Raw genomic sequence first — 70,988 nt, forward strand, 5'->3', positions numbered from 1 at the left:
CCCTTCACCTTAAAGTTGTTTTAGATTCCCTATTCTGGGAAAAAGTCTATGACCATCCATCTAATCTATTCACCTCATTATTTTATAAACCTCTATACCTTCCTTCCTAGTGGGCACGTGGCTAAGTGGTTAAGGTATTGGACTGGCGACCTGAAAGTCGTGAGTTCGAGTCCCAGCCGAGGCAACGTGTTGTGTCCTTGAGCAAGGCACTTAATCACCCATTGCTCTGCAACAACACTGGTGCCAAGCTGTATGGGTCCTAATGCCCTTCCCTTAGACAACACTGGTGTCGTGGAGAGGGGAGACTTGCAGCATGGGCAACTGCTGGTCTTCCATACAACCTTGCCCAGGCCTGCGCCCTGGAGAGTGAAGACTTTCCAGGTGCAAATCCATGGTCTTGCAAGACTAACAGATGCCTTTATTTATACCTTCCTGCTCTCTAGGATTAATAAAGGTGTCCCAGCCTGGCCAAGCTTCTGCTGATAATTCAAACCCTCCAAGCCAATGATATCTCCGTGTATCTTCTCTGCACTCTTTGCAAATTAATGACATTCTTCTTGGAGCTGGGTGACCAGAACTGTGAACAATATATTGCGGTATCACCTCAACTTGTACAGTTGCGACAGGATGTCCCAACTATACTGTAATCAATGTCTTCACCAATGAAGGCAGCAGGTCAAACATCTGCCTTCACCATTCTGATAACCAGTGCCATCACTTTCAGTTAACAATGTACCTTGGTTTTTCTGTTCTGCAACACTCTCCATAGTCCTTCCCTGTCATCACGCAACACCTCATACTTGTCCACGTTAACATCCATCTGCCATTCTTTCGTCTAATCCCCCAATTCAGCTCACTCCCATTGTAAACTTAAACAATATTCACTGACCACTTCACCAATGTTGCTGTCATTGTCAAACTCACTAACAATGATAACAACGTTGTCAGACAAATTGATAATGTAGTTGACAGATGACACCGATCCCTATGACCCACTGGTTAGAGGTCTCCATTCTGAATAATAAGCTTCCACTACCACCCTTTCAGCAAGAATATTTTGTAACACTTTTGTTAGATTCACTGGCCTGTAGTTCCCTGCCTTGCTGATGCAGCTCTTAGATAAGAATACAACATTAGCCACCATCCTGTCTTGCAGTGTCTGCATATTTAATTTTAAATTTTCACCTTTTTGTACAACTGGTTGTATATGTATGTGTCCTTACAGTATGCTGCTGTCGTAGAAATCTGTGTCCTTACAGTACAGTGCCATCTGTGTTTCATTGAAGTATGTTGCTGGCTGTTGTAAAGTACTGTAAGGGCACAGAACAGTGCTGACTGCTGTGAAGATCTGTGTTGTTGAACTATATCTGTAACTCTGACATCTTTATGAAATTATAACTTTCTAATGTGACAAAATGGCACCTGTGTGATCTCAGACTGAAAAACGGAGTTGAGATGGGGCAGGAATGCAAATAAGGGATGGAATGACCTCAAACACATGAAATTGATGAATTACTGGACTCTGTAAATGTATAAAAATCTGTTTTTAGTCGTAAGATTGAAGCTACCTACCTATGACCTAACATATAGAGGCAGACTTCCCTTGCAAGTAATAAACATGCTTATAATTTGATCCACTGAGTTTGTTGCTGTCTGTTATAGTATATTTAGAAGACCTATTTATAAGGATTATGTTGATAACAATTAGCCCCCCTCCCACCCCGGCCTGGTGAAATTCTAGTGTTTCTGCACACCCCTTCCACTTCGCTGTTAGTTTGCCTCCATCTTCAAACAAATCTCCCACTAAACCTTCTATTGACAATGGATGAAGTTGAACAGGGTCTTTGTGAGCTCGTCTGAGTTATGAAGTAATTGCCTCTCAATTACTCCACTATACTGTTTCCTAAGCGCCCTGAATCTGTATAAGAATAAATTAACTCTCATATGGCTGTTTTTGTGCTTCCACCACAGCTTGTGAAGAGACCCTTCAATGATGTGATGTGTTTTCACAAAGAGGGATACATTCCCAGAGACAGTTATGATAGAATTAATTCACATTCCGTGCGGACAGGAAATAACTAGGCATGTGGGCAGTCTATGCTCACACACATATTGCTAATTGATTTTTTTAGGACAATAGTTTAATTTTACTTTTTCCTTGGCGGGTTTTTCAAATGACAGGTACTTTTGGATAGTGACGGTTATTTTGCGCGCTTCTCCCGCTGCCGTCTGATGATTGGAGAATTGGACAGCTCGCTGATTGGGTTTCTCCAAATCACCAATTGGAGAAAGCGCTGCACCACCAATCGTAAATGCCCTTCCCCAATCCTCCCGAAAGTTATAAAAAGGCCGAATGCGGAACAGTTTTTTTCATTCTCTGTTTAGAAGTGTGTGAAAATGAGTGGACGAGGGAAAGGTGGTAAGGCTAAGAGCAAACCCAAGTCTCGCTCGTCCCGGGCCGGACTGCAGTTCCCGGTGGGCCGTGTTCATAGACTCCTGAGGAAGGGTAATTATGCTGAGCGGGTGGGTGCCGGAGCCCCGGTCTATCTGGCTGCTGTGCTCGAGTATCTGACGGCTGAAATTCTCGAGTTGGCCGGCAACGCGGCCCGAGACAACAAGAAGACGCGCATCATCCCCAGACACCTGCAGCTGGCCGTCCGCAACGACGAGGAGCTCAACAAGCTGCTGGGAGGAGTGACCATCGCTCAGGGCGGGGTGCTGCCCAATATCCAGGCCGTGCTGTTGCCCAAAAAAAGCAGTGCAACCACCAACCCCAAGGGCAAATAGGGGTGAAGTGTTAGTTTAAAAAACCCAAAGGCTCTTTTCAGAGCCACCCATATTGTCTACGGAAAGGGCTGATAATGACTGGGGTGACTCGGCTGTTTCCGTATTAAAGTCTCAGGCTAAAGCGCTTTTCCTTCCCCCAAAATAACTACATTTATTTGCGCACAGAGCGCTCTCGCTCTTTCTCTCTACCCCTTCCATCCCAGTACCCAATTTTATCGAAAATTAATAGTTTTTTCCTGCTGTCGCCTCTGCCTTCTGGATGACTGTAGAGCGGTGCTTGATTGGTATTAAATTGCCAAATTTGATTAGGGATTTCCTAATTCTCAGCGGAAATGGCCGGTCAGAGAGCGCCCAATGAACAGGGAGCAAGACAAGCGCCAAAACTAACGGCCAGACCACTAAAATTGTGAAATTTGTAACGTTCGCCAAGAGAAAGCTGATTTTCTAGAACAGTCCGAAAGTGTATTTGTATTATACGATTTGTGAATGTGGCCACATGATCCGATCCATTTATAATAGACTGTGTGAATTAAGTTTAGTGTTCAAAGTAAAATTATCAAACTGTGTAGACAATATACAGCCTTGAAATTCTTCTTGCAGAAACCCACAAAACAAAGACAATTGAATCCACGAAAAAACACACATAACAAAGACCGATGAACAACTAATCCGCAAGAGGAGAAATCGCGCAAATAATTTAAAAAAAACAAATAATTAATAGAACGCGACCCGCAGAGTCGTCTTAAGCTAATTCTCCGATATGAGAGTAACTGTGAATTCAATTTTCCTTTTAATTACCGATCGGCACAAATACTGAATCATAGAACATGACAGGATTTTGTTTTAATTTAAAACGCAGGAGGTTATGGAGGGTTCGCTGTTGAAGTACGATCAGGGCCGGGATTGCGATGTGACTCAGGACAGTCCCAGCACAGCCAACTGTTGCTGATAAACAGCATCAGTAACGGCAAATATCTACCTCACGACGATGCACTTTGTGTAAAGGTTTGTGTGCATATCTGAAGACCGAAACAAGCTGATAACAGAAAGGGAAAATGCTCCGTGACAGTACAATGGGTAGTGGGAGATCCCGGGATTAAAACAGGCAGATGGATTGCAAACCTTGATCGCTATAAATTATAATTACTTCTAAACTGAAAATCTGCAAGGAAAGGTTAGTTATTATTCACTGCTGAAATATTGGAGCAACTCTTTCAGCGATAGAGAGTGGCTCTTAAAAGAGCCGTTGTTTTCGTTTGTTTAGTCACTGGTTTATGGAGCTTCACTTGGAGCTGGTGTACTTGGTGACCGCCTTTGTCCCTTCCGACACGGCGTGCTTGGCCAGCTCCCCGGGCAGCAGCAGGCGCACGGCGGTCTGGATCTCCCGAGAGGTGATGGTCGACCGCTTGTTGTAATGGGCCAGACGGGAAGCCTCGCCCGCGATGCGCTCGAAAATATCGTTCACGAACGAGTTCATGATGGTCATGGCCTTGGAGGAGATGCCGGTGTCGGGGTGAACCTGCTTCATCACCTTGTAGACGTAGATGGAGTAGGTCTCCCTCCTCGACCTCCTGCGCTTCTTGGTGCCCTTGGCTTTGGACACGGCTTTCTTGGCGCCTTTCTTGGGAGCTTTGGGCTGATCAGGCATTTCTTCAGTCAGTAACCGACCCAGAAATAGCGGAACTCACTCGGAGTGCGGATTAAATGGGCAGTGTGGCCCCGCCTTATGCTAATAAGGGATTCATGTAAAACCGTTTCCGATTGGTTAGTTTGGAAGTATGGAATTTATTACGTTCTTCTAACCCTTTGAAAGGAAGTATGAAGTGACCAATCATGGTATCTGGTCATAGTCAATCACAACCCGCCCGGAGACTGCTACGGCTGGTGGAAGCTGAGGCAGGAGAAGCTGCCGCTGAGAATCATTGCTTCTTTTCTAGAAGCAGTGGCGGCTGCAGATGTCAGATCTGACAGAGCTATTTACAACAGCAATGTGAAAATTATTATATTCTGATCCACACCCGGAAGTCTGAACATACTTGGTTGTGAGCCGACCAAGGGGTTGGTCTGAACAACCGGTGTTGTCCCGTGCGGGCTGAATATTCTTGCTCTGTACTAGACATTCCTGGGATTGGTTTTAATCTTTTGCTGGTGTGTGGGTATCACCAGCAGGGATACCAATGTTTCCCAATCTCCAGTCCTTCTGGATTGACTTTCTAGTTTATTTCAGAGCCGAACAGGGTCCGTTACACCACTGTGACCTTGAGTCACAAGTTCTTTGGCACAGCCTCATGCTGCAATCATTTACCATTTAAATAATTGTATATGACAATGGATGAAGTTGAATAGGATTTTGTGTGCTTGCTTTTTGTTCATGTTCGAGTTACGAAGTAATGCCTCTCAAGTGTCCTGAATCAGTATAAGAACAAATAAACTCACGGTTTGTGAAGAGGGACACATTCCCAGAGACAGTTGTAATAGAATTAATTCACATTCCGTGCAGAGAGGCCAAGAGACTGCAGATGCTGGAAATTTGGAGCAACACACAAAAGCGCTAGAGAAACACGCCTGGTCAGGGTACATCCCTCAATCCAAGATATCAACTGTCCATTTTGCTCCGTAGGCTCAGACTCATGGTAACTGTTCCCCCCTGTCCATTTTCCCCCTTTAGCTTCTCCCTCTCCCTTTGTAAAGTGAATATGTTCCTTTAGCTGCCCCTAACTAAATAAAGCCATGTTGTGAAGTATTTTATATAAAGGATGATTATGAATTATTTGGGAACATTTATTTGATGGTAAAAGTTCACCGTGGTAGATGGATGAGGACAGCAAGATCAGGGAACACCCCAGGGCTGAAATGGCTAACACAAGACGGCACGGTTTTAAGGTGCTTGGAAGTAGGTACAGAGGAGATGTCAGGGGTAAGTTTTTTTTTACGCAGAGAGTTCTTACGCATGGAATAGGCTGCCGGCGACGGTGGTGGAGGTGCTAACGATAGGGTCTTTTAAGAGACTCCTGGAGCTTAGGAAAATAGAGGGCTATCTGTAAGCCTAGGTAGTTCTAAGGTAAGGACATGTCCGGCACAGCTTTGTGGGCCAAAGGGTCTGTAAGGTTTTCTATGTTCTACGTACTATATGGGCAGTTTATGCTCAGACAGAAATTGCGCATTGCATTTTTTTTGGACAATAGATTCTATTTTTCCTTGGCGGGCTTTTCAAATTTCAGGTCCTTTTGGATAGTGACAGTTATTTTGCGCGCTTCTCTTGCTGTCGGCTGATGATTGGAGAATTGGACAGCTCGCTGATTGGGTTATTACAAATCACCAATTGGAGAAAGTGCTGCACCACCAATCGTAAGTGCTCTTCCGTAATCCTCTGGAAGCTATAAAAAGGGCGAATGCGGAACAGTTTTCTCATTCTTTGTATAGAAGTGCGTGAAAATGAGTGGACGGGGAAAAGGTGGTAAGGCTAAGAGCAAACCCAAGTCTCGCTCGTCCCGCGCCGGACTGCAGTTCCCGGTGGGCCGAGTTCATAGACTCCTGAGAAAGGGTAATTATGCTGAGCGGGTGGGTGCCGGAGCCCCGGTCTATCTGGCTGCTGTGCTCGAGTATCTGACGGCTGAAATTCTCGAGTTGGCCGGCAACGCGGCCCGAGACAACAAGAAGACGCGCATCATCCCCAGACACCTGCAGCTGGCCGTCCGCAACGACGAGGAGCTCAACAAGCTGCTGGGAGGAGTTACCATCGCTCAGGGCGGGGTGCTGCCCAATATCCAGGCCGTGCTTTTGCCCAAAAAAAGCGGCGGACCCACCAACCCCAAGGGGAAATAAAGTGAAACGTCAGTTAAAAAACCCAAAGGCTCTTTTCAGAGCCACCCATATTGTCTGTGGAAAGGGCTGATAAAGAATGGGGTGACTCCGGCTGTTTTCGATCTGTGCGTCAATCGTAGCGTAATTAACTCAGTCTAAAGTGCTTTTCCTCCCCTGAAAACAATATTAATCTGCAGACAGGGCGCTCTCTCTGAACCTGGCTTCCGTCCTAGTTCCGTATTTATCGGAAATTAATGTTTTTTTCCCTGCCACCTGGATGACTGCAGAGTGGTGCTTGATTGGCGGTAAATTGCCTAATCTCATTAGGGATTTCCCAGTTTTCAGAGGACATCCTTATTCGCCAATGAACAAGCAACAGGAGAAGCGCCAAAACTAACTGCCGCAGCACTAAAATTGCGAAATTTGTAAAGTCACCCAGGAGGAAAATAACTATATAACAGTCCGAACATAAATTTTTATGTACATATATTTGTGAGGACTCCTCGATCCTGATCCACTTATAATATAGACTGAATTAAAATGTAAGTAAAATTTATTATCAGAGTACATCCGTGTCACCACTTACAATCCTGAACTTGTCTTTCCTGCGAGCCAAGTAATGTTTCAAACAAAAATTACCAAATTATGTACACTATACACAATCTTGAAATTCTTCTTGCAGATACCCACAAAACAAAGGCACATAAACCACCCAACAAAGACTGACTACAACCAATGTGCAAAATAACAAAAAAAACCCCACAATTAATTCACATTAACAACCAGCAGAGTCGCCGAATGTTAGTACAGTATTCCGATATGAGAGTGACTGAATTCAATTTTCATTTTAATCATCGATCAGTACAAATACGGAAACATAGAACAGGACAGGATTTTGTTTTAATTTAAAACGCATCAGCTGTGGACGGTTCGCTGTTCATAACGTACGATTAGGGCCGAGATTGCGATGTGAAAAAACCGTGAACCCTATACTGAATCACAAGTACAAATAAGACTCAGGAAAGTTTCCAGCACAGCTAACTGTTGGCGATAAACCGCATTAGTAATAGCAAAAAACTTTATGTATGGTTGTGTGTGCATGTCTGAAGACCGAAACAAGCTGATAACAGAAAGGGAAAATGCTCCGTGACAGTACAATGGGTAGTGAGAGAGCGCCCGGGATTAAAACGGGCAGATGGATTGCAAACCTTGATTACCATCAATTATAGTTATTTCTAAACTGAAAATCTGCAAGGGAAGGTTAGTTAGTATTCACTGCTGAAATATTGGAGCAACTCTTTCAGCGATAGAGTGAGTGGCTCTTAAAAGAGCCGTTGTTTTCGTTTGTTTAGTCACTGGTTTATGGAGCTTCACTTGGAGCTGGTGTACTTGGTGACCGCCTTTGTCCCTTCCGACACGGCGTGCTTGGCCAGCTCCCCGGGCAGCAGCAGGCGCACGGCGGTCTGGATCTCCCGAGAGGTGATGGTCGACCGCTTGTTGTAATGGGCCAGACGGGAAGCCTCGCCCGCGATGCGCTCGAAAATATCGTTCACGAACGAGTTCATGATGGTCATGGCCTTGGAGGAGATGCCGGTGTCGGGGTGAACCTGCTTCATCACCTTGTAGACGTAGATGGAGTAGGTCTCCCTCCTCGACCTCCGGCGCTTCTTGGTGCCCTTGGCTTTGGACACGGCTTTCTTGGCGCCTTTCTTGGGAGCTTTGGGCTGATCAGGCATTTCTTCAGTCAGTAACCGACCCAGAAATAGCGGAAGTCGCTCAGAGTGCCGAATAAGTAGGCAGTGTAGTTCCACCCTATGCTAATGAAGAATTCGGGAAAACAAAGTTTGTCATTGGTTAGTTTGGACGTATGAAAATTATTATATTCATCTGACGCTTTGAATGGAAGAATGAAGGGAGTAATTATGGTGGCTGGCTGTTGCCAATCTCAACCCGCCCAGAGTCCGGCGCCGCTGGTGGAAGCGAAGGCGAAATGCGCTGCCGCTGAGAATCATTTCATTTCTTCTTGGAACTGAGGAGGCTGCGGATCTCAGACCGAGTTAATGAGAACTAAATTGTGAAAATTCTGATCTACACACGGCGAGTCTGAACCTACATGGGTGTGAGCCGACGGAGGGGATGGTCTGAACAACCTGTGTTATCCCGTGTGGGCTGAAAGGCCTTGCTCTGTCCTGGGATTGGTTAATTCTTTCAAGGTGTGTGGGCATTGCCAACAGGGATACCAATGTCTCCCAATGCCCAGTCCTTCTGTTCTGGAGTGACTTCCTAACCCATTTCAGAGGGCAGAGAAGGGCCTGGCACACCACTGTGCCTGGAGTTGCACAGAGGCTGGCGAAAGGACGGCAGATTTCCTCCCAAGAGGGTATTACTGACCCTGATAGGTTTTCACCACAGACCACTACTCACCACAATGGACTAACTGTTTATTCCAACGTATTCCACTGCATTTGGGACCCCACACACTAAACTGTTTTGAAGTTGAAAGTAAGTATGCTGATGAGGGCAGTGTTGTTTACACAGACTTCTTTGAGGCCTTTGGCATTTTAGGCATGTGAGTCTGGCCCAAACCATCAGAACCCATGAGATACAAAGTGAAGTGCAAACTGGATCTAAAAGCATCTTGGCTTATGGGAGGCACAGGGTAGTGGCGGAGAGTTGTTCTTCTCACTGTAAGTTTGTGACCAGTGGTGCGGTACGTCACATGGATTGGGGCTAGGATCCTTTCTGTTTGTGGTAGGCATCAACAACTTGGATGTTAATGTAGTTGGTGCGATCAGCATGTTTACAAATGACATAAAAATCTGCAGATGTGGAGATAGTGAGGAGGATTGTCTTAGACATGACATGATCTTCATCATCTGGACCACCAGGCAGAGGAATGACATGGAATTTAATCTTGTCTAGCAAGAGGGAAATGGTACATTGGTCTTTATTAAAGGTGGTTTGGAGATTAGAAATAGGGAATTATTTTTGTGTTTTACAGGGAATTGTTGCGGTCACACTGGAGTACTGGGGACAGTTCTGGTCACCATACTGAAGAACAGATCACTCAAATGGATTCAACAGGACAGTTCCAGGGATAAGAGAGTTGTCCTGTTATAAAATACCAGAGAAATCAGATCCAAGTCCTTTAGAGTTTAGAAACGTGAGGAGTGACTTTCTTGAATCTCACAAGGTCCCTTAGGCATGTTGACAGGGAGATGTTGTGGTGTTTCTACCAGTGGGAGAAGCTGGAATGATGGGACACAGTTACAAGATGAGGGAGTGGTCATTTAAAGTTGAGGTGTAGGAAAGTCTTGCAAAGGGTGAGGAAAACTTGGAGGATGGATCACTGGAGGAATTTAAAGAGGAGAAAGATACATTTTGGAAAGACCAGGGATATGAGGGTGATGTGCAACTGGTATAGAAGAGGAGCTGAGGCCTGGGACAGATCATCCATGATCATATCGAATGGTGGGAAAGGGGTGAGGTGCCAGGTGGAAACTCCTGCTCCTGTTGTCTTGAGTTCCTCTGAGTGTGGTTCTCATCTGGGACTCTGTCTGTGGGGTCCTGCAGGGGAAATAACCTGCAGATTGGGGCACAGGACTGAAATGACTGTTGTACAAGGTGATAGCACAGACTGGATGGGTCAAATGGTCTCTTGTGGCCATATATTCCCTTGCGTCACATCCCACCCATGTTTAAAGTGCAAAATGGACAATCTTAGTTTGTTAAATAAGGACACACTTCTGTTTAGACACTGGCACTGTATTCCAAACACACTGGGCTGCCAGAGCACAGCACCAGTCAGTGAGGACACAGACCAATACGACACACCACTCTTTAATACAAGGATAGAGATTTAAGAAAACAGAACACTGATGGCCCAGAGCTGGGCAGTCCCAGTATTACACTGTAACTCTGTCTGATAAACATCATCAGTATCATACTGTAGGACATAGGTCTTTACTACAACCAGTTGTAGAAATATGAACATTAAAAAAATCAACAAATATTGAAAATCTAAAACAGAAATTGAAAATGCTGAAACACTAACATAACACACTACATCTGGTAATTACTTCCAGCATTTCCAGGATTATTTTCATGTCTTCGCTCGGCACAGGTGAGATCCTGGAGGACTGGTGAGTATCTAATGTTGTACCTCTATTTAAGAAGGGAACAATAGAAAATCCTGGGAACTATAGACTGATGAGTCTCACTTCAGTTGTTGGAAAATTGCCGGAAAAACCTGTTAGGGATAGGATATATGAACATTTGGGAACCCCATGGCCTAGCTGGGGAGAGCCAGCATAGCTTTGAGCATGTCAGGCTGTGTCATACCAACTTGACTTTTGACAGGGCAACGAGAGAGATTGATGAGGGTAAGGCACTGAATATTGAGTACATGGACATAGGCGTTTGACAAAGTCCCTCATGGGAGATGAATCCAGAAGATTAAGATGCATGGGATCTGCTGCGAATTGTCTGTTTGGAATCAGAATTGACTTGCCCATAGAAGACAGAGGGTCATGGTTGAAGGGACCTATTCGAGCTGGAGGTCTGTAATTAGTGGAGTTTTGCAGGGATCTGTGCTGTGACCTCTGCTGTTTGTGATGTATATAAATGGCCTGCATGAAATGTAGAAGGATGGGTTAGTAAATTTGTGGATGATACCAAGATTGCTGGAGTTCTGGATACTGTAGAAGACTGGCAAAGAATACAGCACACTATAGATCAGTTGCAGATATGAGCTGAGAAATGGCAGACAGATTTTAACCTATTAAATGTGAGGTTTTTTTTTACCCCAGTAGAACCAATGCAAGGAGACAGTATACTGTTAACAGAAGATCAGTAACAGCATTGCTGAGCCGAGAGATCTTGGCATCCAAGTATATTGCTCCTTGAAAGTGGCTGCACAGGTCAGTAATGTGGTTAAGAATGCTCGCTTTTATTAGATGAGGCATTGAATTCAAAAGGAAAGAGGTTATGTTGCAACTTTATAAACCTCTGGTTTGGCCACATCTGGAGTATTGCATGCCATTCTGGTCGCACTGTGTTAGAAAGGATGTTTGGGCTTTGGAGACACAGCTATCTCCTCCAATATCATGAGCATCATGAGTCCATTTGTGGAAAAGATTTTCGAGCACATTAGTGGCGAGGCTTCCAAACCGGACCATTACAAGAAGTGGATTACTGTCACATCCTGGGAGATCCAGACTGCCAGGCACCTTTTGCTGCTTAGGGAGCTTGCCAGGTGCACCGTGTTTGAAGGGACAAAGAAGGTGAACAAGTACACCAGCTCCAAGTACATTTCCAAAGGATGCTGAAACCCCAATGGCTCCATCTTTCCACGAGAGATTTATCTTAATATTTCCACAATACTTTTCTGCAACTGCTTCAATATTTCTATCTTAGGAGATAATGTTTATCAGAATTATGTTGATGACAACTAGCTGTCCCACGACCTGCTGAAATTCTAGTGTTACTGCACACTGCACTAACACGGAACTTCCCCTTCTTCGCCATTAGTTTGTCTCCATCTTCAAACACTTGCCCCAGTGAACCTTTCGGTGACAATGAATGAAATTGAATAGGATTTTTGTGTTTGCTGTTGTTTGTATTCGAGTTATGAAGTAATGCCTCTCAATTACTCTACTATACTGTTTCCTAAGTGCCCTGAATCTGTATAAGAATAAATTAACTCTCATATCGCTGTTTCTGTGCTTCCACCATAGTTTGTGAAGAGACCCTTCGATGTGATGTATTTTCACAAAGACAGATACATTCCCAGAGACAGTTATGATATAATTAATTCACATTCCGTGCGGACAGAAAATGACTGGCCATGTAGGCAGTCTATGCTCACACAGATATTGCTAATTGCTTTTTTTTGGACTACAGCTTAATTTTTTTCCTTGGCAGGCTTTTCAAATTTCAGGCCCTTTTGGATAGTGACGGTTATTTTGCGCGCTTCTCCCGCTGCCGTCTGGTGATTGGAGAATCGGACAACTCGCTGATTGGGTTTTTCCAAATCACCAATTGGAGAGCTTGCTTTCCCACCAATCGTAAGTGCCCTTCCGCAATCCCCCGGAAGCTATAAAAAGGCCGAATGCGGAACAATTTTTTTCATTCTCTGTTTAGAAGTGCGTGAAAATGAGTGGACGAGGAAAAGGTGGTAAGGCTAAGAGCAAACCCAAGTCTCGCTCGTCCCGCGCCGGACTGCAGTTCCCGGTGGGCCGAGTTCATAGACTCCTGAGAAAGGGTAATTATGCTGAGCGGGTGGGTGCCGGAGCCCCGGTCTATCTGGCTGCTGTGCTCGAGTATCTGACGGCTGAAATTCTCGAGTTGGCCGGCAACGCGGCCCGAGACAACAAGAAGACGCGCATCATCCCCAGACACCTGCAGCTGGCCGTCCGCAACGACGAGGAGCTCAACAAGCTGCTGGGAGGAGTGACCATCGCTCAGGGCGGGGTGCTGCCCAATATCCAGGCCGTGCTTTTGCCCAAAAAAAGCGGCGGACCCACCAACCCCAAGGGGAAATAAATAAGTAAAGCGTCAGTTTAAAAAACCCAAAGGCTCTTTTCAGAGCCACCCATATTGTCTACGGAAAGGGCTGATAAAGACTGGGGTGACTCCGGCTGTTTTCGATCTGCGCGTCACTCGTAGCGTATTAAACTCAGTCTAAAGCTCTTTTCCTCCGCTGAAAATTACAACATAGAGCGCTCTCTCTGAACCCGGCCTCCGGCCCAGTCCCGATCTTTTTTTGGCAGTCGCCCTACCTCCTGGATGACTGCAGAGCAGTGCTTGATTGACAGTAATTTGCCTAAACTCATTAAGGATTTCCTAATTCTCAGAGGAAATGCCCGATCAGAGAGCGCCCTTTTTCACCAATGAACAGGCAACAAGACAAGCGCTAAAACTAACGGCCAGACTGCTAAAATTATGAAATTTGTAAAGCCCGCCAAGAGGAAAATAAATTTTATAGAACTGTACGAAACTAATTTTTATATACATCTATAAGTTTGTGAATAGGATCACATGACCCTGATCCGCTTATAAGAGATAGACAGATAGATATACCTTATTAATCCCGAGATATACTTTATTAATATAGACTGTGTGAATTACGTTTAATGCTCAAAGTAAAAATTATTATCAGAGTATATCCGTGTTACCACATGCAGCCCTGAACTACTTTTTCATGCGGGCAAAGTACTGTTCAAAGTGAAATGACCGAACTATGTACACCACAGAGACATGGAAATTTTACCTTCATCTAACTTTTTGAATGGTAGATTGAAGGGAGCAATCATAGTGGCTGGCTGAAGCCAAACACAACCCGCCCAGAAACCACATTCTGATCCAGACATGGGAAGTCTGGACGTACGTGGCTATGAGGCGACGATGATGGGTCTGAACAACCGGTATTGTCCAGTGTGGGCTGATTGGCCTTACACCTGACCTTCCAGTGAATGGTTTTATTCTTTCCCGGACTGTGGCCATCGCCAGCAGGGATAGCAATGTCTCCCGATCTCCAGTCCTCCTGGAGTGACTTTCAGAGTCCGTCACACCACTGTGACCTGGAGTCACACAGAGGCTGGCGAACGGACGGCAGATTTCCTCCTCCGGAGGGAGTTACTGACACTGATGGGCTTTCACCACAGGCCCGTATTCGTCACACTGGAAAGCTATCTGTTCCAGACCTAGGGGCTCTCCTGTGCTGCCCACTGAATCTGGTACCCCACGCACTGATGTTTCGAAGTGGAAAATATGTATATTGATGAGGGCAGTGTTGTTTACATAGACTGCCATGAGAACTTTAGAATTTCAGGCATGGGAGTTTGGTCTAAATAGTCAGAGCTCAATAGTGGGGTGAGGTGGCGAACTGGATCTAAAATCAGCTTGGCTTATGGGAAGCAGAGGGTAGTGGTGGAGAGTAATTCTTCTCACTGGTAGTCTGAGACCACTGGTGTGTCACACGGATTGGTGCTAAGACCCTTTCTGTTTGTGGTAGGCATCAACAACTTGGATGTTAATGTAGCTGGTGCGATCAGCAAGTTTACAAATGACACAAAGATCTGCAGATGTGAAGATAGTGAGGAGGATCATCTTAGACATGACATGAGCTTCATCATCTAGATCACCAGGCAGAGGGAAAAGGTACATTGGTCTTTACTAAAGTTGGTTCGGAGATTAGATATAGGGAATTATTTTTGTGTTTTACAGGGAATTGTTGAGGTCACACTGGAGTACAGGGGACAGTTCTGGTCTCCTTACTGAAGAACAGATCACTCAAATGGATTCAACAGTACAGTTCCAGGGATGAGAAAGTTGTCCTATTATAAAGTTCCAGAGAAATCAGACCCAAGTCCTTTAGGGTTTAGAAAAGTGCAGAGTGACCTTCCTGAATCACACAATGCCCCTTAGGCATGTTGTCTTCGAGATGTTGAGATGTTTGCCCCAGAGTGATAAGCTGGACTGAGAGGACACAGTTACAAGGTCAGGGAGAGGTAATTTAAGCTGTTGCGTAGGAATGTCTTGCAAAGGGTGAGGGATGTTTGAAGTTCTCTAAGGAGGATGGATCACTGGAGGGATTTAATGAGGAGAGAGATACATTTTGGAAAGACCAGGGATATGAGGGTGATGTGGAACTGGCACAGAACAGGAGCTGAGGCCTGGGGCAGATCATCCATGATCACATTGAATGGTGGGGCAGGGGTGAGGTGCCAGGTGGGAACCCCTGCTCCTATTGTCTTGTGTTTTTCTGAGTGTGTTTCTCATCTGGGAGTCTCTGCCAGCAGGAGTGGTGTAAGCAACCAGTCAGGATGTTCAACGAGGAACTTGACTTCAGGAACAATAATCTGCAGAGTTGTGGGGAGTGAGTGGGGAACAGGACTGATGGGATAGTTGTACAAGGAAGTAGCACAGACTGGATGGGTCAAATGGCCCCTTGTGGCCCCAAATCCCTCCCGTCACCTCCCACCCATGTTTAAAGTCCAGAATGGACAATTTCTGTTTGTTTAATAAGGACACACTTCTGTAAAAATACCGGCACTGTATCTTAAGCACAACACCAGCCAGTGAGGACACAGACCAGTACAACATTAGATTCTGGAAAGGTGTAATAATAACAGAGTTGTCGTGGTGGGAGATTTTAATTTCCCAAATATCGATTGGCATGTCCCGAGAGTGAGGGGTTTAGATGGGGTGGAGTTTCTTAGGTGTGTTCAGGAAGGTTTCTTGACACAATATGTAGATAAACCTACAAGATGAGAGGATGCACTTGATCTGGTATTAGGAAATGAACCTGGTCAGGTGTCAGATCTCTCAGTGGGAGAGCATTTTGGAGATAGTGATCACAATTCTATGTCCTTTACCATGGCATTGGAGAGGGATAGGAACAGACGTTAGGAAAGCATTTAATTGGAGTAAGTGGAAATATGAGGCTATCAGGCAGGAACTTGGAAGCATAAATTGGGAACAGATTTTTCTCAGGGAAATGTATGGAAGAAATGTGGCAAATGTTCAGGGGATATTTGCATGGAGTTCTGCATACGTACGTTCCAATGACACAAGGAAAGGATAGTAGGGTACAGGAACCGTGATGTAAAAAGGCTGTTGTAAATCTAGTCAACAAGAAAAGAAGAGCTTACGAAAGGTTCAAAAAACTAGGTAATGATAGAGATCTAGAAGATTATAAGGCTAGCAGGAAGGAGCTTAAGAAAGAAACTAGGAGAGCCAGAAAGGGCCATGAGAAAGCCTTGGTGGACAGGAATAAGGAAAACCCCAAAGAATTCCACAAGTATGTGAACAGCAAGAGGATAAAGCATGAAAGAATAGGACCAATCAAGTGTGACAGTGGAAAAGTGTGTATGGAACCAGAGGAGATAGCGGAGGTACTTAATGAATACTTTGCTTCAGTATTCACTACGGAAAGGGATCTTGGCAATTGTAGGGATGACTTACAGTGGACTGAAAAGCTTGAGCATATAGACATTAAGAAAGAGGATTTGGAAAGCATCAATTTGGCTATGTCACCGGAACCGGATGAGATATACCCCAGGCTACTATGGGAGGTGAGGAAGGAGATTGCTGAGCCTCTGGCAATGATCTTTTGCATCATCAATGGGGATGGGAGAGGTTCTAGAGGATTGGAGGGTTCCAGATGTTGTTCCCTTATTCAAGAATGGGAGTAGAGGTAGCCCAGGAAATTATAGACCAGTGAGTCTTACTTCAGTAAGTTGATGGAGAAGATCCTGAGAGGTAGGATTTATCAACATTTGGAGAGGCATAATATGATTAGGAATAGTCAGCATGGCTTTGTGAAAGGCAAGTTGTCCCGTAAGAGCCTGATTAAATTTTTTGAGGATGTGACCAAACACGTTGATGAAGGTAGAGCAGTAGATGTAGTGTATATGGATTTTAGCAAGGCATTTGACAAGGTACCCCATGCAAGGCTTATTGAGAAAGTAAGGAGGCATGGGATCCAAGGGGACATTGCTTTGTTGATCCAGACCTGGATTGCACACAGAAGGCAAAGAGTGGTTGTAGACGGGTCATATTCTGCATGGAGGTCAGTGACCAGTGATGTGCCTCAGGGATCTGTTCTGGGACCCCTACGCTTTGTGATTTTTATAAATGACCTGGCTGAGGAAGTGGAGGGATGGTTAGAAAATTTGCTGATGACACAAAGGTTGGGGGTGTTGTGGATAGTGTGGAGGGCTGTCAGAGGTTACAGCAGGACATTGATAGGACTCAAAAATGGGCTGAGCAGTGGCAGATAGAGTTCAACCCAGATAAGTGTGAGGTGGTTCATTTTGGTAGGTCAAAAATGATGGCCGAATATAGTACTAATGGTAAGACTCTTGGCAGTGTGGAGGATCAGAGGGGTCTTAGGGTCCGAGAACATAGGACACTAAAAGCTGCTGCGTAGGTTGACTCTGTGGTTAAGAAATCATACCGTGCATTGGACTTCATCAATCGTAGGATTGAGTTTAGGAGCCAAGAGGTAATGCTGCAGCTTTATAGGACCCTGTTCAGACCCCACTTGGAGTACTGTGCTCACTTCTGGTTGCCTCACTACAGGAAGGATGTGGGAACCATAGAAAGGGTGCAGAGGAGATTTACAAGGATGTTGCCTGGATTGGGAAGCATGCCTTATGAGAATAGGTTGAGTGAACTCGGCCTTTTTTCCTTGGGAGTGACGGAGGATGAGAGATGACCTGATAGAAGTGTATAAGATGATGAGAGGCATTGATTGTGTGGATAGTCAGAGGCTTTTTCCCAGGGCTGAAATGGTCAGAACAAGAGGGTACAGTTTTAAGATGCTTGGAAGTAGGTACAGAGTAGATGTCAGGGGTAAATTTTTTATGCAGAGAATGCATGGAATGGGCTGCCGGCGACAGTGGTGGAGGCAGATATGACAGGGTCTTTTAACAGACTCCTGAACAGGTACATGGAGCTCAGAAAAATAGAGGGCTATGGGTAACCCTGGGTAATTTCTAAGGTAGGGACATGTTCAACACAGCTTTGTGGGCCGAAAGGTCTATATTGTGCTGTAGGTTTTCTATGTTTCTAACAAGCCACTCTCTAATATAAGGACAGAGATTTAAGAAAACACAACACAGATGGCCCAGAACTGGACAATCCCAGTATTACACTGTAACTCTGTCCGATAAACCTCATCAACACTGTACTGCAATGACAACCAGTCGTAGAAATCTGAACATCAAAAAAAAATACTGGAAATCTAAAACAAAAATTGAAAAAGCTGAAACACTCACAGAACATGCTACATCTGGTGATTATTTCCAGTATTTTCAGGATTTGTCTTCACATCCTCTCTAGGCACAGGCAAGGTCCCAGGGGATTGGTAAGTGGCTAATGTTGTACCTTCCTTTAAGAAGGGAACAATTGAAAATCCTGGGACCTATAGACTGGTGAGTCTCATATCAGTTGCAGGAAAATTGCTGGAGAAAATTCTTAGTGATGGGATATATGACCAGTTAGAAACCTATGGCCTAATTAGGGAGAGCCAGCATGGCTTTTGAGCATGTCAGATCCTGCCTTACCAATTTGAATGAGTTTTATAACAAGGTGACGAGAGAGATTAATGATGGTAGAACAATGGATGTTGTGTACATGGATTTTAGGAAGGCGTTTGACTAAATCTCTGAAGGGAGGCTAATCTGGAAGATTAAGATGCATGAGATCCACAGTGAATTGGCTGTTTGGATTCAGAACTGATTTGCCCATAGAAGACAGAGTAATGGTTGAAGGGGCTTATTCAAGCTGGAGGCAAGAAGTTATGTTGCAACTTTATAAACCTCTAGTTAGGACCACATCTGGAGTATTGCATACTGTTCTGGTCACCACCGTATAAGAAGGAAGTTGAGGTTTTGGAGAGGGTGCAGAAGAGGTTTACCAAGATGCTGCCTGGTTTAGAGGGAACGTGCTATCACAGGAGGCTGGATAAACTTGGGTTGTTTTCTTTGCAGCGCTGCGGGTTGAAGGAGATCTGATGGAGCGTTTTCAAGATTATGAGAGGCACAGATAGAGCAGACAGAGAGTATCTGTTTCCCAGGGTTGAAATGTCTAATACCAGAGGGCACACATTGAAGGTGAGAGGGGGTAGGTTCAAAGAGGATATGAGGGGTAAGTTATTTACTCAGAGAATTGGGGATGCCTGGCATGTGCTGCCTGGTACGGTGGTAGAGACAAATACGTTTGTACATTAGAGGCCTTTAAGAGATGTTTGGATAGGCACATGGATGTAAGGAAGATAGAGGGATATGGACTTTGTGCAGGTAAAAGGGATTAGTTTTTTGATATGCTTTTGGCACAACGTTGTGGGTCGAATGGCCGATTCCTGTGCTGTACTGTTCTATGATTTTGTTTCAGTCACACAATCACCTGCACACCCACAGAACCGGGCTTTACAAAGTGACAAACAACTGTAAACAAATATTATTTTTTAAAAAAATTGTCTCGTGTTCTTTCCTGGTTCAGCTCAGGGTATTTGCATATTAGACCATAAGAGACAGGAGCAGAATTAGGTCATTTGGCCCATCAAGTCTGCTATGCCATTCAATCACGGCCGATCCTTTTCTCCCCTCCTTAGCACCACTCCTTGGCATTCTCCCCTAACCTTTGATGCCATTTCCAATCAAGAACCTATCAATATCTGTTTTAAATACACCCAATGATCTGTTCTATAGCTGCCTATGGTAACAAGTTCCACAAATTCATCACCCTCTAGCTGAAGAAATTTCTCCATATCTCTGTTTTAAATGGACACCCCTCTATCCTAAGGCTGTGCCCTCTTCTCCTAGACTCCAAACCATGGACAACTCTCTTTCCACATCTACACTGTCTAGGCCTTTCAACCTTTGAAAGGTTTCAGTGAGATCCCCACCAAATCTTTCCAAATTTCAGTGAACACAGACCCAGAGCTATCGAACATTCCTTGTATGATAACCCTTTCATTCCCAGAATTATCCTTGTGAACATCCTCTGAACCCTCTCCAATGCCAGCGCATCTTTTCTTAGATGAGAAGCTCAAAACTGTTTACAATACTCAAGGTGCAGCTTCACCAGTGCCTTATAAGGCTGCAGCAGCACATCCTACTCTTGTATGCTAGACCTCTTGAAGTGAATGCTAACACTGCATTTGCCTTCCTCACCACAGACTCAACTGGCAAGTTAACCTTTAGGGTGTTCTGCATGAGGACTCCCAAGTCGCTTTAGATCTCAGAGTTTTGGGTTTTTTCCCCATTTAGAAAATAGTCTGCACATTTATTTCTACTATCAAAGTGAATGACCATGCATTTCAAAATGTTGTATTTCATTTGCCACTTTCTTGCCCATTCTTTGTGATTGTGAAGAGTGAGTGTTGGCTGCCTGGCTTTTGATTACTCTGAATCAGAGAGGGGAGAGCCTGTCACTCTGCCAGAGAGTGTTGCCCAGGTTTTCTGCATTTTGGATGTGGACTTGGACTGTAGATTTTTCCCGTCTTATAGTTTTTTATATCCTGTGTTCTTCACCTGATCTTTTTCTTTTTTGTGTGTGCAGAGAAGGGATTTGGGTGTTGATGTACCTGTTCTGTTTTTGTTCATTGTTTTGTTTGGGAAGGGGGAGCTTGGGGGTTGGTGATCGTGCTGCCTTTCTTTTCTTTGTGGTTTCATGCTACCTAGAGAAGAAGAATTTCAGAGTTGGATACTTTGATGAGTTGCATCTTTGAATATTGTACTGACAGGAATCCTGCATGACCTGGATCAACACGTTGATGTTGTGTGGAGGCCTGTGTGTTTCATGGACTCTATCAGGTGATGACAACTCGGGGCCACCATCTTGGAATGGCTTTGGACGAGATACCAGATGAAGATCGATCCAACCCTGGCTCCTGAATGGATAGACTCACATCTGCCCTTCCCGGCCACACTTCAATTAGAAGTGCCATACAAAACAACAATTGACAGGAATCAATGAAACCATTCCACACTACACTGTGCAGAGACAGTCAGTTGTGCACTACAAGGATAAAGAATGTAACAACAGCAAGTTCTTCAACACAAGGACATAGACCCATAAAACTCTTCACACTGCAGTGAGCACACAGACCTGTAAACACCCAGTATTAGGGACCAAAGTGTCAGCCAGTTTTTAAGATCAGGGGATGTGGACCGAAATGTATTGTTCTCATCTGTATTTTCTGAAGAGAAAGGCACTGTGGTCAGAGATTTCATTTGTGAGCTTAGAAGATAGGGGCATGATTAGGTTATTTAGCCCAATGAATATGCTCTGCCAATCAATCATGGCTGATTTACTGTCCCTCCAACCCTCATTCAATGGTTCCATTTAATATCAGCCAATGTATACTATATACAACCTGAAATTCTTACTCACTGCAGACATCCTCTAATTCCCAAAGAATGAATGACAGAAAAAACATAAGAACACCAAAGCCACTGTCCCCACTGCCACGCACAAGCAGCATCAAGAACCATCCCACCACTCATTCTAGCTTAAAGCACACACTTATTCTAGCATAAATCCCCTCCACACACAATGTAAGCAATGGCAAAGCCCCCAAGGAGAGACAATGGTGTACAGTTCATCAAAAACTATGTGTTCACTTCAACATTTTGACATCCCACAGGCACCCTCTCTGATGAACAAGGGAGGGATGGAAATCACTCCTTCCACAGCGAGAGAGGAGACAACAGTTGCTATTTCAATGTCGTAGTCTGTCTGAAGCATCGCTTTATATTTCGAGTTCTTCAACTCGAGAATTGGCAGCAAACTCTCCCTCACCATCAAGAGACAGAGTGGTCAATTAATTACAGAGTGCAGAGCCCTCTGACAGCTGCTCTGATTCTCTTCGATTTTCTGGCTCCTGCTATGCTTCAATTCACGACACCAGTGAGAGTTCATCTCCACAGGGCTGTGCAAAGCCCTGAAGGTCCCCAACCAGGCTGAACCTGGACATATCGAAACGCAGCCGGTCGGCAAGCTCCAAGAACGGAAGCATGCTGCTGTGCAGAACCGTAGTTTGAGTGCATCTCCCCATAACATTTGACGCCCTTACTAATCAGGAAGCAATCAACCTCTCCTTCAAATATCCCCATTGATTTGGCTTCCAAAGCCATCTGTACAAATGAATTCCAGAGATTCACCACTTTCTGATAAAGAAATTCCCCCTTGTCTCTATTCCAAAGGGATGTCCTTGTATTTTGAGGCTGTGCCCTCATTTCTGTTCTAAGGAGACATCCTTGTAATCTGAGACTGTGTCCTCTGGTTCCAGACTCCCCGACTACAGGAAAAATCCTCTCCATGTCCACACTATGCAGGCCTTTCAATATTCAATAGGTTTCAATGAGATGCCCCCTCATTTTTCTAAACATCAGCGAGAACAAGCCCAGAGCCATCAAACCCTCCTCATACATTAACACTTCATTCCTAGAATCATTCTCATAAACCTCCAGTGGACACTCTTCAATGCCAGCACATCTTTTCTTAGAAAATGGGCCCACAACTGTTCACAGTGTGATGTGACCAATGCCTTATAAAGCCTTAGTATCTTAGCATCTTAGCATTTAGCTGCCCCCTCCTAAGACGGCGGCAGCTAAATACATCACACTTCCAGGAATGGCAGGTGTGCAATAGTCCTACCCCCCCATCCATATATTATTAATTTTGGACTGCACTCCTGAGGTTTTAGAGTTTATTTTATGGATATATTCTTTGTCATGCTGCTAAACTGTGTTTCATTGCTCCACAACAATGACAATAAAGGTATTCTATTCTATTCTATTCTTTTAGCATCTTTGCTTTTCTATTCCAGTCTTCTCAAAATGCTAACATTGCATTTGCCTGCCTTACCACTGACTCAATCTGCAAGTCAATCTGTAGGGAATCCTGCCTGAGAACTTCCTTTGCACCTCTGATATCTGAATTTTTTTTCCCATTCAGAAAATAGTCTATTCCTTTATTCCTTCTACTAAAGTTCATGATCATACACTTTTCTACACAGTATTCCACCAGACATTCTTTGCCCACTCTCCTAATCTGTCTAAGACATTCTTCAGACTCCCTGTTTCCTCAACATTACCTACTCCTCCACCTATCTTTGTATTTTCTGCAAACCTGGCCACAAAGTCACCAATTCCATCATCCAGCTCATTGATGTACAAGTTGAAAAGAAGTGACCCCTGCGGACACCACTAGCTAAGCCAAAAAAAGGCCCCCTTTATTCCCATTCTTTACCTCCTGCCAGTCAGCTAACCTATTATCCATGCTAGTACCTTTCCTGTAATATCATGGGCTCTTATCTTGTTAAGCAGTATCATGTGTGGCGCCTCGACAAAGGCCTTTTGAAAATCCAAGTAAACAATATTCTGTGACTCTTCATCGTCTATCCTGCCTGTTACTTTCTCAAAAATTTCCAACAGGTAAGACTTCTCGATAAGGAAGTCAAGCCGACTTTGGCCAATTTTATCATCTGCTTCCAAGTACCCTGAAACCTCAACTTTAATAATGGATTCCAACATCTTCCCAACCACTGAAGACGGACTAACTGGTCTACATGTAAGGAGATGAAATTTGAGCTTAGCAGGGATCAGAGTGAACTTAGCACATAGAACATTACACCATAGTACAAGCCTTATTGCCCATCAAGTTGTGCTGACCTTTTAACCTGCCCTAACATCGGTCTAACCCTTCTCTCCCATGTAGCCCTCCATTTTTGATGAGCTTATCCTAGCCTGCTGTAAGAGAGAAGACAGGAGACCTTCACTGGTTACAGGTGAGGTGTCAGATAACGGGAAGACAGCAAATTTATTCAAGTAGGACAATGGAAATAACTCATTTAATGAAAGGCCAATTAGTCTAATATCTGTTGCAAGGAGAAGACTGACAAAATATTCCAAGAGACAGGAATAACCTGCACCTGGAAAGGCAGTGATTGATGAGGGATAGTCACTACATCGTGGTTATGGAGAGACTAATATAATTTAGGTCTATTTTTGAAGGGGTAGCTAAATACACTGATGAGGGCAGTGTGGATGATGTGGTTTACACGGACTTTAATAAAACCTTTGACAAGGTTCCACATGGAAGGTTGTTAAACCCACAGGATCTAACACTGGCTTAGTAACTAGAGACAGAGGCATTGGGTAAGTAATCCCTTTGGCTCAACTCATCTGTGCTGACCAAAATGCCCATCTAAGCAAGTTCCATTTGCCAAATATCCCTCTATGCTCTTTTTCAAATATCTTGTAAATGTTGTTATCGTGTCTGCCTTATCCATTGCCTCTGACAACTTGTTCCATGTACCCGCTGCACACTGTGTCAGTAAATTGCCCTGGAGGTCTCATTTAAATCTTTCCCCTCTCTCTTGAAACTTATATCCTTGAGTTTTTCATTCCCTTCTGCTCTTGTTATTTTTCACATTGTAAATCTTACGGCTACACTGTCCTATGTCATCATTATCAGATATTTCATCACAGCATGCAGATTAATGCTCTATTTCAAACTGCCTCTTGACTTTTTAATCTTTCTCTCTTACCTGTGTAGTCCATTTATTTTTGTCTGCCTGACCTGTTCATTGTATGTTCTCTACTTCTAGCATTTTCTGGAAGCTTTGCCTTTCAACCCGCAGTGATCTGGTGTATGTGAGCCCCTGCCACAACAGTAACAGATTGTTCAGCCAGGCAGGTTTCTGTTTAGATGTTGCAATTTTGTTCACACTCACTTTCATTCCTGACTGCAACTCACAGGCATCTCTGTCTGCTGGTTTCATTGCTACAGTGATTTCAACTGTTCTCTTAAATGTGAATTGTGCCTCAATTAGGAGCCATTTTTGAATGCTTTCTTGTAAGACTCCACAAATGAAATGATCTTTCAGTGCATTATTAAGCCCACCACTCAACTGACAACGCTTGGACAATTTTTAAAATTCAGTCCCGTAAGCTAAAATGGGCTTCCCTTCCTTTTGATTCCACTTATGAAACTTAAAACATTTAGCAAGCAACAATGGTTTTGGTTCTAAGTGTTCCTGCATTATGTTTACAATATCAGCAAAGCTCATTTTGGCTGGTTTGGTTGGAGCAGTTAAACTTTTAAGCAAACTTTATGCCTTTCTATCTGTATCACTCAGCAGAACTGGAACTCACTTTGTATTGGCTATTTAATTTGCTTCAAAGTACTGCCCAATTCATTCAGTATACAAAATCAATTACCTGTTGTGGAATGGAATGCGTTAAACTTTCCAATGCAGCCAGCCATTTCTGCCAATTTTTAAATTTATGATTATTACCATCTGGTATTCACTCTTATGAAACCATAAATTTTTCCAGTTTCTGCAATTTTTTTCTCAACTGTCTCGCTCCCTTTTCAAAGCAACTCGCGCTGCACTTTTTTAAACTCAAGTATTTTTGTCCTCTTGTGAAGAAAAAAAAGTGCTGCTCTTTAACAGGTAGGTTGTCATCTTGGGTTAATTTTAAAACTTCTTCGTTACCTCCATTATGTTTTGTAACTCCAAAAACTAATCAAAAGAAAATCCTAGAAGATGGGAGATATGTATCTATCTGGTTTCTTTTGTGAGACACTCACATGTGATGTGGTGGCATAATGACGTATGCCATTCACACACTTTTTACATGAATTAAGAATGCTTAAATAAAACAATATATTTACAAGATATTGACTCCATTCTGCACCCTTTGCCTCAGTACCTTCCCACCTACATTTGTGACTCTTCACGTGCCCTCAATTTACTCAACAAGGACATGGACCCACTGCAATTTGCCTATTGCTACAATAGGTCAGCAGCAGACACAATCTCAATGGCTCGTCACATGGCTTCAGACCACCTGGACAACACAAACACCTATGTCAGGATGCTGTTCATCGACGATAGCTCAGCATTTAACACCATCATTACCACAATCCTGATTGAGAAGTTACAGAACCTGGGCCTCTGTACCTCCCTCTGCAATTGGATCCTCGGCTTCCTAACCAGAAGACCACAATCTGTGCGGATTGGTGATAACATATCCTCCTGGCTGATGATCAACACTGGTGCACTCAGGGGTGTGTGCTTAGCCCACTGCTCTACTCTCTCTATACCCATGACTGTGTGGTTAGGCATAGCTGAAATACCATCTATAAATTTGCTGATGATACAACCATTGTTGGTAGAATCTCAGATGGAGACAAGAGAGCATACAGGAGTGAGATATACCAATTAGTGCAGTGGTATCACAGCAACAACCTTCCACTCAATGTTAGTAAGATGAAAGATCTGATTATGGACTTCAGGAAGGGTAAGATGAAGGAACACATACCAATCCTCATAGAGCAATCAGAAGTGGAGAGAGTGAGCAGTCCTGACGAAGGGTCTCGGCCTGAAACGTCGACTGCACCTCTTCCTATAGATGCTGCTTGGCCTGCTGCGTTCACCAGCAACTTTGATGTGTGTTGCTAGAGTGAGCAGTTTCAAGTTTTTGGGTGTCAAGATCTCTGAGAACCTAACCTAACCTAACATATCGATGCAGTTATAAAGAAGGCAAGATAGGGACTATACTTCATTAGTTTGAAGAAACAACATGACAACAAAAATACTCAAAGACTTCTATATATGTACTGTAGAGTATTCTGACAGGCTGCATCACTGTCTGATATGGGAGTGGGGGGCTACTGCACAGGACCAAAAGAAGCTGAAGAGGGTCGTAAATTTAGTTGGCTCCATCTTGGGTACTAGTCTCTGTAGTACCCAGGATATCTTTAAGGAGCAGGGTCTCAGAAAGGCAGTGTCCATTATTAAGGACCCCCAGCACCCAGGGAATGCCCTTTTCTCATTGTTACCATCAGGTAGGTGGTACAGAAGCTTGAAGGCACACACTCAGCGATTTTCAGGAACAGCTTCATCCCCTCTGCCACATGATTCCTAAATGGACATTGTACCCATGAACACTACCTCACTTTTTAAATATGTATATATTGTTTCTATTTATGCATGATTTTTAATCTATTCAATATACATATACTGTTATTTATTTTTTCTTCTTCTATGTTATGCATTGCATTGAACTGCTGCTGCTAAGTTAACAAATTTCATGACACATGCCAGTAGTAATAAACCTGATTCTGAACTCTCAATAACTTTCAATTTTCCTGGCCTTGACTGCCCCATTTTCACTATGGATCTCCAGTCCCTATATACTTCTATCCTCTATCAAGAAGGCCTTAGAACTCTGCGCTTCTTCCTCAACAAAATAAAAAACAGTTTCCCGCCACCACCACCCTCCTCTCTCTGGCAGAGCCGGTTTTCACCCTCAACAATTTCTTTGGATCCTCCCTTTTTCTCCAGACTCAAGCAGTAGCTATGGGCACAGACATGGGAGATCTGCCTTTAAATTCATTCGATCCATTTCTGACACCTCCTTCCCCTTTCTCGATCTCCCTTGAACATTCGTCCCTTCCAACTAATCTCTCTCCTGGTACATACCTCTGTAAGTGACAGAAATGCTGCAACTGCCCATGTACCTCCTCCCTCACCCCCAAATAATCCTTCCAGGTGAGGCAATACAACAAAACAAATCTGCTGGGATCATCTATTGCGTTCAGTGCTCCTAATGCATTTTCCTCTAAGTTGGTGAGTCCTGTCATAGATTGGGAGATGACTTTGGCTAGTACCTCTGCTCCACCTGCCAAAAGCATAATTTCCTGGTGGCCAAACATTTTGATTCCTATCCCCATTCCCACTCTGACATATCATTGCATGACCAACAATTGTGCCATGACGAGGCCACCCTCAAGCAACACCTCATATTCTGCCTGGGTAGCCTACAACCTAATGGCATGAACATCGATTTCCAGTTTAAAAAAATGTTTTCCTTCTCCCTGTCCTCTCTTTCTGTCCCCTACTCTGGCTTCGTTTCTCTTCTCTCCACCTACATCACCTCCCGCTGCGACCCTTCCTTCTTCCCTTTCTCACATGATCCATTCCCTCTCCTATCAGATTCCTTCTGCAGCCTTTTACCTTACCCACCCATCTGGCTTCACCTATCACCTTTTAACTAGTCCTCCTTCCCCTCCCCACCACACCTTTTTATTCTGGTGTCTTCCCTATCCTGAAGAAGTTTCTCAGCCCAAAATGCTGACTGTTTCTTCCCCTCCATAGATGCTGCCTGCCCTGCGTGTTCCTCCAGCATTTTGTGTGTGTGTGTGTGTTGCTCTGAAAATGTAGATGGTTGGGATAGTGAGTTTGCAGATGATGTGAAGATTGGTGGTGTTGTGGATAGCATAGAAGACTGGCAGGGAATACAACATGATACAGATCAGTTGCAGATAGGGTAGAGAAATAGCAGATGGAGTGTAACCCAGCAAAATGTGAGGTGTTTCACCTTGGTAGACCAAATGTAAACAGACAGCACACTGTTAAGAGCAAGACCCTTAATGGTATTCATAAGTAGACAGATCTTGGGAGTCTAAGTTCATAGTCCCCTGAAAGTGGTTGAACAGGTTGACAAGGTGGTTAAGAAGGCATATGGCATGCTTGCCCTTTTTAGTCGAGGCAATGAGTGCAAACATCAGGAAGTTATGTTGTAGACTTATAAAACTCCAGACTTATAATACTCCAGATGTAGTTAGGCCACATCTGGAGTATTACATACAGTTCTGGTCCCACCATTTTAGGAAGGTTGTTTGGGCTTTGGAGACATTGCCAGCTCCTCCAAGGTGATAGCCATCATCATGAACCCCTTTGTGACAGAGATTTTCAAGCGCATTGGTGGCGGGGCTTCCAAACCAGACCATTACAAGAAGCAGTTTACTGTCACTTCCTGGGAGATCCAGACAGTTATGTGCCTGCTGCTGCTTGTGGAGCTTGCCAGGCAGACGGTGATTGAAGGGACAAGGCAGTGACCAAGTACATCAACTCCAAGTGCATTTCCATAGGATGCTGACAAAACAAACTGAAACACCAATGGCTCTATTAAAAGTCACCTAAAGTTTCCAAGAAAGATTTGTCAATATTTCCACAATACTTTTCTGCAACTGCTTTAATATCTCTGTTTTAGGAGATAATATTTATCAGAATTATGTTAATGACAATTAGCTGTCCCCTTGCCTGCTGAAATTTTAGTGTTCCTGCATATTGCACTAACACGGAACTTCCCCTTCCCCGTTAGTTTGACTCCATCTTAAAACACTTATTTCCATTGACAAAGAATTAAGTTGAACAGGAATTTTGTGAGCTTGCTGTTGTATATGTTCGAGAGATGAAGTAATGCCTCTCAATTACTCCACTATACTGTTTCTGAAGTGCTCTGAATCGAGAACAATGAACTCTCATATTGTTGTTTCTGTGCTTTCACCACAGTTTGTGAAGATACGGTTCCATGATGCGATGTGTTTTTACAAAGAATGGCACCTTCCCAGAAACAGTTATGATAGAATTAATTCACATTTCGTGCGGACAGGAAATAACTAGCCATGTGGGCAGTCTATGCTCACACACATATTGCTAATTGATTTTTTTTAGGACAATAGTTTAATTTTACTTTTTCCTTGGCGGGTTTTTCAAATGTCAGGTACTTTTGGATAGTGACGGTTATTTTGCGCGCTTCTCCCGCTGCCGTCTGGTGATTGGAGAATTGGACAACTCGCTGATTGGGTTTCTCCAAATCACCAATTGAAGAGCTTGCTGCACCACCAATCGTAAGTGCCCTTCCCCAATCCTCCCGAAAGTTATAAAAAGGCCGAATGCGGAACAGTTTTCTCATTCTCTGTGTAGGACTGTGTGAAAATGAGTGGACGAGGAAAAGGTGGTAAGGCTAAGAGCAAACCCAAGTCTCGCTCGTCCCGCGCCGGACTGCAGTTCCCGGTGGGCCGAGTTCATAGACTCCTGAGAAAGGGTAATTATGCTGAGCGGGTGGGTGCCGGAGCCCCGGTCTATCTGGCTGCTGTGCTCGAGTATCTGACGGCTGAAATTCTCGAGTTGGCCGGCAACGCGGCCCGAGACAACAAGAAGACGCGCATCATCCCCAGACACCTGCAGCTGGCCGTCCGCAACGACGAGGAGCTCAACAAGCTGCTGGGAGGAGTGACCATCGCTCAGGGCGGGGTGCTGCCCAATATCCAGGCCGTGCTTTTGCCCAAAAAGAGCGGCGGACCCACCAACCCCAAGGGGAAATAAATAAGTGAAGCGTCAGTTTAAAAAACCCAAAGGCTCTTTTCAGAGCCACCCATATTGTCTACGGAAAGGGCTGATAAAGACTGGGGTGCCTCCGGGTGTTTTCGAACTGCGCGTCACTCGTAGTGTATTAAACTCAGTCTAAAGCGCTTTTCCTCCACTGAAAATTACAACATTTATCTGCACATAGAACGCTCTCTCTAAACCCGGTCTCCGTCCCAGTCCCCTCTTTTATCGAAAATTAACCTTTTTTTTCCTGCAGTTGCCTCTACTTTCTGAATGGCGCTTGAGTGGCGGTAAATTGCCTAATCTTCTAGGGGATTTACTAATTCTCAGCGGAAATGCCCGATCACAGAGAGTCCTTTTTCACCAATGAACAAGCAACAGGGGAAGCGCCAAAACTAACTGCCAGACCACTAAAATTGTGAAATTTCTAACGTCTCCAAGAGGAAAATAATTTTATAGAACAGTACGAAACTTTTTTTTGTGAATAGTACCTCCTGATCCACTTATAATATAGACTGTGAATTACCTTTAATGCTCAAAGTAAAATTTATTATCAGAGTACATCCGTGTTACCACATGCAACCCTGAACGTTTTCATGCGAGCAATGTACTGTTCAAAGTAAAATTACCAAAGTATGTACATTATATTCAATCATGAAATTCTTCTTGCAGAAACCCACGAAACAAACACAATCTAATTAGCAAAAAAAATGAGAGACCGATGAACAACCAATGTGCAAAAGAGGAGAAATTGCGCAAAAAAATAAAAAAAAACCAAACATAATTCATAGAACACGACCTGCAGAATCGCCTTAAGCTAGTTCTCCGATATAAGAGTAACTGTGAATTCAATTTTCATTTTAATCACGGATCGGTACAAATACTGAATTATAGAACACGACAGGATTTTGGGAGGCTGCATGAACTTGGGTTGTTTTCTTTGGAGCGCTGGAGGTCGAGGGAGATCTGACAGGTTTTCAAGATTATGAGGTGCATAGATAGAGCAGACAGAGAGGATCTATTTCCAGGGTTGAAATGTCTCCTCCCAGAGGGCACACATTGTAGTTTCAAAGGTGATGTGAAGGGTAAGTTATTTACTCAGAGAGTTGGGGATGCCTGGCATGCACTGCCTGGTATTGTGGAAGAGACAAATACATCAGAGGCTTTTAAGAGACATTTGGATGGGCACATGAATGGAGGAATTAAATAAGTAGTAGGGATTAGTACTTGGGTGTTTTTAGATTTGCTTTTGAGCTGGTTTGGCATAACATTATGGGCTGAATGACCTGTTCTTGTGCTGTACCCTTCTATGCTTTTATTCCAGTCACACACATACCTGCACATCCACAGAACTGTGCTGGTGGGACACACTTGACTTTTACAAAGTGACAAACAACTGTAAACAAAAATTACTTCAAAAATTGTCAGGTGTTCTTTCCTCATACAGCTCACGGTATTTGAATATGAAACTGTAAGACCATAAGAGCAGAATTAGGCTATTTGGTCTATTGAGTCTGCTCTGCCGTTCAATCACGCCTGATCCTTTTCTCCCCTCCTTCGTGCCACTCCCTGCCTTTCTCCCCCATAAGCTTTGATGCCATTTCCAATTGAGAATCTATCAATCTCTGTCTTAAATACACCCAGTAAACTGGCCTCCACAGCTGCCTGTGGTAACAATTTCCACAGACTCACCTCTGGCTGAAGAAACTTCTCCGCATCTCTGTTTTAAATGGATGCCCCTCTATCCTGAGACAGTGCCCATTTGTTCTTGACACCCCCAGCACGGGAAACATCCTTTCTACATCTACTCTGTCTAGGCCTTTCAACATTCAAAACATTTCAATGCGATCTACCTCAAATCCTAAATCCCAGTGAATACAGACCCAGAGCTTGCAAACATTGCTCGTATGATAACCCTTTCATTCCCAGAATCATTCTTGCCAATCTCCTCTTAACCCTCTCCAATATCAGCACATCTTTTCTTAGATAAGCAGCCCAAAACTGTTCACAATACTCAAGGTGAGGCCTCACCAGTGCCTTATAAAGCTTCAGCATCACATCCGTGCTCTTGTATTCTAGACCCCTTGAAATGGTTGCATTTGCCTTCCTCACAACTGACTCAACCTGCAGTTAACCTTTAGGGTGTTCTACACAAGGACTCCCAGGTCCCTCTGCATCTCAAAGTTATGGGTTTTCTCCCTATTCAGAAAATAGTCTGCACATTTACTTCTACTACCAAAGTGCAAGACCATGCATTTTAAAATATTGTATTTCATTTGCCACTTCCTTGCCCGTTCTTTGACGTTGTGGAGGGTGAGTGCCAGCTGATTGTCTTTTGATTGCTCTGTGTTGGAGGGGGGAGAGCCTGCCACACTGCCAGAGACTGTTGCCCAGGTTTCTGCGTTTTGGATATGGACTTTGACTATAGACTTTTTCTCAGTCTTATAGATTTTTATATTTTGTGTTTTTTCACCTGATCTTTTTCGTTCTTTTGTGCGGGGAGAGGGATTTGGGAGTTAATGTGTCTGTTCTGTTTTGTTAGTTTTTTTTGTGTGGGGAGGGGGATTTATGGGTTGATGTGCCTGTTCTGATTTTGTTCATTTTTTTTGTGTGGTGGGGAGGATTTGGGGGTTAATGACCGTGCTGCCTTGGTTTCATGGCTACCCGGAGAAGAAGAACATCAGAGCTGTATACTTCGATAACAAATGCATCTTTGAACATTTGAATCAACAGGAATCCTGCATGACCTGGATCAACACGTTGACGTCGTGTGGAGGTTTGTGTGCTTCAAATACTCTGGACAAGATGCCAGATGAAGATCACTCCAACCCCAACTCCCAAACGGACAGGCTCACATCTGCTCCTCCCTGGCCTCACTTCAATTAGAAGAGTGAATGCCACATGAAACAACAACTGAAAGAAGTCAATGAAAACATGCCACACTACACTGTACAGAAAGAGTCAGCAATCCACTACAAGGATAAAGATCTTTACAACACCAAGTCTTTCAACACAAGGACACAGAGCTATAGAGCTCTCCACATTGTGCTGTGAGCATACAGACCTGTAAACGCCCAGTATTAGGGACAAAAGTGTCGACCTCTCTTTGGGACCAGAGGGTGTGGACTGAAATATATAATTCCCATCCATATTTCCTGAAGAGAAAGGCACTGTGGTCAGAGATTTAATTTGTGACGATGATATTCTAGAGCACATTCACATAAAAAAAGACCATAAGATACAAGAACATGATAAAGGCTATTTGGTACATTGAATCTGCTCCTCCAATCAATCATAGCTGATTTACTATCAGTCCGACTCATTCAATGGTTCAATTGTTCCATTTAATATCGAGAATTTATACTGAAGTTCTTACTTTCTGCAGACATCCTTGAAGCAGACAGAATCCCCTTTGTCTCCTACCCTCCAAGGAATAAAGACCTCACCTGCCCATCTCTCCCTATAACTCAAGTCCTCTAGGTTGGTTTGCAGGTGCAGCAGGCTATCAAAAAGGCAAATGGGATGTTGGCGTTCCTTGCTAGAGGGATTGAACTTAAGAGCAGGAAGGTTATGCTGCAACTGTACAGGGTACTGGTGAGGCTGCACCTGGAGTACTGCGGGCAGTTCTGTTCTCCTTACTTGTAGAGGGATATACTGGCTTTGGAGGCGGTGCAGAGGAAGTTCACCACGTTGACTCCAGAGATCAGGGGATTAGACTATGAGGAGAGATTGAGTTGCCTGGGACTGTACTCGCTGGAATTCAGAAGAATGAGGGGAAGATCTTATGGAAACATATAAAATGATGAAAGGGATAGATAAGATAGAGGCAGGAAAGTTGTTTCCACTGATACATGAGACTAGAACTAGGGGACATGGCCTCAAGATTCGGGGGAGTAGATTTAGGATGGAGAAGAAGAGGAACTGCTTTTCCCAGAGGGTGGTGAATCTGTGAAATTTGCTGCCCAATGAAGCAGTGGAGGCTATGTCAGTTAATATATTTAAGACAATGTTGGATAGATTTTTTCATAGTAGGAGACTAAGAGTTATGGGGAAAAGGCAGGTAGGTGGAGATGAGTCCGTAGCCAGATCAGCCATGTTCTTATTGAATGGCGGAGCATGCCTGACGGGCCAAACGGCCTACTCCAGCTCCTTTTCTTATGTTGTTATGTCCTGGTCCAAGGAACATTCTCTTAAATCTTCCTATGACACGGTGACTGCACAGAATAATCTTGGACACGAGATTCTGCCTATGCTGGAAATTCGGAGTAACACATAGAAAATGCTGGAGAAACTCAGTAGGTCAGGCAGCGTCTATGGAGAGAAATAAACAGCTGACTTTTTGCGTTGAAACCCTCCATCAGGGCTCATTATGAGAGAAATTGCCTTTAAACTCACGAGAGAGCATAGGCTATCAACTTTTTCCTGTTGATGTTTCTGTAGCAGGCAATTTCTTTTTTATGAGGTTGAGTTGCTAGCTCGACGCTTAACCTAGCACGGATGGAAAGCGTGCCAGGGGAGCTGGCTCGGGAGCCTTCGCTCTGAACTCCGGCGCTGATGCCAGCACACCTCCAGCCGGCTAGGACTCATTATTAATCCTCATCAATACTCTTGGTGCGCCCTCACCAGCACGGTGTACAACGGCAACATAATCTCCCAACTCCTGTACTAGTATGTAGAAGTCCTAATGAGAGAATGTGCAATACTTTATCTACTATTAGGGAATGAGACAGGGCAGGTGACACAAGTTTGTGTAGGGGAACACTACATACCTAGTGATCATAATTCCATTAGTTTCAAAATAAATATGGAAAAGGATAGGCTTGGCCCATGTGTTGAGATGATAAATTGGAGAAAGACCAACTTTCATGGTATCAGAATTGATCTGGCAAGTGTGGACTGGGACAGGCTGTTGTCTGGCAAAGGTGTACTTGGTAAGTGAGAGAATTGGGAGGCCTTCAAAAATGAAATTTTGAAAGTACAAAATTTGCATGTGCCTATCAAGCCGAGGAGTGGTAGTGGGGACAAGCTCCCACTACCTAAAAGTGCTCCTCACGGCATGCGCCTCAAATAGCCTCTGACAACCAAGACCAACTCCTGGCCTTCTCGTGTGGCTTAGCCTCTAAGCCCGGCGGAACTGTTTCTGCTGACAGGAGAAGGGGTGAAGGCGGGTCCTGGTGCCTTAAAACCAGTGCTTCGGGCAGATGGATCTTGTCAGCCTGGGATGACAGTCCATTTAGGAGAGGGAAACTCTGATTTCAAACCTCCGCTGCCTTGCGGCCATAGCCACTGATGGGAAAGGCTTCGGGAGTAAATCCTAAGGACAAATCCAGAGCTGGAGTCCCTAAGGCAGTCCGACGTTGCCTTCAACCTCGTTCTGGCAACTCCTGTGACGACACTGGTGCCAAGTTGTATCGGTCCTTGCCCTTCCCTTGGACAACCTTGCCCAGGCCTGCGCCCTGGAGAGGACACTCCAGCATTGCCTCACCGCGTCAGCACAACACGGAAAGCAGCAGTCTACCGGTTATAAGCCTGCGCTTGACTGGCGTAGAGCAAGGTGCCAGGAGTTGCTTTTGACGGAGGGAGAGACCATCGCGTCTCACTGGACAGCTACCGCCCATCTCAAGCTGGGCAGCCCCCTGCCAATTAGGTGCTGTCCCGCCACAGTCTGCCCGCTCCACTGGGTGCGTGGGGCTTAGGGATACAAGTAGCCCGAACTGCAGACTGTAAACGGTGCACCAAGCACAACTAGAAGACAGAGAAAGAAGCCAGCACTCAGACTAGGATGCTGGAATATACAGACCATGACAACTGGTATATCAGATCACCTTTGGGAAATCAGTGACACACGCAAGACAGCAGTGATTAACAATGAACTGTCGAGACTCCAAGTGGATATTGCAACACTCCAAGGGATACGTCTCGCAGAATCGGAACCCTACGTGAAAGAGACTAGACCTTCTTCTGGTAGGGGAAGGGCTCAGATGAGACCAGAGAGCATGGTGTCGGCTTTGCTGTGAAGAACTCACTGCTGAAGATGATAGAGCCTAGTGAGAAAGGGACAGAGCGGATTTTCTCACTTCGACTCCACACATCCGACGGGCCTGTCAACCTTGTCAGCGTCTATGTCCCTACCCTCTACACAAGACACAAAGGACAAGTTCTACGACCAGCTCTCAATGATAATACAGGAGATCCCAAGTCAGGAACAGTTGCTGCTACTTCAACGCCAGAGTGGGTGCCGACCACGACTCCTGGCCAAGCTGCCTGGGCCGGTATGGGATTGGCAGCATGAATGACAACGGGCAATGACTGCTCGAGCTTTGCATGCTCCATGAATTGTGTGTCACCAACACCTACTTCCAGACCAAAGCTCAGCACGAGGTGTCTTGGTAGCATCCCTGCTCCAAACACTGGCACCAGCGAGACCTGATAATCACAAGACGCCGTCACCTGAGAAACGTGCTCATGACTCGCTCCTTTCAGAGTGCTGACTGCGACACGGATCACTCTCTGGTTTATTGCAAGATCAGACTTCGGCTGAAGAAGATGCACTGCGCCAAGCCTCCAGGCAAGCAGCGCATCGATGCCAGTAAGACACAACACCCAGACAAAGCTGCAGAGTTCATCAAGTCACTGAAGGATGCTCTCCTTGCAGACCCACCAGAAGGAGATGCTCAGCAGAGATGGGACTCTCTCAGGGACACTATCCACTGCTCTGCACTCAAGGCCTTCGGGAAGAAACGGGGCAAGACACAGGACTGGTTTGAAGCGAGCTCAAGTAAGCTCACCACTGTCATCGAGGTGAAGCGTGTTGCACTACTAGAGCACAAACGCCACCCCACCCAGGCAACACTGCAAGCACTAAGGACAGCAAGAAGCAAGGCCCAGGAAACAGCCAGATGCTGTGCAAATGACTATTGGCTACAACTATGCAAATACATTCAGTCATCATTTGACACAGGCAACATCCGTGGAGTGTACGAGGGGATCAAGAAAGCCATCGGGCCAACCCAGAGCAAGACAACACCATTGAAAACCATAACAGGCGAGACCATCAATGACAAAGGCAAGCAGATGGAGAGTTGGGTGGAGCATTACTCTGAACTCTTCTCCAGAGAAAACAGCATCTCGGACAGCGCGCTAGACGCCGTGGAATGCCTGCCTGTCATGGAGGAACTTGATGCATTGCCGACTGCCGAAGAGCTGAGTAAAGCCATTGACAGCCTGCCCACTGGGAAGGCACCAGGATTGGATGGCATTCCACCAGAGGCTATCAAATGTGCAAAGGGCGTCCTGCTAAACCACCTGCATGAACTACTGTGCCAGTGCTGGACAGAGGGAGCAGTGCCGCAAGACATGAGAGACTGCAACATTGTCACCCTATATAAGAACAAAGGTGACAGAAGCGACTGTCACAGCTACAGGGGATTCTCCTTGCTGAGCATCGTTGGGAAGGTCTTCACCCGCGTGGTCCCGAACAGACTGCAGAAAATAGCCGAAAGGGTATATCCCGAGTCTCAGTGCGGTTTCAGGTCAGAACGCTCTACAATCGACAGAACCTTCTCCCTTCGACAGCTACAAGAGAAATGCAGAGAGCAAAGACAACCACTCTACGTCGCTTTCATTGACCTTACGAAGGCCTTCAACCTTGTGAGCAGAGACAGCCTGTTCAAAATCCTCGCCAGGATTGGTTGCCCCCCGAGGCTCCTCAGGATAGTTCAGTCATTCCACACAGACATGAAGGGTGTCGTTCAGTTTGACGGCTCTTCTTCGGAGGCCTTCAACATCCGCAGCGGTGTGAGGCAGGGCTGTGTGCTTGCCCCCACCCTGTTTGGCATCTTCTTCGCAGTCATGCTGAAGCACGTCTTTGGAACATCAACTGATGGTGTCTACCTCCACACCAGACTGGACGGGAGGCTGCTCAGTCTGTCCCGGCTGAGGGCAAAACCCAAGGTTTGTGAAGTACTCATCAGGGACATGTTGTTTGCAGATGATGCGGCACTGGCAACACACTCTGAAGAGCAACTGCAACGCCTCATGGACAGTTTCTCAAGAGCCTGCCAGGACTTCAGCTTGACCATCAGCCTGAAGAAAACCAACGTGTTGGGCCAAGGCGTTGGGCACACCCCGGCCATTACCATCAACAACTACGAGCTAGACATAGTTCACGAGTTTACATACCTTGGCTCCACCATCATGGACAGCCTCTCCCTAGACCCCGAGATCAACAGACGGATCAGACGAGCAGCTTCAACATTCGCCAGGCTGACAAAGAGAGTCTGGGGGAACAGAAAGCTGACGACGCACACCAAAGTTGCAGTCTACAGGGCCTGCGACCTCAGCACACTGCTTTACGGCAGTGAGACCTGGAGCCTCCACTACAGACAAGAGCAGCATCTCAATGCCTTCCACCTTCGCAGCCTGAGACACAGCCTGGATATCAAGTGGACTGACCGAGTCACCAGCAATGAGGTCCCGGCCCGCACCCAGATACCCAGCCTCTTCACCCTGCTCCAACAACACCGTCTCCGCTGGCTGGGCCACGAACACTGCATGTCAGACGGGAGGATCCCGGAAGACCTACTGTACAGGGAACTGGCCTCCGGCAAGGGAGCACAAGGGCGGCCCCATCTTCGTTTCAAAGACGTTTGCAAGAGAGGCATGAAGTCACTGAAAATGAATGTCGAGAGGTGGGAGGACATCGCAGGCGATCGCTCTCACTGAGGCTGGAAGTACGCAGAGGTCTAAAAAGAGAAGAGAAGCTCAGGCTTGCTACTGAAGAAAAGCGCACTCATCAGGAAAACAGCTCCAAGACAACACTGGAGGACAGTGCCTTCAAGTGCAGTCACTGCAGCCGAGACTGTCACTCCCGTGTGGGACTCTACAGCCACAACAGACGCTGCTCTCACACAGACTGAAGCAAGACTTTCCAGGCGCAGATCCATGGTCTCGCGAGACTAACGGATGCCACCACCAGAGGCCCTACTTCAGAAAAAAAGGGGTGCACAGCAGAATAGGCAGGTAAGGAAAAATGAGGTGGTTATGGAATATAAGACATGCATGAGAACACAGGAAAGAAATCAGGAAGGCTAAAAGAATGCATGAGGTTGTCCTAGCAGACAAGCTGTAGGAGAATCCGAAGGGATTCTACAGCTATGTTAAGAACAAAAGGATTGCAAGGGAGAAAACTGGTCCTGTGGAAGATCAGAATGGTAATCCATATGTGGAGCCAGAAGAGCTGGGGGAAATCTTAAATGATTGTTTTGCATTTGTATTTATTCAGGAGTTGGACACAGAGTCTACAGAAGTGAGGCAATACAGATTATCCTATCATGGCCCCTATACAGATTACAGAGGAAGATGTAGAAACATAGAAAACACAGAAAACCTACAGCACAATACAGGCCCTTCGGCCCACAATGCTGTGCCGAACACGTATTTACTTTAGAAATTACCTATTACCTTAACCCCCTATTTTTCTAAGCTCTATGCACCCATCCAGGAGTCTCTTAAAAGACCCTGTCGTATCTGCCTCCATCACCGTTGCCGGCAGCCCATTCCGCACACTCACCACTCGCTGAGTAAAAACTTATCCCTGACATCTCCTCTGTACCTACTTCCAAGCACCTTAAAACTGTCCCCTCTTGTGTTAGCCATTTCAGCCCTGGGAAAAAGCCTTTGACTATCCACATGATCAATCCCTCTCATCATCGTACACAACTCTATCAGGTCACCTCTCTTCCTCTGTCGCTCCAAGGAGAAAAGACCGAGTTCACTCAGCCTATTATCAAAAGGCATGCTCCCCAATCCAGGCAACATCCTTGTAGATCTCCTCTGCACCCTTTCTATGGTTTCCAATCCTTCCTGCAGTGAGGTGACCAGAACTGAACGCAATACACCAAGTGGGGTCTGACCAGGGTCCCATATAGCTGAATCATTAACACTTGATTCTTAAACTCAGTCCCACAATTGATGAAGGCCAATACACCGCATGCCTTCTGAAACCACAGAGTCAACCTGCGCAGCAGCTTTGTGTGTCCTATGGACTTGGACCCCAAGATCCCTCTGATCCTCCACACTGCCAAGAGTCATTGATACTATATTCTGCCATCACATTTGACCTACCAAAATGAACCACCTCACACTTCTGGTTTGAACTCCATCTGCCACTTCTCAGCCCAGTTTTGCATCCTATCAATTTTCCGCTGTAACCTCTGACAGCCCTCCACACTATCCACAACACCCCCAACCTTTGAGTCATCAGCAAATTTACTAACCAATCCCTCCACTTTCTCATTCAGGTCATTTATAAAAATCATGAAGAGAAGGGGTCCCAGAGCAGATCCCTCAGGCACACCACTGGTCACCGACCTCCATGCAGAATATGACCTGTCTACAACCACTCTTTGCCTGCTGTGAGCACACCAGCCCTGTATCAACAAAGCAATGTCCCCTTGGATTTCATACCTCTTTACTTTCTCAATAAGCCTGGCATGGGGTACCTTATCAAATGCCTTGCTGAAATCCATATACACTACATCTACTGCTCTACCTTCATCAATGTGCTTAGTCACATCCTCAAAAAATTCAATCAGGCTCTTAAGGCACGACCTGCCTTTGACAAAGCCATGCTAACTATTCCTAATCATATTATGCCTCTCCAAATGTTCATAAATCCTGCCTCTCAGGATCTTTTCCATCAACTTACCGACCACTGAAGAAAGACCCATTGGTCTATAATTTCCTGGGCTATCTCTACTCCCTTTCATGAATAAGTGAACAACATCTCCAACCCTCCAATCCTCCGGAACCTCTCCCGTCCCCATTGATGATACAAAGATTATTGCCAAAGGCTCAGCAATCTCCTCCCTCGCCTCCCACAGTAGCCTGGGGTACAGCTCATCCGGTCCCAGAGACTTATCCAACTTGATGCTTTCCAGCACATCCTCTTTCTTAATGTCTATATGCTCAAGCTTTTCAATCTGCTGTAAGTCATCCCTACAATTGCCAAGATTCTTTTCTGTAGTGAATACTGAAGCAAAGTATTCATTAAGTACATGCATTACTAAATGACAATAAAAGAGGACTGCATGTCCTCATGATCTAAAAAAAAATCTAAAAAAAAAAGTACCTCTGCTATCTCCTCCGGTTCCATACACAATTTTCTACTGTCACACTTGTTTGGTCCTATTCTCTCATGTCTTATCCTCTTCCTCTTCACATACTTGTGGAATGCCTTGGGGTTTTCCGTAATCCTGCTCACCAAGGCCTTCTCATGGCCCCTTCTGGCTCTCCTAATTTCATTCTTAAACTCCTTCCTGCTAGCCTTATAATCTTCTAGATCTCTATCATTACCTAGCTTTTTTGAACCTTTTGTAAGCTTTTCTTTTCTTCTTGGCTACATTTTCAACAGTCTTTGTACACCACGGTTCCACTATACTACCATCCTTTCCGTCTCATTAAAATGTACTTATACAGACCACGCAATTATCCTTTGAACATTTGCCACATTTCTGCTGTACATTTCCCTGAGAACATCTGTTCCCAATTTATACTTCCAAATTCCTGCCTGATAGCTTCATATTTCCCCTTACTCCAAATAAACACTTTCTTAACTCGTCTGTTCCTATCCCTCTCCAATGCTACGGTAAATTGTGATCACTGTCTCCAAAATGCTCTCCTGATGACAGACCTGACACCCGACCAGGTTCATTTCCCAATACCAGATCAAGTACAACCTCTCCTCTCGTAGGCTTATCTACATATTGTGTCAGGAAACCTTCCTGAACACACCTAACAACCCCTCACTCTAGGGAGAAGCCAATCAATATTTGGGAAATTAAAATCTCCCACCACAACAACCCTGTTATTATTACAACTTTCTAGAATCCGTCTCCCTATCTGCTCCTCGATGTCCCTGTTGCTATCGGGTGGTCTATAAAAACACCCAGTAGAGTTATTGACACCTTCCTATTTCTAACTTCCACCCACAGAGACTCAGTAGACAATAACTCCATAACTTCCTCTTTTTCTGCAGCCGTGACACTATTTCTGATCAGCAGTGCCACGCCCCCACCTCTTTTGCCTCCCTCCCTGTGCTTTCTGAAACATGTAAGTACAGTACCCATTCCTGCCCCTGAGCCATCCAAGTCTCTGTAATGGCTGCAACATCATAGCTCCAAGTACTGATCCATGCTCCAAGCTCATCTGCTTTGTTCATGATGCTTCTTGCATTAAAGTAGACACATCTCAAACCATCGGTCTGAGCACATCCCTTCTCTGTCACCTGCCTATCCTCCCTCTCACACTATCTCCTAGCTTTCTCTATTTGTGAGCCAACAGCTATCCTCTGTCCTTCAGTTCGGTTCCCACCCCCACTGCAATTCTAATTTAAACTCTCCCCAGTAGCCTTAGCAAACCTCCCTTCTTTTTGTACAGGTTACGTCTGCCCCAAAAGAGGTCCTAATGATCCAGAAATCTGAATCCCTGCCTCCTGCTCCAATCCCTCAGCCATGCATTTGTCCTCCACCTCACTCTATTCCTATACTCACTGTCGCGTGGTACAGGTAGTAACCCTGAGATTACTACTTTTGAGATCCTGCTTCTCAACATCCTTCCTAACTCCCTGTAGTCTGTTTCCAGGACCTCTTCCCTTTTCCTATCTATGTCGTTGGTACCAATATGTACCATGACCTCTGGCTGTTCACCTTCCCAGGATAATATGGACGTGATCAGAAATATCCCGGACCCTAGTACCTGGGAGGCAAACTACCATCCCAGTTCCTTCCTGCGTCCACAGAATCACCTGTCTGATCCCCTAACTATAGAGTCCCCCATCACTGCTGCCACCCTCTTCCACTCCCTACCCTTCTGAGCCACAGGGCCAGACTCTGTGCCAGAGGTGCGGCCACTGTTGCTTCCCTCAGGTAGGCTGTCCCTCACCAACAGTACTCAAACAGGAGTACTTATTGTTAAGGGGGACAGCCACAGGTGTACTCTCTAGCATCTGACTCTTGCCCTTCCCTCTCCTGACTGTTACCCACTTATCTGTCTCCTGAGGCCCCGGTGTGACTACTTGCTTATAGCTCCTCTCTATTACCTCCTCACTTTCCCTGACCAGCCGAAGGTTATCGAGCTGCATCTCCAGTTCCCTAACCTGGTCCCTAAGGAGCTGCAGCTCGACACACCTGGCACAGATGTGGCCTTCTGGGGGGCTGGGAGTCTCCCAGACTTTCCACACCTAACACCCAGCACAGAACACCAGCCTCAGAGACATACCTCCTGTTTCTATTCTGCACATGTAGCTTACCTCACCTTGACCCATTATCGCCGAAGTCCCATTGAGCCAAAGCCCTCCTACTCTGTCTACCTTTAATAAAGCTGTCTCCTTTTATACTCTTCCCGCTAGTCTAACTCGCTGATGTCCATGCGCCTGTACAGTTGTTCCTCGATGTGTTTGTTAAGGCAAATTAATATGGATAAATCCCCAGGACCTGACAAGGAATCAGGGTGGATCCTGTGGGAAGAAAGTTCAGAATTGCTGGGTCCCTAGAAAATATATTTAAATCATCCTTAGTGACAGATGAGGTGTCAGACGATTGGAGGATAGCCAATGTTGTTCCGATGTTTAAGAAAGGTTCTAAAAATTACACAGTAAATTGTAGGCTGGCGAGTCTGACATCAATAGTGAGATAGTTATTGAAAGGCATTCTAAGGGACTAGATATAAGTATTTGGGCAGACATGGACTGTTTAAGGATAATCAGCATGGCTTTGTGCATTGTAGTCATGTCTAACCAAAGTTATAGAGTTTTTCGAGGAAGTTACCAAGAAGATTGGTGATGGCCAGCCAGTAGATGTTGCCTACATGGTCCTTGGCAAGGCATTTGACAAGAACCTGCATGGGAGGTTGGTCAAGAAGGCTCAGTCACTCAGCATTCAAAATGAAGTAGTGAATTAGATTAGACATTAACTTTGTGTGAGAAGCCAGAGAGTGGCATTAGATGGTTGCCTCTTTGACTGGAGGCCTATGATTAGTGTAGTGCTGCAGGGATCAGTGCTGGGTGCATTGTTGTTTGTCATCTACATAAATGATCTGGATCATAATGTGGTTAATTAGATCATCAAATGTGTGTATGACACCAAGATTGGGGGGGTAGTGGGCAGTGAAGAATGGTATCATGGCTTGCAGCAGGATCTAACCGGGTGGAAAAATGGGCTAAAAATAGCAGATGGAATTAATGCAGACAAGTGTGGGGTGTTACACTTTGATAGGACTAACCAGAATAGGTCTTACACAGTGAATGGTAGGGCAGTAGACCAAAAGGATCTGAGAATATAGGTCCATAATTCATTGCAAGTGGTGTCACATGTAGACAGGGTTGTAAAGAAAGCTTTAGGCACATTGGCATTCATAAATCAAAGTACTGAGTACAGGAGATGGGATGTTATGTTGAAGTTGTATAAGATGTTGGTGAGGCCTAATTGGAATATTGTGTGTATTAGAGTGAATTTTTTTGGGTAGATGATTCACTTACACTTAAATGACTTTGGCCACCAGACTTCTATTTGACAAAGTACTGTGGATTGAGTTCACAACAATGTGTGAAAACCAGATTGCTTCTGGCGCCGTAGTTTAACCAGATGCTGTAGTTTTGAAGATAGTATTATCTATACTTTATAAATATTAATTGTCTTCTATGTTAACATGTAAAATGCCAAATAAATGTATTGTGGATTTAACTTGCATTCCTAAAGGCTGTGGATACCAACCCAGACATGTTGGCGTCGGAAGGAAAGGATGAAGTCAGAAGGTGTGATGTCTTGTATGTAGCTTCAAAAGGAAGCATTGTCTATGCATTGTCTATCACTTTAAGTAGCGATTGTCTTCTGTGTTTAGCATATAAATATTGAGCCCACATTGGGCTAGCTGACCTTTCTACCGAAAGCGTCTCTGTCAGTATGATGCCTGCTGTATCTTGCTGTGTCGAATAAAGAAGCTGCTTTGTATTTACCAGTGACTCTGTCTCTCCAATGATTTCATCCACGCTACAACAATGTGCAGTTTTGGTCACCTGCCTACAGAACAGATGTAATTATGGTTGTAAGAGCAAAGAGAAAATTTACAAGGATGTCACTGGGTCTGGAGGACCTGAGTTACAAGGAAATATTAAATAAGTTAGGACTTTATTCATTGAAATGTAGAAGTTTGAGAGGAGATTTGATAGAGGTATACAAAATTATAAGGGATATAGGCAGGGTAAATGCAAGCAGGCTTTTTCCACTGAGGTTAGATGGAACTACAACCAGAGGTCATCGGTAAGGGTAAAAGGTAAAAAGCTTAAGGGGAACATGAGGTTCTGAGAGAGTGGAATGAGCTGCCTACACAAGTGGTGCATGTGAGCTCGATTTCAACATCTAAGAGAAATTTGGATAGGTAAATGGATATAGGGGTATGGAGGGCTATGGTGACAGTGCAGGTCGATGGGAGTAGGCAGTTTAAATGGTTCAACATGGACTAGATAGGCCAAAGGGCCTGTATCTGTGCTGTACTTTTCTATGACTCTATGACTCAACACGTCGCTTTATTAAGACCAAATGCCAAAAGTTATGTTTAAGACCCGATCTAACTGTGACTCCACTTTCAAAAAATTCTGGATTTGTATTCTCAGATCCCTCTGTTCTAGCGTACTCCTAGTGCCTGACTGCTCACCATGAAGACCTACCCTGGTTGGTCCTCCCAAAATGTAACACCTCACATTTGTCTGCATTAAATTCAATCTGCCATTTTTCTGCCCATTTGTCTAGTTGCTCCAGATCCCACTGCAGGCTTTGGTAGTCTGCCTTTCCGTCCACTACATCCCCAATCTTGGTGTCATCTGCAAATTTGCTGATTCAGTTCACCATATTACCTTTCAAATCACTGATATTGATGACAAACAGCAATGGACCCAGCCTCGCTGTGAGTCATAGGCCTCCAGTCAGAGAGGTGACTATCTGCTACGCATTTACTACCTCATCTTGAATATCAAATGACCGAAACTTCTTGACAACACTCCCATGCTGAGCATTGTCAAAGGCTTTGCTAAAGTTCAGGTAAACAACATTCACTGCCTTGCTTTCCTGGTAACTTCCTTGAAAAAGTCTATAAGATTAGTTAGACAGGATCTACCACACACAACGCCATTTTGACTCTCCCTAATCAGTCCCTGTACATTTCAATACTGTACATAATAAGGAAAAACTATAAATTAGGGTCAACCCTAAATTGTCAGTAGTGCATATCTTGCACAACCACTCCCGGTCTCTGAACCCACTCTACGTGATCAGGAGAGCTTACCAATCCTCCTACTTTCTGAGAAAGCTGAACAGAGCTGGACTATGCATAACAATAGAGAATACTCATGCCTTTTTGCAGATGAGCAGTAGAGAGCATCCTAACAAGCTGCATTGTTGTATGGTATGGAAACTGCACTGTGGCAGACATGAAGGCTATAAAATGGGTAGTCAAAACAGCCCAACACATCACTGGCACCAGACCACCTGCCATCAATGACATTTTTCTCTGCCAATGTCAATCAGTGCAAGAGTTAGTTTGCTGGTGACACAGCTGAAGTTTTTTTTAGATTATGAGAACACTCAGTCCTCTTTTATTGACATTTAGAAATGCATACATGCATTAAGGAATGATACAATGTTCCTCCAGAGTGATATCACAGAAAACAGGACAAACCAACGACTAACACTGACAGAACCACATAATTATAACATATAGTTACAGCAGTGCAAAACAATACCATAATTTGATAAAGAACAGACCATGGGCACGGTAAAAAAAAAGTCTCAAGTCCCGATCGACTCCCGAGTCCCCGATAGCAGGCGGCAAAAGGGAGAAACTTCCTGCCATAAACCTCCAAGGCACCGACAACTGCCGATGCCTTGGAAGCAGCCGACCACAGCCGACACCAAGTCCGTCTATCCGAAAACTTCGAGCCTCTGACCAGCCCCTCCGATACAACCTCCTGAGTGCCATCCTCTGCTGAGCGCCTTCGACCTAGCCCCGGCCGCCGAAACAAGCAAAGCCGAGGATTCGGGTCCTTCTGCTCCGGAGATTCCAGTTACCACACAGTAGCAGCGGCAGCGAAGCGGGCATTTCAGAAGTTTCTCCAGATGTTCCTCCGTACTCTCACGTCTGTCTCCATCAAATCAGAATTGTGTATGGTACCCTACTTGACAGATCACAGATGTCATTCACCGGAGAGGCCGCGCGCGCTACGTCATGCCGCCATCTTCTCCTCCTCCGCCTTTCAACCAGAGCTCAGGTACTTTTCAGCATTTTTCTCAGAGGGTGGCAATCAGCATGAGGCCATTCATTCGTGATGCAGCATGAGGTTTAAATAAACCTAGTAAGCTTTTTGGTTTTTTTTGGTAGACTGAAATCACCATGGGGGCCAATAAAAAGAAAGATGTAAGTGGAGCAGCCATTGTGTGAGTGGGGCGTTGTTTGTGTGGTTTGCCTTTGTCTCAGCAGGCTTAGGCAAGTACAGGAGGAGTTCCTAAGTAAGTAATTTAGAAAGTTTCTGCTAAGTTTTTTATCTGTTAGTACATAGCTAGTGTGCAAAGAATGGATTTGGAGGTAGTGGTATGTCCTTTGTGTGAAATGTGAGACCTCAAGTCTCCCTAATAACTATATCTGCATGAAGTGCATCAAGCTGCAGCTCCATGGAGACAGTTTTAAGGAACTAGAGTGGCATCTCGATAACCCTTGGCTGACACTGGAGAATGAGGAGGTAATAGATAGGAGATACATGGAGGTAGCTATCTCTAAGTTACAGGAGACAGGTACCTGGGTGACTATCAGAAGAGGGAAAGGGAATAGGCAGCCAGCGTAGAGTACCCCTCAATAATAAATATACTGCTTTGGATACTGCTGGGGAGGTGGGGAAACAACCTGCCGGGGGAAGCCTCAGTGACCATGTTTCTAGCACTGTGTCTGGCTCTGTGGCTCAGAAGGAATGGGCGGAGAAGAGGAGTGCAGTAGTGACAGGGTTTTAGAGGACCAAAAAGCAGATTCTCTGGATGTGAAAGAGACATGAAGATGGTATGTTGCCTCACAGGAGGCAGGATCATGGCTGCCTCGGATCAGGTCCATGACATTCTAAAGTGGGAGGGTGAACAGATGTAAGTACATATTTGTAGCAGTGACACAGATAGGAAATGGGAGCAGGTCCTGAAGAGATAATGTAGGGAATTAGACAGTAGGCTGAAAAGCAGGATCTCCAGTGTAGTAAATCTCCAGATTGTTGCAGGTACCACCTGTGAGTGAGGGTAAGAACAGGTTGATATGACAGATGAATGTGTGGCTGAGCAATTGGTGCAAGGGGCAGAGTTTCAGATTTCTGGATCATTAGGACATCTTCTGAGGAAGGTACGACCTGTACAAGAAGTACAGGTTACACCTGAACCCGAGGGGGGACCAGTATCCTTACGGGCAGGTTTGCGAAAGCTGTTGGAGAGTGTTTTAATTAATTTGGCAAGGGATGGAGGAACCAGCGTGATTATGGTTGAGGATGGGTCAGTTGGTACGCAAGTAGATGCAGTGTGTAGTGAGACTGTGAGGTAGGACAGGCAGATGATGGGGCAAAATTGCAGTCAGTGGGATGAGATAAAGTGCAATGGGGGACAGAATCAAGAAGGGTGATGAATATAGGACTGAAGGTGTTTTATTTGAATGCACACGGTATATGGAATAAGGTAGATGATCTTTTAGCACAGTTACAGATTAGTAGGTATGATGTTGTGGGCATCTCCAAGTCGTGGCTGAAAGAATTTCATAGTTGGGAGCATAACATCCAAGGATACCCATTGTATCAAAGGGACAGGCAGGTAGGCAGAGGGGGTGATGTGGCTCTGTTGGTAAAAATGGAATCAAATCCTGAGAAAGAGGTAACATAGGATTGGAATATGTAGAATCCTTGTGGGTAGAGTTAAGAAACTGCAAGGTAGTAAAAATATCCTGATGGGAGTTATATACAAGCTTCCAAACAGTAGCTAAAATGTGCGATGCAAATTACATCGGGAGATAGAACAGGAGTGCAAAAAAAGGCAATATTGCGATAATGATGGATTTCAAAATGGAGGTAGAATGGGAAAGTCCGATTGGTGCTGGAGGGAATTTGTAGAATGCCTATGAGATGGCTTTTTAGAGCAACTTGTGGTTGAGCCTACTAGGAGAATGGTAATTCTAGATTGGGTGTTAACGCAATGATCCAGATTTGATTAGGAAGTTTAAAATAAAGGAACCCTTAGAAGGCAGTGATCATAATACAACAAACTTACTCTGCAGTTTGAAATGGAGAGATGTATCAATATTACAGTGGAGGGAAGGGAATTACAGAGGCATGAGAGAGGAGCTGGCCAAAGTTGATTGGTAGGGGACACTAGGAGGGATGATGGCACAACATCAATGGCTGGTGTTTTGGGAAAAAATTCAGAAGGTACAGGAAAGATACATCCCAAAGATGAGGAATATTCTAAAGGGAGGTTGAGGCAACTATGGTTTACAGGGGAAGTCAAAGACAGCATAAAAGCAAAACATAGCAAAAATTACTATGTCTGTATTACTATGTACTAGAATTGGATGTCCAGTCCCTATATACTTCCACCCCCCATCAGGAAGGTTTCAAAGCTCTCCGCTTCTTTTTGGATTCCAGACCTAATCAGTTCCCCTCTACCACCACTCTGCTCCGTCTAGCGGAATTAGTCCTTACTCTTAATAATTTCTCCTTTGGCTCCTCCCACTTCCTCCAAACTAAAGGTGTAGCTATGGGCACCCGTATGGGTCCTAGCTATGCTGGCCTTTTTGTTGGCTTTGTGGAACAATCTATGTTCCAAACCTATTCTGGTATCTGTCCCCCACTTTTCCTTCGCTACATCGACAACTGCATTGGCACTGCTTTCTGCACGCATGCTGAGCTCGTTGACTTCTTTAACTTTGCCTCCAACTTTCACCCTGCCCTCAAGTTTACCTGGTCCATTTCCGTCACCTCCCTCCCCTTTCGAGATCTTTCTGTCTCTATCTCTGGAGACAGCTTATCTACTGATGTCTACTATAAGCCTACTGACTCTCACAGCTATCTGGACTATTCCTCTTCTCACCCTGTCTCTTGCAAAAATGCCATCCCCTTCTCGCAATTCCTCCGTCTCCGCCGCATCTGCTCTCAGGATGAGGCTTTTCATTCCAGGATGAGGGAGATGTCCTCCTTTTTTAAAGAAAGGGGGTTCCCTCCCTCCACCATCAACTCTGCTCTCAAACACAACTCCCACATTTCACGCACATCTGCTCTCACTCCATCCTCCCGCCACCCCATCAGGAATAGGGTTCCCCTGGTCCTCATCCACCACCCCACCAGCCTCTGGGTCCAACATATTATTCTCCATAACTTCCGCCACCTCCAATGGGATCCCACCACTAAGCACATCTTTCCCTCCCCCCCTCTGCTTTCCTACGCGACTCCCTTGTCCATTCGTCCCCCCCATCCCTCCCCACCGATCTCCCTCCTGGCACTTATCCTTGTAAGCGGAACAAGTGCTACACATGCCCTTACACTTCCTCCCTTACCACCATTCAGAGCCCCAGACAGTACTTCCAGGTGAGGTGATATTTCACCTGTGAGTCGGCTGGGGTGATATACTGCGTCTGATGCTCCCGAAGTGGCCGTCTATATATTGGTGAGACCCGACGCAGACTGGGAGATCGTTTCACTGAACACCTACACTCTGTCCGCCAGAGAAAGCGGGATCTCCCAGTGGCCACACATTTTAATTCCATGTCCTATTCCCATTCTTCAAGGAAAGGATGCTTGAAGTACAGGAGACCCCGGGAGATGTGATTCTCGTAAACAGGTTCTCCCTCTTGGAAGCTGTCAGGACAGAAGACAGTGCCAGCCTGAGAGGCGGAAGGGTCTGCGAGTCAACAATTGGTGCTGAGGCAAAGCCGAGGAGACAGACGTCAGGCAGAGCCGTGGTAGTAGGGGACTCCATAGTGAGAGGTACAGAAAGGGGTTTCTGTGGCAACAGGCGAGATTTAAGGATGGTGTGTTGCCTCCCTGGTGTCAGGATCCAGGATGTCACGGACCGACTGCAGGGAATCCTCAAGAGTGAAGGTGAACATCCGGAAGTGGTGGTGCATGTCGGCACGAATGACGTGGGGAAGAAGAGGGAAGACATTCTACAGCGTGACTTCAGAGAACTCGGAAGAAGGCTGAAAAGCAGGAATTCCAGGGTGTTTATCTCCGGTTTGCTTCCAGTTCCCCGTGCTGGAGTGGGCAGGAACAGGGAGATAATGGATCTGAATGTGCGGCTGAGGAACTGGTGCAGGAAGCAAGGATTTACATTCTTGGACCACTGGGGTATGTTTCGGGGTAAGGATGAATTGTACAAAAGGGATGAGTTGCACCTTTATAAACGGGGCACCAGCATTCTGGCAGGCAGGTTTGCCTCTGCAACACGGGTGTGTTTAAACTAAGTAGTGGGGAGAGGGGACGAACTGGAAACATAAGGATGGGGATAAAGGGAAAGTGAGAATAAGAAAAGTTAAGAGTGACAGCAGAATCAACAGAGCAGAAAGCTCAAGAAGGGATCGTACAGTATGGCCAAGTGAAATAGGAATTGATATGGGAGGTGAGGGGAGTAATGAATTAAAAGTATTGTATATGAATGTACGGAGTGTAAGAAATAAAGTAGATGGGCTTGAGGCACAGTTGGAAATTGGTAAGTATGATGTTGTGGGAATAACAGAAACATGGCTTCAAGTGGACAGGGCCTGGGAAATGAATATTCAAGGGTATACGTCCTATCGAAAGGGCAGACTGATGGGCAGAGGGGGTGGGGTGGCTCTGTTGGTGAGGGATGATATTCAGTCCCTTGCGAGGGGAGATATAGAATCAGGAGACGTAGAGTCAGTATGGATAGAACTGAGAAATTCTAAGGGTAGAAAGACACTAATGGGGGTTATCTACAGGCCCCCAAACAGTAGTCTGGATGTAGGGTGTAAGTTGAATCAAGAGTTAAAATTGGCATGTCGCAAAGGTAATGCTACAGTTGTTATGGGGGACTTCAACATGCAGGTAGACTGGAGGAATCAGGTTAGTACTGGACCCCAAGAAAGGGAGTTTGTGGAGTCCCTCCGAGATGGATTCTTAGAACAGCTTGTACTGGAGCCTACCAGAGAGAACGCAATTCTAGATTTAGTGTCGTGCAATGAACCGGATTTGATCAGGGAGCGAGGTAAAGGAGCCATTAGGAGGTAGTGACCATAATATGATAAGTTTCGATCTACAATTTGAGAGGGAGAAGGGAAACTCGGAAGTTTCAGTATTACAATTAAACAAAGGGAACTATGGTGCTATGAGGAAGTAGCTGGCCAAAGTTCAGTGGAACAATACCCTAGCAGAGATAACAGTGGAACAGCAATGGCAAGTGTTTCTGGGAATAATGTGGAAGGTGCAGGATCAGTTCATTCCAAAGAGGAAGAAAGATCCTAAGGGGAGTAAGGGGAGGCCGTGGCTGACAAGGGAAGTAATGGACAGTATAAAAATAAAAGAGAAGAAGTATAACATAGCAAAGACGAGTGGGAAGCCGGAGGATTGGGAAACTTTTAAAGAGCAACAGAAGGTAGCTAAAAGGCAATATGCAGAAAAAAAATGAGGTACGAAGGTAAGCTAGCCAAGAATATAAAGGAGGATAGTAAAAGCTTCTTTAGGTATGTGAAAAGGGAAAAAATAGTTAAGACCAAAATTGGGCCCTTGAAGACAGAAGCAGGTGAATTTATTATGGGGAACAAGGAAATGGCAGACAAGTTGAACAGGTACTTTGGATCTGTCTTCACTAGGGAAGACACAAACAATCTCCCAGATGTAATAGTGGCCAAAGGACCTAGGGTAATGGATGAATTGAAGGAAATTTATATTAGGCAGGAAATGGTGTTGGATAGGCTGTTGGGTCTGAAGGCTGATAAGTCCCCGGGACCTGATGGTCTGCATCCCAGGGTACTTAAGGAGGTGGCTTTAGAAATCGTGGATGCATTGGTAATCATTTTCCAATGTTCTATAGATTCAGGATCAGTTCCTGTGGACTGGAGGGTGGCTAATGTTGTCCCTTTCTTCAAGAAGGGAGGAAGAGAGAAAACAGGGAATTAGACCGGTTAGCCTGACGACGGTGGTGGGAAAGATGCTGGAGTCAATTATAAAAGATGAAATTACGACACATCTGGATAGTAGTAACAGGATTGGTCCGAGTCAGCATGGATTTATGAAGAGGAAATTGTGCTTGACTAATCTTCTGGAATTTTTTTGAGGATGTAACTATGAAAATGGACAAGGGAGAGCCAGTGGATGTAGTGTACCTGGACTTTCAGAAAGCCTTTGATAAAGTCCCAAATAGGAGATTAGTGGGCAAAATTAGGGCACATGCTATTGGGGGCAGAGTACTGACATGGATTGAAAATTGGCTGACTGATAGAAAACAAAGAGTAGCGATTAACGGGTCCTTTTCGGAATGGCAGGCGGTGACCAGTGGGGTACTGCAGGGTTCAGTGCTGGGACCGCAGCTGTTTACAATATATATTAATGATTTAGATGAGGGAATTAAAAGTAACATTAGCACATTTGCCGATGACACAAAGCTGGGTGGCAGTGTGAAATGTGAGAAGGATGTTATGAGAATGCAGGGTGACTTGGACAGGCTGGGTGAGTGGGCAGATGCAGTTTAATGTGGATAAATGTGAGGTTATCCACTTTGCTGGTAAGAACGGGAAGGCAGATTATTATCTAAATGGAGTCAAGTTAGGAAAAGGGGAAGCACAATGAGATCCAGGTGTTCTTGTACATCAGTCACTGAAAGCAAGCATGCAAGTACAGCAGGCAGTGAAGAAAGCTAATGGCATGCTGGTCTTCATAACAAGGGGAATTGAGTATAAGAGCAAAGAGGTCCTTCTGCAGCTGTACAGGGACCTGGTGAGACCACACCTGGAGTACTGTGTGCAGTTTTCGTCTCCAAATTTGAGGAAGGACATTCTTGCTATTGAGGGAGTGCAGCGTAAGTTCACAAGGTTAATTCCCGGGATGGCGGGACTGTCTTATGTCGAAAGATTGGAGTGACTGGGCTTGTATACTCTGGAATTTCGAAGGCTGAGGGGGGATTTTATTGAAACATATAAGATTATTAAGGGATTGGACACGTTGCAAGCAGGAAGCATGTTCCCGCTGATGGGTGAGTCCAGAACCAGAGGCCACAGTTTAAGAATTAGGGGTAGGCCATTTAGAACGGAGTTGAGGAAAAACTTTTTCACCCAGAGTGGTGGATATATGGAATGCTCTGCCCCAGAAGGCTGTGGAGGCCAAGTCTCTGGATGCTTTCAAAAAAGAGATGGATAGAGCTCTTAAAGATAGCGGAATCAAAGGTTATGGGGATAAGGCAGGAACTGGATACTGATTGTGGACGATCAGCCATGATCACAGTGAATGGCGGTGCTGGCTCGAAGGACCGAAGGCCTACTCCTGCACCTACTGTCTATTCTCTATTGATATGTCTATCCACGGTCTCCTCTGCTGTAAAGATGAAGCCTCACTCAGGTTGGAGGAACAACACCTTATATTCCGTCTGGGTAGCCTCCAACCTGATGGCATGAACATTGACTTCTTAGACTTACGCTAATGCCCCACCTCCCCCTCATACCCCATCTGTTATTTATTTATATACACACATTCTTTCTCTCTCTCTCCTTTTTCTCCCTCTGTCCCTCTGACTATACCCCTTGCCCATCCTCTGGGTTTTCCCCCCCTCCTCCTTTTCCTTCTCACTGGGCCTCCTGTCCCATGATCCTCTCATATCCCTTTTGCGAATCAACTGTCCAGCTCTCGGCTCCATCCCTCCTCCTCCTGTCTTCTCCTATCATTTTGGATCTCCCCCTCTCCCTCCCACTTTCAAATCTCTTACTAGCTCTTCTTTCAGTTAGTCCTGACGAAAGGTCTCAGCCTGAAATGTCCACTGTACCTCCTCCTAGAGATGCAGCCTGGCCTGCTGCGTTCACCAGCAACTTTGATGTGTGTAGCTTGAATTTCCAGCATCTGCAGAATACCTCGTGTTTGCGAGCAAAAGTTACTGGTGAGTTAGAGGACTGGGCAGCTTTTAAAAACTAACAGAAGGCAATTAAGAAAACCATAAAGGGAGAAAAGATAAAATATAAAGGTAAGTTAGCCAATAATTCAAAAGAGGATACAAAAAGTTTTTTTCAGGTATATAAGGAGTAAAAGAGAGACAATAGTGGGTATTGAACTGCTGGGAAATGATGTTGGAGAGATAGGAGTGGGGCACAAAGAAATGTTGAATAAACCTAAGAAGTATTCTATGTCAGTCTTCACTGTGGAAGACATGAGAGAATGCCAGAAATGTGAGAGTATCAGGGGATAGACGTATTGTTGCTATTACTAAGGAGAAGGTGCCCGTGAAGCTGCAAATTCTGAAGGCAGATAAGTCACCTGGACCAGATGGACTACACACAGGGTTCTAAAAGAGGTGGCTGAAGAGATTGTGGAAGCATCAGCAATAATCTTTCCACATTTACAAATTCTGGATTGGTTTTGGAGGGCTGGAAAATAGCAAATGTGACTCTACTCTTTGAGAAGGGTGGGAGGCAGAAGAAAGGAAATTATAGGGCACTTACCCTGACTTCGGTGGCTTGGAAGATATTAGAGTCCATTATTAAGCATGTTTCAGGGTACTTGGAGGCACATGATAAAAGAAGCCAAAATCAGCTTGGTTTCCCAAAGGGGAAATCTTGCCTGTCAAATTTGTTGGTATTCTTTGAGGAAAGAAAAAGCAGGATAGACAAAGGAGAACCACACATGTGGTGAATCTGGATTTTTACAAAGCCTTTGACAAGGTCTCACACATGAGGCTGCTTAGCAAGGTAAGTGTTCATGGTATTACAGGAAAGATACTAGCAAAGATAGAGCATTGGCTGATTGGCAGGACGTAAAGAGTGGGAATAAAGGGGGCTTTTTCTGCGAGGCTGCCAGTGACTGGTAGTGATCTGCAGCGGCCAGTTTTGGGACTGCTTTGTTTCATATTTTATGTCAGTGACTTGGGTGACAGAATTGATGACTTTGTGGCCAAGTTTGTGGATGATACAAAAAAAGGTGGAGGGGCAGGTAATGTTGAAGGACTAAGACAGGTTGGGAGCATGGGCAAAGAAGTGGCTGATGGAATACAGTGTATGGTCATGCATTTTTGTAGAAGGAATAAAGTGCAGACTATTTTAAAAATGGGGGGAAATTCATAAATCTGAGGTGCAAAGGGATTTGAGAATCCCTGTGCAGGATTCATTAAAAATTAACTTGCAGGTTGAGCCGGTGGTGAGGAAGGCAAATGTAATGTCAGAATCAGAATCAGGTTTATTATCACCGGCATGTGTCGCGAAATTTGTTAACTTAGCAGCAGCAGTTCAATGCAATACATAATTGCATTGAAGCCTACCGGTCAACCCCACAGCCTACCGGTCAACCTCGATGCTTTGCAATTCGCCTACCGGAGCAACAGGTGAACAGCAGATGCCATCTCTCTGGCCCTACATTCCTCCTTAGAACACCCGGAGAATAAAGACACATACGTAAAGCTCCTTTCATTGACTACAGCTCTGCCTTTAATACCGTCATTCCAAATAAACTGATTCCTAAGCTTGGGAACCTGGACCTTAGCACTCAGATCTGCAGCTGGATCTTCAACTTCTTCACAGACAGGACCCAGGCTGTAAAAATAGGGGACAAGCTCTCCTCTACGATCATACTGAGCACCGGTGCCTCACAAGGCTGTGTACTCAGCCCCCTGCTGTACTCACTGTACACCCATGATTGTGTAGCCAAGTTTCCATCAAACTCAATATATAAGTTTGCTGATGACACAACAATTGTAGGCCGTATCTTGGGTAATGATGAGTTTGAGTACAGAGAGGAAATTAAGAACCTGGTGGCATGGTGCGAAGAAAATAACCTATCCCTCAATGTCAGCAAGATGAAGGAATTGGTTGTTGACTTCAGAAGGAGTAGCGGACCGCACGACCCAATTTACATCGGTGGTGCGCAAGTGGAACAGGTCGAAAGCTTTAAGTTCCTCAGGGTCAATATCACAAATGACCTGACTTGGTCCAACCAAGCAGAGTTCACTGCCAAGAAGGCCCACCAGCACCTTTACTTCCTGAGAAAACTAAAGAACTTTGGCCTGTCCCCTAAAACCCTCATTAATTTTTTATAGATGCACTGTAGAAAGCATTCTTCTAGGGTGCATCACAACCTGGTATGGAAGTTGTCCTGTCCAAGACCGAAAGAAGCTGCAAAAGATCGTGAACACAGCGCAGCACATCACACAAACCAATCTTCCATTCGTGGACTCACTTTACACCGCATGCTGTTGGAATAGTGTTGCTAGGATAATCAAGGACATGACCCACTCAGCCAACACACTTTTCGTCCCTCTTCCCTCCTGGAGAAGGTTCAGGAGCGTGAAGACTCGTACGGCCAGATTTGGGAATAGCTTCTTTCCAACTGTGATCAGACTGCTGAACGGATCCTGACCCGGCTCTGGGCTGTACCCTCCAAATATCTGGACCTGCCTATCAGTTTTTTTTTTGCACTATCTTACTTCCCATTTTTCTATTTTCTATTTATGATTTATAATTTAAATTTTTAATATTTACTAATTTTAACTATTTTTAATATTTTTAATCCAGGGAGTGTGAAGCGCAGAATCAAATATCGCTGTGATGATTGTACGTTCTAGTACCAATTGTTTGGCGACAATAAAGTATAAAGTATAATACAGAAGAAAAAAAATAAATCAGTAAATCAATTACAGTATACGCATATTGAATACATTAAAATCATGCAAAAAGCAAAAATAATATATATTAAATCCATCTACAATCAGCATTGTTTCCGTCAGTTTTAAGCAGAGGTAGTTTGTTGAAATGCATTAAGACATCTCTGTTGACTGTACTAACATTGAAAGCAGTTGTGCTTTTCAGCTGTATCAGGCTGAAATGAGAATACTTAATCACATCCATTGAGAGTTCAGCTGCTACACGAGTCGCCCTCCAGTATCGATTTTGAGAGGACTAGAATATAAAAGCAAGGATGTAATGCTGAGGCTTTATCACACACTGCTGATGCCCCACTTGGAGTATTGTAAGCAGTTTTGAGCTCCTTATTTAAGAAAGGATGTGCTGACATTGGAGAGGGTTCAGAGGAAATTCTCAAAAATGATAATAGAAAGATAGGCTTATCATATGAGGAGCATTTGATAGCTCTGGGCCTCGACTCACTGGAATTTAAAAAGAATGAGGGGTCTCATTGAAACCTATTGAATGTCGAAAGGCGTAGATAGAGTGGATGTGGAGAGGATGTTTTGTATAGTGGGGGAATCTATGATAAGATGCCACAGCTGCAGAATAGAGGGACGTCCATTTCGAAGGGAGATGAGGAAGAATTTCTTTAGCCAGAGGGTGGTGAATCTGTGGAATTCAATGCCACAGGCAGCTGTGGAGGCCAAGTCATTGGGTGTACTTAAGGTGGAGGTTTATAAATTCTAGATAAGTCAGGGTGTGAAAGGGTAAGGGAGAAGGCAGGAGAATGGGATTGAGAGGGAAATGGATCAGCCATGAGCAAATTGCAGAGCAGACACAGTGGCCCGAATGGCCTAATTCAGCTCTTAAGTCTTATGGTCATAAACAATATTTATATTCCATAAACAGTAAACAATAATTCACAATGAGCTACGCGAGGAGGTGGTGGGCGCAGGAACTCACAACAACAACACTCCCCAGTTCCCTAGCATTTATTGTGTCCATCCTGTCCTGGTTTGACTTCTCAAATGAAGTCATTGATTTATACAGCACGGAAGTAGGCCCTTTGGTTCAGTTCATCCCTGCCGACCAAGTTACACACCTGACCTGACTTTGGCCTCTGTCTCAAGCTTTCTTACTGATGTACCTGGCCAAATGTGTTTCAAATACAGTATTGAAAATACATGCACCTTAACAACATCCTCTGGAAGCCTATTCCACATACACCATCAATAGTGTGAGAGAGTTGTTTCTCAGGTCCCGTAAAAACTTTATCCTCTGCCAATACATTAATGCTCTTTATTTTTGGAATTTCCCACCCTGGGGGAAAAGGACTGTGACCATCTGCACTATCTACACCCCTCACGGTTATATAAACCTCTTCAAGGTCTCCCCTTAGTCTCCTGCACCCCAGGGAAAACAGACCCATTCTATCCAGTCTCTCCATGTAACTCAAGCCCTCCAGTCACATCCTTGTCAATCATTCCTACTCCCTTTCCAGATGAAATACATCTTTCCCACGGCTCAGTGACCAAAACTGCACACAGTCCAGCAAGTGCAGTCTCACCAACATCTTGTACAGTTGTAAAATGACATCCAAGGTATTAAACTCAATGCTCTGTCTGATGAAGGCAAACACACTGAATGTCTTCTTCACCACCCTATCTACCTGTATCACCATTCTGTCCCTATTTTACAACACTCAGAGCCCTGCCTGCCATTTGCTATGTAGCCCTGCCCTGAATTAAATGACCAAAATTCCTCATCATGCACTTGTCTCAGTTCAATCCCATCTGTCATTTCCTAACCCACAATCCTAATTGGTCTATATCTCATTGTACACTTGGATAACCTTCTTCACTGTCCAGTAGACCACCCAATTTTGGTGTTATCTACGACGTTATTAATCACATCATTTACATTATCATCCACACCATCAGTGCCTGTGACAAACAACAGAGCACAGATTCCTACAGCCCACCACTGGTCACGGGCCTCCAATCCGATAAAGGGAAGTGAGGATGCAAATCATCCACAGATGTCGGACAGTAGACATTCCAGAGGGTCACGGGGACTGGAGGATGTTACACAGTGTGATGCTACAAGGGCATCTATATTTATGTAAGCTCCTCTTGATTTAATATCATTTTTCAAATGCACCCCTCATCTACCTGTGTTCCAGAACAGTCCCAACCTATCCAGTCTCTCCTTATAACACGAGCCCTCCAATCCAGTAATATCCTTGCAAATGTGCTCTGCACCCTCTCCAACTGAATCACATTGGTCCTTGTAGTGAGGGGATCAAAACTGCACAATACCCCAAGTGCAATCTTACCAACATCTTGTACAGTTCAAAGTTAATTTTATTGTCCAAGTATGTATATGTCACCAGATAATACCCTGAGCTTCATTTCCTTACAGCCATTCACAGTAGAACAAAGAAATAGAAAAACATCAATGAAAAACTACACATAAAGACTAACAAATCATGCAAATACAAAAAAAAACAAGTAATAATAATACTACTGTGAACATGAATTGTAGAGTCCTTGAAAATATGTCCACATTAGTTCAGGAGCCTGACTGTTGAAGGGTAATAGCTGTTCCTGAAACCAGTGGCGTGGGACATAAGGCCACTGTACCTCCTTCCTCATGGTAACAGTGAGAAGAGAGCAGTCCTGGGTGGTGTAGGACCTTGATGATGGATGCTGCTTTCCTACAACAGTGCTCCATGTAGATGTGCTCAATTGAGGAGAGGGCTTTGCCCATGATGGACTGGGCTGTATCCATTACATTTGTAGGATTTTCCATTCAAGGGCATTGGTGTTCTCATACTAGACGGTGATGCAACCAGTCAATATACTCTCCACCACACATCTACAGACATTTGTCAAGGTTTTAGATGTCTTGCTGAATCTCCGCAAACTCCTAAGGAAGTAGAGGTGCTACATTGCTTTCTTCATAATGGCACTTAAGTGCTGGGCCCAGGACAGCTCCTCTGAAACGATAATATATAGGAACGTAGTCTAAAAGTTGAGTTAGGCCTCCTCTGGAGTATCGTCCAGGCCTCCTTTGGAATAGACACTAAAAGTCTAGTTAGGCTTCATCTGGAGTAGAGTCTAGGTCTCCTGTGGAGTAGAGTCTAAAAGTATAGTTATGTTGCATCTGGAATAGAGTCTAAAAGTCCAGTTAGGCCTCATCTGGAGTAGTGTCTAGGCCTCCTCTGGAGAAGAGTCTAAAACTCTAGTTAGGTCTCCACTGAAATACAGTCTAAAAGACTAGTTAGGCCTCCTCTGGAATGGAGTGCAAAAGTCCAGTTAGCCCTCCTCTGGAGTACTGTTTGGGCCTCATCTGGAATAGAATCTTTAAGACTAGTTAGGCCTCCTCTGAAAAAGAGTCTAAAAGTCCAGTTAGGTCTCCTCTGGAATAGTGTAAATGTCCAGTTAGGCCTCCTCTGGAGTAGAGTCTAGGCCTCCTCTGGAATAGTGTAAAAGTCCAGTTAGGCCTCCTCTGGAGAAGAGTCTAGGCCTCCTCTGGAATAGTGTAAAAGCCTAGTTAGGCCTCCTCTGGAGTAGAGTCTAGGCCTCCTCTGGAATAGTGTAAAAGTCTAGTTAGGCCTCCTCTGGAGTAGAGTCTAGGCCTCCTCTGGAATAGTGTAAAAGACTAGTTAGGCCTCCTCTAGAATACTACATTCAATTCTGGTGGCTGCATTATAGGAAAGATTTGAAGGCTTTGGAAAGGGTTCAGACTGCATTTACCAGGATGTTGCCTGGATTAGAGGCATGTGCTGTAAGTAGAATTTAGACAAACTTGATTGTTTTCTCTGGGGAGGTGGAGCTTCAAGGCGATCTGCCAGAGTTTATTAGATTATGTAGGAAGCATGGACAGAGCAGACAACCAATTTCCCCAGCGACGAAATATCTAATATGACCGGACAAGCATTTAAGATGTGTATGGGAAAAGTTCAAATGTATGGTTCAGGGCAAGTATTTTACATGGAGAGTGGAGAGTAGACACCTGAAATGTACTGCCATGGTTTGTGGTGAGGATTAGTATAATACAGGCATCTAAGATGATGTACATGGATGTGCAGAGAATGGAGGCAAAACACCATTGTGTATGGAATAAAAATTAGTTTAGTTCAACATTTAATTACTAGTTTAATTAGTACAGCATAACATTGTGGGCAGAAGGGCCTGTGCACTGCAGTTCTATGTAGACAAATAAGTTTCAAGGGCCATGTTGAGATAAATTTGACAGATCAAGGTTCATCTTTTAACCTACAAGAGATCCATTGAACAGAAGTTGTCCTTCAGCCTGGCGGTGTGTATTCTAAATCCTTTTTTAAACTTTTGCCCAATGGAAGTGGGAAGAAGAGAGAATGATGGAGGTGGGAGGGATCTTTGAGTATCATGACTGCTTCCTGGGGCAGCGGAAAATGCAGCTGGAGTCAATGGAAGGGAGGCTCATTTATGTGATAGACTGGGCTGTATTAACAAAGTTCTCTGATATGACTTCACAAATTACCACACCTCACTCATCTGTATTAAACACCATTTAACATTCCTCAGCTGATTTACACAATTGGCCAATACTCCCTTGTAATTTCTGATCCCTTCTTCAGTCTCTCTGCTAGTTTAATTTAGTAATGGCAAAGGATAGGTCAGCTTCACTGGTTAGGGCTGTGAACTGCAGCAGGGTCATGCTGGTGGTATTCGGATCTAGACAAGGTCAATTTGAAGAGACTGTATGAAAGATAAGGAATGAATGGCAAGTGGGAAGTGTTTATTGTCCAAGAACAGAATGTTTGGGTGAAAGGAAACCTGGCAAGTTTTGGCATCCTTGGCTAATGAGAGGGAATGAAGTTAAGGTCAAGACAAAAAGGAAATATACATTTCATTTAGGAGGTTAGCATCATTTGGTAACTATTAGAAGATGAAGGAGGGAAACCAGGGGCAAAGAGAAGGTTTGAGGTGGACCTGGCAGGTAAGGTTAAGGAATCTCCCAAGAGGTTCTTCAACTACAGGGGTGGCTAGGGAGAGATTAGGTTTCCTTAGGGATCAGCACTGCTGTCAAGATCATCAGCTGCAGGAGGTGGGTGGGATTTGTAATGAATATTTCTCCTCAATGTTTATCAAGGAGAAAATTATAGCTCAAGAGATAAAAGAAACAAGTGGCGCTTTTGTAGAACATTCATATTACCAAGGAAGAGGTATTTACAGCCTTAAGCACATTAAGATGGGTAAAAGCCCAGGGCCTGACAGGCTTCCTTGGACTTTGTGGGAGGATAGAGAGGAAATTATGGAGCCCTTGTGCAGACACTTGCTTCATCATTAGCCACTGCTGAAGTTGCTGAAGACTAGAATGTGCTATTGTCATTCAATTGTTTAAAAAGTGCAGCAAGGATAAGCCAGGGAACGACAGGCCACTCAGACTGACATCAGGAGTGGGGAAGTTACTGGAGGGGATTGTGAAGGACAGAATCTACCAGTATTTGGACAGATGGGGTCTGATTGGGAGTAGTTGGCATAGCTTTGTGTGTGTGAGGAATCGAGGCTGGGGACTTGTGATGTACCACGGGTGTCAGTGTTGGCACCTTTGTTATTCTCTTTTTTTAATATACATGTCATATTACAAAAACACAAGATTTGTGGAAGACACAAAATAAGGAGGTATTTTTGATAGTGAAGATGATTACAGGGAGCTCTTGCTCAGTTACTGAAGCGTAATTGAGAATTGACAAACGGATTACAATTCAGATGATGTATTTTGGAAAGTCAAACCAAGGCAGGGCTTATACATGGAATGGTGGGGAACTCGGGAGTGTCACGGGAAAGAGGGATTGAGGAGTACAAGAGCATTGCTCATTGTAAGTGGCGTCATTGGCATACCGGGCCGTGAAAGACGTGTTTAGCATCAGTCAATCGGGGCATTTAATCCGGGAGTTGCGACGTTATGTCGACATTGTATCTGCGCTTTGCTGCTCTATGACTCTACCGCCTAGTTTAGTCTTCAAACCGACTACCCATGTCTTATACACTCTCATCCAAATCCTTTATACGAATGATGAAAAGCAATGGGCCCAGCACCGATCACTGTGACACGTCACTACTCACTGATCTCCTGTCCCGTAAACAACCTTCGACCATCACCCCCGTCTCCTAACATCAAGCCGAGTATCTATCCACTTCTACTTCTCCCTGGATTCCCGTGTCATCTAACCTTCCAGACAGCAGTTCCATGGGGTCTTTGTCTAATTTATGTTTCATTGATGCTTTTCTTCTGAATGATATAATACGATGTGGCTATGATACCCTCATCAAATCTCTGGGTTACCTCTTCAAGGAACTAGAACAGATTTGTGAGATTAACCGAGAAATTGAAGAAAAAAGTAGGCAGGTCAATTATACAGAATATTGCTGATCACTGCAAAGGGTCTTCGTCTCCTTTTGAAATGAAAATGTAGCCCACGTAAAGAGGAGATGAATCCAACCCAAACCAAGGGATCAGGGTGGTGAGGAGCGCCGGCCTCGGGGTGTTACTGATCTGGGAATCTACAAATAACACCCGATAATCCGGAGAGCAGGTCGAGCGGAGAGGAAAACCTGCGCTGGGAACGGTGCACCGGGCCAACAGTTGGTGCTGTGAATGTACAGATCTGAACGGTGTGTCAGGGAGAGTGTGCTAAGAGGCCTGACGGCTTAGACTGGTATCACTGTGTTTGTGAGTCCGGTCACATCGCTGGATTTTTCATCCCCACCTAGAGAAAATAAAACAATTTCCCTCCTCCGGGATAGCACAGCTCCCCAGCTCAGTCCTGAAGTGGGAATTAACCGCGATTTTTTAGTTGATTTCAATATTTCAATCGGGAAACAGAGAAAATGTCCCGATCCCGGGGAAGAATGAGGTCAGTGCAGCAGTGAAACGGGTTGATATAGAACCTGCTGTGTTTAATTCGGACCAAACTTTCTTTACAGCAGAGAATCCGGCCTCGGGCACAGACAGAGAGCGGTCTGGGTCTTGGGGATGTCCTATTTTAATCGGAATCGGAGAGTTTTTCGGGAGAGAGAAACACAGAGAGACGGAGCGGCCGGGAGCTGACTGCAGGATGTCTCCGCCCCGTCCGCTCGCTGCCTTTAAATTGCTCAGCACCGCCGCCTCTCGCTTCATTTCTCACACACTTCAGAGTTCGAGAGAATTTGTGCAGAGGTTCCGACCATGACCGAGACCGCAGAAGTGGCTCCACCAGCGGCACCCGCCTCTGCAACCAAGGCTGCCAAGAAGAAGAAGGCGGCCGTCCGGACCAAGTCAACTGGTCCCAAACTGGGCGATCTAATCGACAAGATTGTGGCCGATTGCCGCAGTCAGCGAGGGGTGTCCGTAGCCGCGATAAAGAAGAATTTGGCCAGCAGCGGCGTCGATGTACAAAAGCTGAAAGGTCAGATCAGGCTGACCATTAAAAGAAAATTGGATAAAGGCACCCTGGTTCACACTAAGGGCGCAGGTGCCTCCGGCTCCTTGAGAGCCGCTAAAAAAGAACATACCGGGAAAGTCGTGAAAAAAGCGAAGAAACCAGCGGCCAAGGCACCTAAGACCAAGAAGGCAGTGACCAAGAAATCTGTGGCCAGGAAAACAGGTGCCAAGAAGTCTCCCGCCAAGAGCAAAGGGGTTAAGAAAACTGCGGTTAAAAAAGCGGCAGCTAAGAAAACAGCGACCAAGAAGACCGCGCAGAAACCCAAGAGTCCGAAGAAAGTCGCAGCCCCCAAGGTGGCCAAGAAGTCGGCAAAACCCAAGCCGAAGGCAAAATCTGTGAAAGCCAAGAAGACAGCGGCCAAAAAGTAAATACAGTAAAGACCCGAAACCAAAGGCTCTTTTAAGAGCCACCCCACATTTCCCAGATAAGAGCTGATCCAGAATCGCGCGACTCCAGATCCTGTTCGGTTTAGATGTCAGTACGAACTGTTTCCCGAAAACCCGGGAACCCCGGTGCCCCGTTGACATTCGGCGATACCGTCCCTTCCCTAGTATCTGAAATAAAATACAGTATCGGATATTCGGACCGAGACTCAATCGGACACGGATGTGTTCCGCTTCAGTCTCCGTTCAAAGGTCGTTTCTTTCTCATTTGACGCCGGGAGATGGTAACACTGGCGGAGAATCCCGGTCTCACAGCTCAAAGCCCAACATGGAAGTTTCAATTCAGGGTTAAGGTGACTAAACTGCTAAACTATCTGAGGAGAGGGATGAAACATAATAGAGAAATTACCAGCTAACATGCTATGATTTTTTGCACTATTTGTAATTTAACTATTTAATATGCACATATATAGACTTACTGTAATGGATTACTTATTTACTTTTTCCTATATTATGTATTGCATTGTACTGCTGCCGCTAAATTAATAAATTTCACGATATATGCCGGTGATAGTGAACCTGATTCTGACTCGATAAAGAACTCGCGCTTCTGAAGGATTGTGCGGAGCGCTGTATTTTAATTCTACGTTCAGATTAAACGTTGGAAATTAGCGGCTGGAGTAAAATAGGGACGGAGCTGGAAGATGAGGGGACTCTGCTCCATTACTCCGACACTGTCCCTCTCGGGCAAGTCAGGGCGCTGTGTATAAAAAGAGACAGTGATAATCGGTTTATCTTTGAGCAGCGACTTGGAGCGGGAGGAGAAAGGATTTATTATTTGTTTGTAATTGATGTTTTTATAGACATATCAGTTCAGTGTAGATTCCTGTATTTTTTGCGGCTTTGTTTCTCCACAAAACAATTTAGTAAATGCAGTAAATAAAATCAATCCCAATCCTTTCTGCCTGACCCGTTTCCGGCAGAATTGAAAAATGAGGGAATTAAAAACGATAAATTACATCGAGATGGAATTTGATAATTCACCATTGCATTAATTGTAAAAAACTAGTCACAGTTGCTCTAGAAATTGGCGGGCGATTTGAAATTGACCGGGGCTCCAATCTGCTGTCAGATTGGTTGAATTCTGACCCTCAGTCACCAGTTTCCATATTTGGTAACAGGTAATAATCCCCACCCCCACCGTCGGCCAGCTTCAAACTAATTAAGCAAAGGCATCCAATCGAACTGCTGAGACCCTATGATGGACATCTCCATTCCAACCAATCAGAAGGGGAGCGGGGCGGCCCTTCATCAACTCTTTAAAAGCCAGACCCAGCGTCTGCTCTGACACTTCAATCCTGATATTTCAGGCTGTAATCGCACTGCTGAAGGAGAATGGCTCGGACCAAGCAAACAGCGCGTAAATCGACCGGTGGCAAAGCTCCCCGCAAACAACTGGCGACCAAAGCGGCGCGCAAGAGCGCTCCGGCAACAGGCGGAGTGAAGAAGCCCCATCGCTACCGGCCCGGCACCGTGGCTCTGAGGGAGATCCGGCGCTACCAGAAATCCACCGAGTTGCTCATCCGCAAACTGCCCTTCCAGCGCCTGGTGCGCGAAATCGCTCAGGACTTCAAAACCGATCTGCGCTTCCAGAGCTCGGCCGTCATGGCCCTGCAGGAGGCCAGCGAAGCTTACCTGGTGGGGCTCTTTGAGGACACCAACCTGTGCGCCATCCACGCCAAGCGAGTCACCATCATGCCCAAAGACATCCAGCTGGCCCGGCGTATCCGCGGCGAGCGCGCCTAAACCCGACCTCGGCACCAAGCACAACAAAAGGCTCTTTTCAGAGCCACTAATCCGGCAGAGAAAAGGGCTGTCAATTCCTGTTCACTACCCTTTTGTTAATCACGCCATTCCCTTCTGTCCTTTCCCTGTGGGAGTTTTGTTCAATAAGACATTACAGCTTCTCACAAATCCCAGTTGGTTATTGTGGGCAAGTTTCCAGCTATTTGCGGTTGTTACTGTTTTGGAGATGTCCTTTAATAAATGCAGTTCTTAGTGACCAGTCCCATTTCTGGTCGAGTCCATGATATGTTCAGGGGAATACCAACAGTCTGCAGATGCTGGAATTCCAATTTTTTTCCACCTTGCAAGTTCGCAGTTTGATAAGAGCGACAAGTTCATAACCTTTATACACAGGCCGTCCCCGACCGCTCGATAACCAGAAACATTCGAACTTGTGAATTATATAACGATCGGGCTGTTTACTGTAAAATAAATCTTGATCGAAGTAATGAGTAAATGTGTACTTTTGCAGACTACAGATCAAGAAATAATTTTCGGCGGCATTTTAACATTTTCCGGCCATCCGGGGACCTGACAGTTCCTTTCGGCGCTTTTTTTTCCTGCTCTCTGTTCATTGGTGATTAAGGCAGCTCTCTGTCTTACTGCGCTCGTCAGAACTGAATGGGAATTTCATCTCCGGACCCTTCATGTAACACCGGTATATTCCTGATCCGATACCGTCCAATCTATGTTCGGAGCGGTTTCAATCCAGTGGTATAATCGTCAATAATTACCCAAAAACCTAATCCACCCGTTTATTTGAACTTTAATCGCGCAATAAAGAGTTAACATTTCAAAGAGAAGCGCACAGTGAGAGATTGGGAGGTAGAGTCAGAGTGACGGGAAGTGGTGGAGTCAGTCAGAGGGATGGACAGGACAGAGGGCGGCCTCTCATCTTCCATCTCCACAACCGAACAGAAACCCTGCGCTCCGGATAAACCTGCAGACGTACGCGTCCCATATTGAAGGTCAGTCATCAGATAACATTCTGTTATCTGATGACAAGCAAGTTAATACAGTAGTAAAAGCCAGTTTTCTTCCTGCCTCGTACTATTGCCAAAATCAAGTCGTTTCTCTCTTTCAAAGATCTCGAGAAAGTCATCCACGCCCTTATATCCTTCCGCTTGGACTACTCCAACTCCCTGTATACTGGGATTAGTCAGTCGCCCCTGTCCCGCCTGCAACTGGTCCAGAATGCCGCAGCCGGGCTCCTGACAGGTGCACGGAAGAGGGAGAGTATTACTTTTATCCTGGCCTCTCTCCACTGGCTACCAGTACGGATTAGAATTGATCTTAAATTTCTCCTGTTTGTTTTTAAAGCCCTAATTGGGCTGGCCCCCTCCTATATCGCAGACCTTCTAACCCCTTATTCTACTTCCAGGTCCCTCAGGTTGGCTGACTTGGGGCTCCTGGCTGTCCCGTGATCTAAATTTAAATTCATGGGTGACCGCGCCTTTGCTATTGTAGAAATTCAGTCATTGTGGCTCAGCCATCATCCCTGCCAATGTTCTTTTCCAATCAATTTTGGCCAGCTCCTCTCTCATGCCTCTGTAATCCTCTATTATAATACTGATACATCTGCCTCTCCTTCTCAAATTTCAGGGTGAATTTGATCATATTATTATCACTTGCATCTAAAGGCTAAGCACTCTAATCTCTAACCAATTCTGGCTCATTGCAGAACACCCAATCGCTGATCCCCTAGTGGGCTCAACCACCAGCTGCTCTAAAAAGCTATCCAGTAGGCATTCTAGAAATTTCCCTTCTTGGAATCCAGCACCAACCTGATTTTCCCAATCTACCTGCACATTGAAATCCCCATGACCATTGTAACATTGCCCTTTTGGCATACATTTCCTTCTATTACCTGTTGTAATTTGTAGACCACATGCTTACTAATGTGGGGGGGGGGGTCTGTTTATAATTCTTATCAGGGTCTTTTTAACCTTGCAGTTCCTTACCCACAATCATCAAACACCTTCCAACCCTACCTCCCATCTTTCTAATGATATGATTTTGGTTTTCACCAACAGAGGCACATTACCCCCTCTGCCTACCTACCTGTCTTTTTGATACAACATGTATCCTTGGATGTTAAGCTCCCAGCTGTAATGTTATTTCAGGTATGATGCAGTGATGCCTATAACATCATACGTGCCAATCTAACTATGCTACAAGTTCAGCTACCTTATTCTGTACAATGCGTGCATTCAAATGAAACACCTTCTGTCCTGTGTTCACCCTTCCTGTTTTGTCCACCTTTACAATGGAACTCATCCTGTTGACTGCAATTTTGCCCTATCATCAGTCACTCCATACTAAGAGTCTCAGTACATATTGCCTTTGTTTGTAAACCAACTACCTCATCCTCAGTACTATCACTCCGCTTCCCACCCCCCTGCCAATATTAGTTTAAACCCTCGTGAAGAACTTTAGTAAACCTGCCCACAAGGATATTGCACCCCCTCGGGTCCCTTTTGTATGATTGTACTTTCCCCAGAAGAGATCTCAATGATCCATAAGTCTGAACCCCTACCCCCTGCACCAATTCCTCAGCTGCCAAATCATCCTCACCGGTGTGTAGCACAGGTATCAATCCAAAGATTACTACCCTGGAGGTCCTGTCTTCCAGCTTTTTACCTAGCTCCCTAAAATCTCTCTTCAGGACCTCTTCCCCTTGTCTACCTAAGTCATTGGTGCCAATATGCACCAAGACTTCTGGCTGCTCACACTCTCCCTTGAGAATGTCATGGACTCGATCCGAGACATCCCTGACCCTGGCACCTGTGAGGCAACCTACCATCCGGATGTCTCTATCACACCCACGAATCTCATCTCTTTGTTACTCTGACTATGGAATCTCTGATTGACACTGCAGTCCTCTTCATCTCTCTGGTCTTCTGAGGCATAGCACCAGATTCATTGTTAGAGACCCAGTCACTGTGGCTCCCCCATAGTAGGTCGTCCCACTCCTGTCCTTCTCACATCCCCCCCTCAATGTCCCAGTTGTCAAAGCTTTGCCCAGTTATGTGACATGTGTGTTTGTGTGTGTATATATATATATGTCTATATGTATGTGATTATGTATATGTGTATATGT

The 70,988-nt window shown here is 45.0% G+C and overlaps 7 protein-coding genes across 7 annotated transcripts; 5 read left to right on the plus strand and 2 right to left on the minus strand.

The window, feature by feature from the left end:
- The first annotated feature begins 2,302 nt into the window (after positions 1–2,302).
- LOC134353487 (uncharacterized) lies at positions 2,303–6,631 on the plus strand. Its single transcript, XM_063061491.1, has 4 exons — positions 2,303–2,779; positions 3,647–3,792; positions 4,052–4,336; positions 6,211–6,631. The coding sequence occupies exons 1-4, from the start codon at positions 2,398–2,400 to the stop codon at positions 6,610–6,612; spliced, it is 1,215 nt and encodes a 404-aa protein (XP_062917561.1). The 5' UTR covers positions 2,303–2,397; the 3' UTR covers positions 6,613–6,631.
- LOC134353907 (histone H2B 7-like) lies at positions 3,307–4,443 on the minus strand. The gene has a single exon (XM_063062424.1). It carries the CDS (start codon positions 4,433–4,435, stop codon positions 4,070–4,072), a length of 366 nt encoding a protein of 121 aa, XP_062918494.1. The 5' UTR covers positions 4,436–4,443; the 3' UTR covers positions 3,307–4,069.
- A 671-nt stretch (positions 6,632–7,302) lies between the features above and the next one.
- On the minus strand, positions 7,303–8,327 carry LOC134353908 (histone H2B 7-like). Its single transcript, XM_063062425.1, has one exon. It carries the CDS (start codon positions 8,325–8,327, stop codon positions 7,962–7,964), a length of 366 nt encoding a protein of 121 aa, XP_062918495.1. The 3' UTR covers positions 7,303–7,961.
- A 4,417-nt stretch (positions 8,328–12,744) lies between these two features.
- LOC134353903 (late histone H2A.2.2) lies at positions 12,745–13,258 on the plus strand. The gene has a single exon (XM_063062421.1). It carries the CDS (start codon positions 12,745–12,747, stop codon positions 13,132–13,134), a length of 390 nt encoding a protein of 129 aa, XP_062918491.1. The 3' UTR covers positions 13,135–13,258.
- A 15,587-nt stretch (positions 13,259–28,845) lies between these two features.
- Positions 28,846–30,289, plus strand: LOC134353488 (late histone H2A.2.2-like). The gene is made up of 2 exons (XM_063061492.1): positions 28,846–28,992; positions 29,888–30,289. The coding sequence occupies exons 1-2, from the start codon at positions 28,846–28,848 to the stop codon at positions 30,287–30,289; spliced, it is 549 nt and encodes a 182-aa protein (XP_062917562.1).
- A 35,083-nt stretch (positions 30,290–65,372) lies between these two features.
- Positions 65,373–66,739, plus strand: LOC134353897 (histone H1-like). The gene has a single exon (XM_063062414.1). It carries the CDS (start codon positions 65,405–65,407, stop codon positions 66,026–66,028), a length of 624 nt encoding a protein of 207 aa, XP_062918484.1. The 5' UTR covers positions 65,373–65,404; the 3' UTR covers positions 66,029–66,739.
- Positions 66,740–67,301: 562 nt separating this feature from the next.
- On the plus strand, positions 67,302–68,688 carry LOC134353900 (histone H3). Its single transcript, XM_063062418.1, has one exon. The coding sequence runs from the start codon at positions 67,439–67,441 to the stop codon at positions 67,847–67,849; it is 411 nt and encodes a 136-aa protein (XP_062918488.1). The 5' UTR covers positions 67,302–67,438; the 3' UTR covers positions 67,850–68,688.
- Positions 68,689–70,988: the final 2,300 nt, after the last annotated feature.

Source organism: Mobula hypostoma, chromosome 11 (assembly GCF_963921235.1).
Source record: "Mobula hypostoma chromosome 11, sMobHyp1.1, whole genome shotgun sequence".
NCBI lineage: Eukaryota > Metazoa > Chordata > Chondrichthyes > Myliobatiformes > Myliobatidae > Mobula > Mobula hypostoma.

Bases quoted from the DNA above. Each gene is read 5' to 3' on its own strand.
- LOC134353488 (XM_063061492.1), top strand. From the start codon at position 28,846: ATGAACCCCTTTGTGACAGAGATTTTCAAGCGCATTGGTGGCGGGGCT. The intron at 28,993-29,887 runs GTGATTGAAGGG...TTCTCTGTGTAG, and splicing joins TGGAGCTTGCCAGGCAGACG to GACTGTGTGAAAATGAGTGG.
- LOC134353907 (XM_063062424.1), bottom strand. From the start codon at position 4,435: ATGCCTGATCAGCCCAAAGCTCCCAAGAAAGGCGCCAAGAAAGCCGTG.
- LOC134353908 (XM_063062425.1), bottom strand. From the start codon at position 8,327: ATGCCTGATCAGCCCAAAGCTCCCAAGAAAGGCGCCAAGAAAGCCGTG.
- LOC134353903 (XM_063062421.1), top strand. From the start codon at position 12,745: ATGAGTGGACGAGGAAAAGGTGGTAAGGCTAAGAGCAAACCCAAGTCT.
- LOC134353487 (XM_063061491.1), top strand. From the start codon at position 2,398: ATGAGTGGACGAGGGAAAGGTGGTAAGGCTAAGAGCAAACCCAAGTCT. The intron at 2,780-3,646 runs GCAAATAGGGGT...TTTAAAACGCAG, and splicing joins TGCAACCACCAACCCCAAGG to GAGGTTATGGAGGGTTCGCT. The intron at 4,337-6,210 runs GTAGGTCTCCCT...TTCTTTGTATAG, and splicing joins ACCTTGTAGACGTAGATGGA to AAGTGCGTGAAAATGAGTGG.
- LOC134353900 (XM_063062418.1), top strand. From the start codon at position 67,439: ATGGCTCGGACCAAGCAAACAGCGCGTAAATCGACCGGTGGCAAAGCT.
- LOC134353897 (XM_063062414.1), top strand. From the start codon at position 65,405: ATGACCGAGACCGCAGAAGTGGCTCCACCAGCGGCACCCGCCTCTGCA.